General features: G+C 46.5%; 1 protein-coding gene across 8 annotated transcripts; it reads left to right on the top strand.

The window, feature by feature from the left end:
* Positions 1 to 15,080: 15,080 nt before the first annotated feature.
* Positions 15,081 to 46,692, top strand: XPNPEP1 (X-prolyl aminopeptidase 1). Of its 8 annotated transcripts, none has more exons than XM_030487627.1 (21): positions 15,081 to 15,139; positions 16,510 to 16,605; positions 19,432 to 19,562; positions 25,174 to 25,237; positions 26,892 to 26,996; positions 27,292 to 27,384; positions 28,300 to 28,443; positions 28,780 to 28,875; positions 31,073 to 31,154; positions 32,114 to 32,324; positions 35,315 to 35,404; positions 36,714 to 36,764; positions 37,866 to 37,924; positions 38,618 to 38,695; positions 39,221 to 39,292; positions 40,986 to 41,046; positions 41,876 to 41,945; positions 43,127 to 43,300; positions 44,214 to 44,290; positions 45,017 to 45,115; positions 46,149 to 46,692. In XM_030487627.1, exons 3-21 carry the CDS (start codon positions 19,446 to 19,448, stop codon positions 46,275 to 46,277), a joined length of 1,872 nt encoding a protein of 623 aa, XP_030343487.1. In that variant the 5' UTR covers positions 15,081 to 15,139; positions 16,510 to 16,605; positions 19,432 to 19,445; the 3' UTR covers positions 46,278 to 46,692. The 8 variants fall into 8 exon arrangements, with proteins under 8 accessions (XP_030343487.1, XP_030343492.1, XP_030343495.1 ...); XM_030487629.1 differs by lacking the exon at positions 15,081 to 15,139 and adding an exon at positions 15,166 to 15,263; XM_030487632.1 differs by lacking the exon at positions 38,618 to 38,695.
* The last annotated feature ends 18,251 nt before the right edge of the window (positions 46,693 to 64,943 follow it).

Here is a 64,943-nt window from a genome sequence, read left to right as displayed (position 1 = left end):
AAAAAGACATTAATGTCATTAGCAAAACCAACAAACGTGCCTGTACTTATTACTTGTTTGTAATAAGATTTGGCTAGTGTATAATTAGCAGACTGCAGAAGCCTTTTACGACCTCCGAGGACAGCCTCTCTGCCACACTGAGGTTCACCAGAAAATTCCTGTTCTTTCCATGTAGTTACAACTTCCTCATCAGTTTCTATCCCCTCAGACGGACTGACATTAGCATATGCAACATGTCATATAAATCTGTGTGAACTATATATATACACATATATATACACACACACACACATTAGTTTGGTTTGATTATTTATTCTACAAGGATAGACTTCGATGAGGAATGCTTGTTTCCCAAGAGGCAATAACACTTTTCTGCCAAGTGGGACAGTGAGTTATGTTGTGTATTTGTGGTGCATAGACATGGGATTACCCATTAGCTGGCTTGGACACATCTCATTGTGTATGGTTGACCAAGCCAGTTCTCTGTCCTGCTGGGATACTTTTTCTCAAGGCTTAAGCATGGCTGTAGTGATTTATTTAAACATGTGCCTAACTAAGGATATGCACAGCCCAAGGGAGGCTGGAATGGGACACATCCTTGAGTAGCTGCTGAACTGGGGTCCTGATTTGGAACCCTGTGTTAAAAACATGGATTGAGTGACAGCAAACGGCACTGAACAAGACTGCAGCTTGTGCCATCACTCTACAGAAAGTTGACGGGTACTTTGGTGCAGGTTTGGGTGGTGCCAGGTGGGAAAATGGCACACAAATGTTCAGCTGACATTAAAGCAGATGAGAACGGCGGTGTTGGAGTTGGCCTTCTGTCAAACCAAACGTCAGCTATGGATCCAGCATCCTGCCTGGCTTTCGGGTAGGAAACCAACTCCAGACCTTGCAGCTCTGCTCCATTTTTCTACAACTGGGGTCTTTTCAAAGCTGTTGAATGAGAACATGAGAACCAGCTGTTTCACTTCCTTTTCCAACACCAGAGGTGTAAAGAAGCCAGCACACAGCCAAGAAATGGGGCCATGAGTCAGCTGGGAGTTTCTGAGCATCTGATTGATACCCCTACTCAGATCGAGCACTCCGGCAGCTGGGGCCAGCTCTCAGGTTCCTTTACTGTGTGTCCTCTGTGCTATGCTCTGAAGCTCAGCTCAGTGATACGAGTGCTTTGGGAAGCTGACATGGAGGGATGTGTTTTGTGATCCACTCTCTGTCACTTGCACCAGTGCTGTGCCCTCCACATTCGAGAAAGCTGCTCCTGGCTTACAAAATGTGTAACTCAGACCCTGCTTCTCTGCCTTGTGAGTGGGTGCTCAGGATGGTGATGTGCTGGGACTGTGGGAATAGCTCCTCACCATCTCATGGATGAAAAATTCGGCCCCTTCACTTGTGGTGGTGTTATCAGTGATTCAAAATGAGATAGCAAAAATGCTTTCCAGGCTGTGTAACTAGCTTCCTAGCAGAAAGATCCAGCTGCAGATATAATACTCATGCTCTGCTGCTTTCAAGGATTATCAGTGCAGTTTTGGATGCTAATAGAAAGACAACGCTGAGTATTAAAAAAAAAAAACCAAAACAACAGCTCTAATTGACATGACTGTAGTTCTGTCACTGCTACAAACCTTGTGTATGAATGGTCTTCAGGGGAAAGAAATGCATCCCCACATATGAGAGTTGTCTTGAAGGACTGTCTTTCAAATCCCAGCGCATCAGGTGTTGCCATAATTCATAACCTATCTTCCACCTTGGTGTACATATTCCCAATGCTAGATTGAAGTGTCCCAAGCCACTGATTTCTCTAATGGGATCTAACACTTTGTGCTTCATTTTTGAAGCCTGCAAGCAGGCGACAGCAGCCAGCTTTACTTGCAGAGTCCTTCTGGTTTGTGGGAAGCTTTAATTTCTCTCAAAGTCAAACTGGTGATTCAAGACTAATGAACTGCTGTGAATGCTCTGCTTTATCAGAGGAAATAGTTGGAGGCTGAAGTCTTGGTCCCTAACAAGTCTTTTCGAGGATATTAACATGTCTTGCCAAGACCTAGTAATTCCCTTGCAGCCAATGCAACATTCCTCAGAGGCCATAAGGCAAGACTGGAAAAGGGGGTGATATGGCTCAGTCCAAGCTGAATTGCTGCTCCAGAGAAACACCCTGAGTACATGACTTCTTTGCAGACATGGATCTAAGGTCACAAAACCCACCAGATTTTGGTGAATCCATTCAAGACATCTATTGTCAAGATGTCTTCTGTAAGAAAGAGAGGAAAAGATTTTCAAAACAGAAATGAAAACCCATACAACACGATATTCTTAGGCAAACAAGTAGCCTTGATGGTTGGGGTTTAAAAAAGGAATTGGGGAAGAGGATATTGCACAGCTATGACTAGATTTTGTTTGCCTGCTCTCCTGTGAGAAAAGTGTCAGGAGAAGAAAACCAGAAAAATGCTAAACATGTTCCTGCAATGTATCTGATTATGCAAAATACTGTCCTTCTGGGAGCTGCCTACAGCAGGTTAAGCCTCACTTTCAGAAGATGAACAGCAGGTTTTCAATTATAGCATCTGAGACCCCTGGAGTGGGGATTATGAGAAGATAGTGTAAGTCAGACGGCTCTTTTAAGACATGCTTTTTATCCAGCAACAGGGCAAGCCCTCAGCCTGGTACTCTTGCAAACACTCCAGGTATGGACAGTAAAGGGCAGTACAAAGATTCCCAGAACAGGCTCCAGGAGCGGTGATGCATGGTTTGGGCTGGGAGGAGAGCAGTGCTTTGGATCCTGGGATGTTACCATTGCTGTGCTAAAATGCTAAAATGCCACGTGGCTAATTGTGGGAGTAGCGTTGGTGCCTGCTAGCTGGGTTACCTCTGTGCCACATGCTATTGCTGGGCTACTTCTCCAGCCTGAAGGGCGATGGGAATTTTACCAGCAGCTGCAGTGAAAGCAGGCCAGCAGGCAGTGCTTTGCATCTCCTTTGCTAAGGATCTTTACTTGGTTCATCACTCATTGTTCTGACAGTTGTCTCATTTATTCACTTTTTACATCAAAATCCATCCCTCTAAAGCTTATGTTCAGCCTTAAGCTTCAGCATGTGCTAATAGTATTAATCATTCTGGAAATAGCTCTGTCTACTCTGCTATCAGTAGCTATCTTCATGACACACTGTCCCAGCTCCACATTGCTTCTCTGAGGGTGGCCTTCAAACAACTAAATAGGTGCACAGCAGGGGAGAGGGGTAGGAGGCAGGAGAAAGCAGAGGGGGATGCCCTTGGGTTGTGCCTCCACGTTTTGGAGCGTGTGCCAAGGTGCACTTAGCTGCAGTGTGATTCAGCCATGGTTTCTTCTGGGAGGGTCTGAGCTTCCCCTATGCATCCCATCTGTCCTGGAGGAGACATCACACAACAAGCTCGGGGGGGTAAAGATGGTCTAGGAAGCCTTCCAAGAAGGATCCTACTGTCACAGGCATCAAGGGCAGATAAGACCTGCACATAGGCAAGCCAGGTCTTGGAAATGCTCTGGGATCCTGCAGATCAAGTAAGTATCAGTGTTGCTGTGCAACCTGCCCATATGGTTTTGCCTTTTGACTAGCCAGACTTCTGTGTATGCTTCTCTTTAGAAAAAGGAAGGATATGCTGGAAGGCTTTGAAACCTTCTCCTGGATATATTAAGAAGTAACACCATGTGCGGAATCACCAGCAGAGAAATTCAACTATGACTAAAAATAGAGTTTCCTTTTGCTTTCCTATTAAAAAAAATGCTAATGCCCATTAAAATTCTCATTTTCTTTACCTAATAGGCAGTCTTCAAATTAAAGCACCCTCTGGGGCAATGTCACGTTCCCTTCACAATTGAACCAGGTTTTCTCTTCTTTCTGACCACATAATACCTCACAGCTAGCTATGGCGACTGTGGAAAAATGCCAGTCACAGCAGTAAGGTTGCAAGTAACACATTGCTAGCTTCTTTGAATATAATTCAGCTGCTGAAAACCAAATGATGGTTACAAGCATATGACCGGTCACCTGCCTGCTTCCTGGCCCATGGCTTAAGATCTTTGAATTAGTACAAAAATATTTCACAGTTAATGAAAAGCCTTCCTTTTCTGAAGGTCAATAGAGACGGCTCTGCCCATGATTGCACATGAAAAATTTCCACTACAATTGGCAAATCACTTCCCGTGTCTTAGTTTTCCATTTTTAAACAGCACAAAGTACCTGCAAACCTGACTTTTCCACAATCCACAGCAGATGCCAGGAGAACAAACTCCCCCATAGGGCATTTGGTGGTCCCAGGTATGCTGCTGTACACGGCTGCTGTACCGCAAGATGCACATGATGGAATAGTCCTTGAATAGGAAAACGTGAGATCGTTTTTACCTATCGACAGTCCACGAAAATGTGAAATGCATGAGACATAAGTAAGAGTGGATCAGAGCACTGCTATGGTAATTGTTTAAGAAATATTATGCTTCTATTCACAAATCAATAGACAAGTCAACAAGTTCATCTGAGATTGCTGTGTATCTGAGGCACTTCAGTAGTACTTGTATTTCAGTATCCTAGTATCCCATAGCACATGTCAAAATATTATATTGGTAGTTGAAATTAACTTAATTACCTGACTTCTTTGGCAGTGATCATTTATTTTGACTCTGTGCTCCTTGAGGTAGTACTCTTCCTTCAAATCAGAGCACACTGTCAGCATTAATAGTGAATCGTAGTCAGGAGAGAATAATCAGCTTGCAGCCTCATCTCTTTTCCAGCTAATGTTTTGCCATGAAGCACGTTTAAAAAGGCTGGAAATGAACATAAATTGAAAGTTAACTGAGCTACTTCCTGGCTTTTACTACAGCAGCAATAATCCCTGCATCACTCAACAAATTGACTGAAAAAACCCTGATTTTTGCTGTCAACACTATTGGGAAAAAGCCAGATTTCCCCTTCAGGTTACAGCAGTACTGCCCAAGTGAAACAAATATAAAAAAGTCAAAATTTTGGGTTTTTTTTTTCCTCCCTCCATAAATGTGGTGCATTTCTTGCATTACCGGCTAAGACATCCTATTCAGCTGCATTGCTTTTTAATCAAATGCTTTCATTACCTGTTGCTTGACATTAAACCACTGCTCCTCCTCTGGACCCTCTCCTCCATCTCTGTGCTTCCCTTTCCTGGCTGCTGCTGCTGCACTGTTTAAGTTAACATCAGTTTCAAAAGTTCTCTTTTAATCAGCCTGAGCCTTCTGGCACGAGCTGTCAGCAGTATTCATTTCTCTAGGCTCCTGCCTTATGTTGCATTACCTTGGCAACAAGATTTAGCAGCAAGGCAACAGCCTTGAACTTGTCAGAGTCTGTTGCAACGCGCTGAGCATTTATTACTCTCAGGCACCTCGGGTTGCTATAACAACTACTAACAATAAAACTCATCTCCCGGCTTTAAAGACAGGAACTTTTACAGTCTGTTTCCTGGCAGAGCTGCGGCAATATTATGTGGATCCTGGCTGTGCTTGTTTTGTTTTCTTCTTCCTTTTTGCACATGATAGCAGCCTGCAGGAGCGAGGCACTGAGGCTCAGCAATGGGTATTGCAACCAGTGGCAGAAAGTGGGGGTGCTGCTGGTGCTGAGTGAACAAAAAGCCAAGTGACCACAGGGACAATGTGGGGCACAGCAGCAAACCCCCACAGTTCAGGCTGCAGTCTGCACCCAATGATAGGTGCACCTGCCTGCACCAGGCCTTTGGCTGCGGCAAATACACCCTGCATGGCTGGTAATGGTGTCCTTAGGAGGAGATTGCAGCCATCAGAGAGGCACTTTTGGTCTCTAGCAGCACAAGTGCTTTCTCCCACTCTTGCAAATACTCAGCAGGCATTACTGATGAGAATAAAGGAGCAGTGTGGAAAGACATGCAAGCGCCTGATGATTGCCATAGAATCATAGAATATCTTGAGTTGGAAGGGATCCATAAGGATCATGGAGTCCAACTCCCTGCTCCTTGCAGGACTACCTAACAGTAAATCATACGACTAAGAGCATCCTCCAGATGGTCCTTGAACTCTGGCAGGCTTGGTGCTGTGGGAAGCCTGTTCCAGTGATTGACCACCCTTTCAGTGAAGAACCTTTTCCTAATGCCCAATCCAAACTTCCCCTGACACAGCTCCATTCCATCTCCTCATGTCCTGTTGCTGGTCACCAGAGAGAGGAGATCAGCACCAGGATTACCCCATCCCAGACAGAGACATGTGTACTCATGTATGTGTGCCCTGCTCAGCACAGGTTGTCACGACACAAATGTCACAAATTAGGTTTGAATCACTCGTGTTAGGTATTAAAAAAAGCAGCACACACACACACACACACACCCTTAGCAGAGACAAGTCTTTCAGTGCCAAAGGAGCCCTTTATGAGGAACACTTTCAGTCAATGGAAATGCAGAGTGAGGATGTAAACAGAGCATCAGGAACCACATAAATTTCCCAGCAGCTCACCCGCTGCCCTGTCACACCTCCTTCCTGTGGCTTCATTCATGAGGACAGTGCAAAGCACTCATCCTTTTCCTGTATGTCACAGCCATGAGTATCTCGTGCAGACTTCACATCATTCTCACTTTTCCATTGCACGGGTTGTATTTCTTCAAAGGGATGGAATTCATAACCCGTGACTCAAACAGTGGGAAGTCTTGTTTAAGAACAACTCAGGATACGGGATGTTTCAAGCACAGAGGGATGCAAACAGGAACAGAAGAGAAGCAGCAGATCTTTCCTTCTTTTTGAGCAAAGCCCAGCTCCTGCAGCTGGGAAGCACTGGTGGTGATACGGCTCTTAGTGAAATGTGGGAGGAGGCAGAGCTCTGTCTGAGCGAAACTCTATTTTGACAGATTTTAAACTATAAACCTGGTGCTTTTCATTCCCCACAACTGCTGCCAGCTGAAGGACAGGGGTTGTGGGTGGCAGGAGGGCTGGAGGGCTGGTGTCACACTGCTTTCCAGTGACTGCCACCCTGTGGGGCCAGAGGCTGCGGCCCCTCAGGAACCCCGAGCACAGGTCTGCTAGAAATGACCCAAACAAGACCCACGTGGGCAATGATTTCCTGCTGACGATAACAGAACTAGTGCATGGAAGAAAGGAGCATCCCTGGATATGCACCGTCTTTCTACAGGGACCCTTTTCATTGCTTCCTTTGCTTTTTCAGGCTCTTGCTTGCTCTTGCAGAGTTTTGGGTAAGCATTCCCCACACTGAGTTGCTAAGAGCCAAGAAGCTGACCTGACAGGGACACCCCAGCGCCCAAACTTCTCTGGAGCTCCTTGCATTTCATGTTTCATTTGGCTAAAAACCATCTATTTTTCTGACTTCTAATCTAGAATTTTGGTTTCACAGATAAAAACAACTGATCAAACAAAACAAGCCTTTACTTCAAGGAAAACAACTCATTTGAAAAGCCTAGGGCTCAGTTCGGCAGTTAGATCTCAGGAGGGCAGTGTCCAAAGATCTGAAATATCATAGATGTGGTCTCAGATGATTCCAAACCTCTCATGGATATGGGCTATGGATCACTGTCCCTTGGCATGGAACCTAAAAAATGTGGCCAGGCACCAAACTAAGCACCCAAACAGCCTCAGAGTTTGGTGTAATGTGCAGGATATGTGCCAGCGCCCAGGGCTGTGCCAGGGTAAGGCCAGTTACAGGACCCAGGCTACATTTTTAAGCTTTGCAGTTTCTACATGGGACACATGTAGAATGTTTTATCCCAACTTTTCCGCTTTGTCCCGTTATCTGAGGCAGACAGTAACCCAATACTTTGTGTCTGGATTCCTGCACCCACTGGAATAAACATCTGTTTCTTGTACTGATTCGCTTAATATATTGTATGGAACAGGACACCAAATTATTTCCACACGTTCAGGCCCAAGGGATTTTTCATCAGGTGAGTGGGCTTCACTCACAAAGGTGCTGACTTTGGGTGCAAGTTGGGGCTTATTAAATGTAGCCCTTATATATGTATATATATATTTAAAATTGGATTTCTACTATACTGCAAATGTTAATTAGAAACAAAATCCAGTTCCAGTCCCTCACTCGCAATCCCAGGTGCCAAAGGCTTGGGTTAGCATTGCCCAAAGGAGATGCGCCACTACCCCAGGCGTTGGTGGGAGCTTGGCCCCTGAGCAGACAGGGAGAGGAGCAGGACCTAGCAGTGTTACAGAAGGCAAAGGCACCTGGCTCCATTAGTTTTATTGCTGGAGTAGATAAGGAAACCTTGTGTAATAAAACTGCTTCCCAGGTGTCAGGCCAAAACACAGACAGGTCACTGAACCCTGTTATCGTTCGTGATAGTGAAGACTTTGAGGAAGAATGGCATATGAACTGAACAAAAGCCTCTGTTGTGCAATAAGCATGATTTTCATATTTGAATATGGAATACATACATAAATATATCCAGTTCATCAGGATATAGTTCCTTAGCAGCATGGAGTTTTATGCAAGCTGAACAAATGAACTCCTGAATCACTTACCAGGGCACCAGTAACCACTGTGGCCTCTTGCATGCATTAGATCTAGCTTTTCCCATCTTTTGTCCTGCTAGCACAGATAAGGGAAAACTAAGAAGTGCTGGGAATGGCCATGAGGCTCACATTTCACTTGCAAACAGGCGAGTGCAGGTGAGCAGGGATGTGTGTGCAGTTTGGTGTTGAAACAGAGCCAGGCAGAGAACTCAGCAAACGCTTCATTTTCATTCTTGTCGTTGAAGGTTTACAAGCAAAGTCCTAACATCTGGTATTTAACTGAAGGGAGCAGACGTGGAAGTACTCGGATATCTACCTGGCCTGCTGCTGCCTCCCTTTCCTTTCCAAATGCAGCTGCTGGGAACCACCCAACCATGATCAGCTTCCAGGCCTGGCTGGATAAATTGTCCTCCCAAGAAAAACTAAGATAAGATCTCCAGATAGGCTTGTTTCTTCTCTCCCTGCTATCTTTTCCCCCAAACACACCATGTGTTGTCGCAGTTTCCAGTTTCACTGTTTCCAAACACACAGAATTTATTTTAAACGTGATCCAAAAGGACTTGTGCCACATGTTTGAAACTTCCATTTAACTCAGAGCTGAGAGCTTAAAATACAAGCAATTTTCTGCCGAACTGTTCTCAGGCCTTTCCTTGCCTTGGCACATTACAGCACTGCTGTTAGGCACTACCAAAACACTGGCATTACTTGTTGTTAGGCAATTTTCTAGAGTGGAAATAGGAAGAAAACCGGACTTAATGTACTTGCCGTCTCCCACATGGACATAGGTGTGCCTCTGGGTTGGGAGGATGTGAGCTTGTCGAGCCAGCGCAGAAGCATGAATGTGACCGAACTCACTATGGGGCTTTTGTGAGTAAAACAACTTGCACATGACGGTTTGCAGGACAGCCCCTGCGAAACACAAACACAAGTGGGTTGGTTATTGTTCAGGCAATCCTGGCGCTGTCACGAGGATGGGAGGGGATGTTTGGCCGTACGCATCAACATCGTATATTGAGCTGCATCAAAAGGAGCATGACCAGCAGGTCGAAGGAGGTGATCCTGCCCCTCTACTCTGCTCTCGTGAGACCCCACTTGGAGTACTGCGTGCAGTTCTGGTGTCCTCAACACAAGAAGGATGTGGAGCTGTTGGAGCAAGTCCATAGGAGGGCCATGAGGATGATCAGGGGCTGGAGCACCTCCCGTATGAAGACAGGCTGAGAGAGTTGGGGCTGTTCAGCCTGGAGAAGAGAAGCTGTGTGGAGACCTCAGAGCAGCCTTCCAGTATCTGAAGGGGGCCTACAAGGATGCTGGGGAGGGACTCTTCATCAGGGACTGTAGTGGTAGGACAAGGGGTAATGGCTTCAAATTTAAACAGGGGAAGTTTAGGTTAGATATAAGGAAGAAGTTCTTTACTGTGAGGGTGGTGAGGAGCTGGAATGGGTTGCCCAAAGAAGTGGTAAATGCTCCATCCCTGGCAGTGTTCAAGGCCAGGTTGGACAGAGCCTTGGGTGACATGGTCTAGTGTGAGGTGTCCCTGCCCATGGCAGGGGGTTGGAACTAGATGATCTTAAGGTCCTTTCCAGCCCAAACCATTCTGTGATTCTATGATCCTATGACTGTAAAATGCATGTTTTGGCCCTGTGTTGGCAGGGGGGGATCAATCCCCCTCCCCACCTCCAACCCACTGCAAGATGTTTTCTGGCTTGGAAGCGGTGCCAAGGCTGTGACTCTGGGACCATGGCAATGGGAGAGCCCAATGGTGCTGGTGGCCCCAGCCCCCATGGTGGGAAAGAGGAGCTGAAAGCATCCTTCCACCTATCCGGTGTTACAGGAGATGTCCTGCCACTGGCAGAACACCATGGTCCAAAAGCTGGGCTCAGAGTGAGTGGACTGTAGCATCCCCAGCCCTCAGTGAGAGCTGTGCAGATCCTCAGCCCCGTGCTACAAATCCCTGTTTCCTATTGCTGTCTCCCACAGCATCCTGCACCACAACCGGTGCTTTGGGGGAAAAGAAAGAGATGTATCCCAGCTGCAGACTGGTCAGTGGGTCAGCCTCTGACACCATGGACTCACCAAGCTGCCAAATGGCTCCCGTCATGAAAAGGCTGTGGCTTGCTCAGCGTGGGCCGGGGTCAAATCATCCTGGGAGATCAGATTGCAAAACAGGAGTCTGAATTTCACATGTGCCCAAGAGGAAAAGGTGAATGGAATTGTTACAACCACAATAAAGGTATCATGGGTATAGGAGGGTTGATAAGATAAAGGGAGTTCTTTCGTGGCTCATTTCCTGGCCTTGATCACTTGATACAGGTAAAGATTACAAAGGAGTTTATGGCTCTGTCACTTAGTGAGGTAGGTCTCAGGCAGTTTGGTTGCTACTTGTCAGATCTTTCTTCCTCTTTCGTAATCTGATGCAAATACAGCATTATAAGAACATAAAAGATAGCCCAATTAGGACAATCTAGTTAAAGCAAGGTAAATTGAAGTGCTTTCGTAAACCACCTTTGCAACAGAACTTGCACCATTTCAGTCGAGATCAAACAGACATTTAGAAAGGGCAGTTTCATCTCTTTAAACATTTCAGATTATATATCATAGACAGCACTGCCTGATGAATTAATTATTAAAGTATTTTACATTATCTACATTGGTAAGTTCATTAGGGCCACATCAAAGCTTCCCAGAGACCCCAAATGCCCAGGAAACAAGCATCAAACATTTTGACTTAGCCGGAAAGCTCATTCCGCTTTCTCTTATTTAACTTAATAGTCATATATTATTCAAACAAAATAAATAGTGCTGCCTTCTGTGCTCATCTGGGCAAAGCCTTTAGCAGCAATCCACTGGCTCATGGGCATCCACCAGGCTCCGCAGGGGCCACATCTCAGCACCAGTCCTCCATGCGCTCCAGACCCCCACCCAGGCTCATCCATGGGCTCAACGCTGGTCCTGCTGGGTCAGGCCACTGGTGGTACTGGGATGCTTGTGGTGTTTAGACTTAGGTCTCTGCAGACAGGCAGGACACCAGCCCATAGGGCATGGTCATGCCTCCACTTGTAAAATGGCTGTTTACTGCAGAGGACTTGTCACAAGCCTCATCAGATGTCTGAAAAATGCTTTCTGGCCTGAATACATCTTTTCTTACAAGATCCTTCCTCTTCTGAAATGAGGTTCCTATGCAGAATACCCATCAGTATGCCTTTATTAATTCTACAAGGAGGGAAAGAAAATTACTCTTAGTTTTAGTGCTCAATGAGTCAGAACCAGTTAGAAGTCACCTCTGAGTACAGAAGCCTTCACAACATGGCTCTGCAGTACCAAGTGCTCAATAGCAACTAAGAAGCTCTCGCAGACATCAATATTTTCCCATCTATTTTCTGCTTCCTTTAGCACATTTTTAGGAGATGGAAATGCAGACTTTTTTTTTAACCATTATTAATTCAAGATCTTGATCAGGAAGACAGAATGAGGACACATTTTGGTCACCAAACAATACAGTAAGGTGTTCTCAGCGGTAGCTTAATTTGTTTTAAATTACAGAGACATCAATATCACATTGATAGTCTGCCCATAGCAGCACTTGTTATTCCTGCCCTGAGCTGGGACCAAAGCACAGAAAGTTAATCAAATTCAATCCTCCTGGTGTGCTCCCCTCTCACTCTGGGGTTGCAGGGTAGCTACAGGGATCTGTCACACTCTCACACTGTAGCTGCTCTCCTTGGACTGGATGTGGCCAGGCAGGATGTCATCTCCAGACCTGGAGGAATTAATGAGGTGAGTTCAATGGAGATGCTGAGCTTCTCCCTGCCCTGTCCTTGCCCTGGTACACTGGGCTCTGTGAGCAGCCTGGTTATTTCATGCTCTGGGCAGTCCCCAAGTCGCACATAAACCTCCCACATAGGAGGTTTATTTTCTTTCCTCCTCTATTTGATTGCTGCTGCTCCCACAGCCCGTTAGCTAACCCAAACTGATTTAATAATGATTCACTGGCAAAAAAATAACCAAACAATTCCACTGGCACAGGTGTTAAGATCACCTGGCACTTAGTCACTGCCCTAAATTCAGCCAAACCGAAAGCTCTGCAGGGCAGGAAGAGGCTATGTACCCTTAGCTCTGCCCCTGGGAAGTGAGCACGGAGCATGTGGGCCATGCCAAGGAAAGGCTGGAGCCTCCTGTTCCCTTGGGTACAAGGTGCACAAGCCGGGAAGCACAGGTGAGGAAAAGGCATCCCCATGGTGCAACTAGAAAGGCATGTGATGAAGGTTAGAAACGCTTTGGACTGCCCCATTCCCCTTCCCTGGGCTGGCACAGAGCTCAGCAGGTGCAGAACTCTCCACAATCCTCTATTAAGAGCCGCAGCCAAATGCAAAACCTAACCCTGAATTATTACTATGAATCAGAAGGGGCTGAAGGGACCATTTCACAACCCTGACTGCATCCAGCTGCAAAGTTCGCCATCGGCAAATGATCTCCGTGATCGTTGTGCCAGCGCTGCAGTGCTTTTAAATGTCCTGACATGTGCTTTAGCATGAGCACTGCTGGGTTCTGGCCAGATTCCAGGTAATGAATCTTCTCAGCAAGCATTCTGCAGGGGGAGCATAACGTGGTCTGTAACACAAATGCAAAACGCGGATGTAGTTTACCCTGAGGGGGACACTGATGTGATGATCTAAATGGGCCTTTCCGGCCCAGGCTGCCGGGATTGTGTAAGTCCCTCATGGGCAAGGCTAGAACATGGGGGAGAATAATCGGGAAACAGCAATTAGCTTCACCCAAGCAGATTCACAAGGGCAGAAAATTCTTCCTGCTGTAACAGTCGTGGTCACCGGCTTTCCCCCTGCCTCTGCTGTACCTCCTCAGGGACAGCCTGCAGCTCTGGCCCCATCCAACAGCTTTTCCCAGTGCTGGGATGCTGGTTGCAGGACAGACCTTTTATTCTCTTCTGTCAGATTACAGGTTTTGCTGTGCTGTTTTATGCCCTAGATTTTACTCCAGAGATGTATGAGGCAAAGCTCCACAATGTGGAGAGCCGCAGAGGGCAGCAGCACGGCTGCAGGAGGGCTGGAATGGCTCAGCCTAGAAAACAGAGGGAAGAGGGAGCCAGACCCTTTCCAGATGTGCATAGGAAAAGGGCAAGGGGCAAGCTGCAATGCGGAAATTCTGCTTGGCTATCAGGAATAAACCTTTGTGCTCCAGGGTGGTCAGCACTAGCACAGGAGGCTGTGCTCTGTTCTTGGAGATACTCAAAACCCAGCAGGAGAGTTCCTAAACAACGTGCTCTAGCTTTGAAGCCGGCCTCGCTTTTGGCAGGGGGTTGGGTTACAGACCTCCAAAAACCTCTTCCCCCCCCGGATTAATTATTCTGTGTTTCTCTCATCTTGTTTTTGCTTTATGCTTCCCCTGGAAACACATTAGTAGTCAGGGAGACCCAGGCGGTTCAGTAAAAGCCTGGCTTGTGTTGGCTCACTAGACACAGCAGCAAATGTTTGGCAGTTTGTGGGTAAAGCTCTGCGGGCTACAGCATTGGTGTGGGCTGAGGGAGAGGAGGGAGGAAGGGCAGAGTAGCTGCACCTTTTCTCCTATGCAAAAATGCCGATAGAGGCCCAGGGACCAGTTTCATGAGCTGACCGTGTACCCAAACAGTTCTCTCCCACCAGCAGGATGCTGCACATAGTACCCAGCCTGTGCATCTCTGGGGAGCTAGTCCTGAGCATCTCCTAGTCCCAAGGGCCCAGCCGAGCATCTCCTCTCCTTTGAGTCCCCAGGACGCACGGGAGGCCCTGAACTAGGATGGGTTTCACTGAACACCACATTTTCTTCCCCTCTTCTTCCTCATGGTAAGGAGGGGTGGCTGCAGCACTGTCCTAGCATGGGGGGCAGAGGGTCTGCTGCAAGAAAACCCCCTCCAGCTCAGACGCAGTTACAAAGCAGCTTTTTTGCTTTCGTTGTAGGTGGTGATCTTCTCTTTCCTGCATTTCTGTAACAGCCTCCTGGTTTTCTCAATAGGGTTGACTTATAGCCCACCTGTAAAACACTGCCAGGGGCACAGGAGAGCGGTGGAAGGTATTTTTACTAGGGAGGGAGCATGGCAACGGCCGCGTTTTACAACAGTTCCACTCACTGTTGTTACAAACACGACCCTCCTCCCTTCCAAGCACAAAACTGATGGTAATTTATCCTCAAAAGTGGATGCAGCGCCTTGTGCTGAGGCTTTGAGCAGCGATGGGATGCGGGATGCCGCCGTTCGAGGGAGAGGAGCCTGGCGCTCCGCGTCCCCAAATCCCCCCTGTGGACGGTGTGAAGCGGACCCAAGAGCCGCGTTTTGCGGACACGGCCCCGCGGCGGTTCGCTCCGCTCCGGTTTTACACTGGGGGGGAAGAAGCACCGGCAGCCGCCAAACCCCGACTCTTCCCCGCGGTTGCAGCACCCTCGCATCCTCCGCCCGGCCCGGAACACGGATCCCCTCTGCCCGGGCTCCCCCAGCGGGGTCGGCGCCGAGCACCGGGCTGGGGCCGCCGGACGGGGCGGACGATCCCCCTCGGTCCCGGTCCCATCCGTGACGTCCGCCACCACGTCATCGGCGGGTGTCCGCAGCGGCCCACGTGTTCGCTGACGTCGCGGCGGCGGCGGCGGGCGGGCCGGCGGCAGGTGAGGAGCGGCGGGGCGGGGGCAGACGCAGGCCCGGGCCCGGAGGGCGCTGCGGGGCAATGGCGGAGCACGGGGAGCGGGCTCCTCGGCACGGCCTGGGCATGGCCTCCCTCACCGGCACCGGGTATCGGGGCGCCCAGGCCTTGCCGGGTTACCCGGGCCCGGTCAGGGTGTGCAGGCCCAAGGGGCCCTGTCAGCCTGCGCGGGGCTGGGGCAGGCGGGCGGCTCAGGGCTGCAGGCCGGGCTGGGTGGCTCAGTGAGGCTGGGGTGCAGGCGGGTGCTGGGAGGCGAGCGGTGGGGTTTGTGCCCCAGCGCAGGGCTGTGAGCGCTGGGGCTGCCCTGCATGCGGGCAGCCCGGGCTGGAGGGGCCTGGCTTTGGGGCAGTGCCGCTGGTTCCTGACGGTGCGAGCTGGCATGCTTGGGAACGCTGGCACAGGGTGCCCAGAGAAGCTGTGGCTGCCCCATCCCTGGCAGTGTTCAAGGCCAGGTTGGACACAGGGGCTTGGAGCAACCTGCTCTAGTGGAAGGTGTCCCTGCCCATGGCAGGGGGATTGGAACTGGATGAGCTTTAAGGTCCCTTCCAACCCAAACCATTCTGTGATTCTATGAACAAGTGTATTCATAAAAAAGAGAAAATAAAGAGGAAATTATCAGAAGAATGAGCATATCTGAAGCAAACGGGACATAAACACTCAGGGTGGTCTAATGCAGCAGCCACAGGCAGACCCAGATGTAGCCTGATCTCCTGTCCTCACCTCCCTTCCCCGCCATGGCACTGACACACACCCTGACACCATGGGCCTCGTGTCCCCAGCCATGGCCTGCACTGGGGTTGCAGCAGCCCATTGCTCTGTGTGCATGTGGGGGTCAGGAGGAGATGTCTGGTTCCTCCTGCAGCACTTTTGTGGTTGCTCTTTGCCCCATGTGTCTGACAGAGATGTTCTGCAGGCAGGATCTGGCCTGGGCTCTTGGAGAACTGGCTCCTGTGGTCTAGTGAGGTGTAGATAATATATGTCTGTTCAGTGACAGATTTTGGGATCTGTCTGTCATCATGCTGCAGAAATACTTCGCATGTTACTTCTGCTCTGCCTTAGTTTCCCCATCTGTAAAATGGGGACTCGCCTCTGACAGAATGGTCCTGAAAATAAATTGGCATAAACCGGCACATGCTTGCAAGATTTAATTGTAAGTCTTGACAAGCAAATGCCTGGCCCTTGACATTCCCTGCTCCCCTATGGTTCACCCTCCGTGCATCTCTGATCTTGCCAGTGGAACATAGTGTTAATGCAATTCCAGCTCTTTGAGAATTAGAATGTTTTATGGGGAGCAAAGTTTGTCAGCTGCTTCAGTTTTGCCCTTTGCTTTCTCAGGCACAGTGGAGCTTATGAAGGCCAAGCAAAGAACTGAATGGTATTTTGTGTGAGCAGAGGCAAGAGGCGTCCAGACGGGGGGAACTACAGAGGCAGGTAACACGGCAGTGTGACACCTTGGAGAAAAGGCAGGGAATGGGACTGTTCCTTGCACTGCTAAATCATAGAATGATTTGGGTTGGAAAGGACCTTAAGATCATCTAGTAGACAGGGACTCCTCACACTAGACCATGTCACCCAAGGCTCTGTCCAACCTGGCCTTGAACACTGCCAGGGATGGAGCATTCACAACTTCTTTGGGCAACCTGTGCCAGTGCCTCAGCACCCTCACAGTAAAGAACTTTCAGCTGTGTTTGGTGTTAATCACTGGAGTGATTAAATAATGATAGAGAAGCTGTTTTAACTTTGTAGAGGTTTGTAATTATGACCCAGAAAGGAAAGGTCACCTGTTAAAAATTATGGGGGGGACCAGAGTAAATAATGACCAAAAATATGGGAGAAAAGAGCTTCACTTTCTGTGGAAGTTGAAGACAATTTTATTGGAAAGTTTGTGGAGGATTTTTTTAAAGCCATTTCTTATACTGTAGGACATCTAAAATAGATGTCCTCCTCAATATGGGTTTTGTTGCTAATCTGGCTCAGGTGTGTTTTTAATATTGAAAGCAAATCTTTCAACAATGAGAGTACTTTGTTTTGTCCTTGAGAGAATCTCTTGCTTGCTAAGAAAACCATGGCTTGTCAGCAAGAGGCTTTATTAAAAGGCAAAGCCTTGTCGTTCCTTGCCTGTTTAAATGAGACTTTCAGGCTCCTGGAGACAAAGCACAGGTCAAGAAAGGAAGCTGTGTCCTTATGAGTCTGTAGAAAGAGATTCTTTCTTACTGGCTGGTCGCTGTGTTGTTGCTGTCTCTCCTTTGTGGTTTTCCTTTGTCTGAAAATAAATCAGCAGCAAAGTTATAGAATGCTACAGGAGCTTGTTACAGAGGACAGACAGAAACAATCATATTATAATAAAGTTCAGTGTAGCTTGCAAACACTGTATAAACTATGAAATTTGTCCTGGAAATAAATCTGAGGTATAATCTAACGCCACTGGAGTCAAGATACCACTTTGAGGATTTAGTGTATGGTGCCTTTTGAGCTTGATTTGCTTCATGTGGTACACACAGTGTACTTGTGGGCAGACAATCAGGCACACACAAGTCTGGTGTACTCTAAACTTCCAGTGATGAGACATGTAAATGATGGTTTTGGGTTGAGATTTTTGCACCTGAATGCATCAGATCTTGGTTCAGCTCCTGACTTGGTCACAGCGCTGCTGTGTGTGACTTTGGTCAAATGCATGTCTTCCTATGGTTTGTGAAATGGAAGCAGCTTTCTGCCTTCTTGTTTAGATGGCAAAAATCACAGGGCAGGGGCTGCGTCTTACTGGGTTTTGGTATAAGACCATAATGTCACTTGAGGCTCCTGGTAGTTACTGAGGTGTAAATAGAATAAGTGTCGGGATAAGCAAAAAATGTTTGAGACTTGCCTGCTATTTGCTTCTCCCATCTGTGATCTGTTTGTGGACGTGGCTGTGAAATGCGCCGGTCAGAGTAAAACACTGCATAGCATGGCATTCAGGCAGCACAGAGCCTGCCCACCTTGCCCTGGGCAGTGACAGCATTAAGCTTGCAAGATCCCAGCATGTACTGAAACACTTGAGAGGAATGGGTGGAGAACCAGGAAGGGGATTATCTCACTTTGGGCACCCTTTGGAGATATGAGTGAAGAAAAGCTGGAGAGAACCTCTGAAGTGGTTGAGGTTACTTGATTTTTGTCGTTTTTCAGGCCAGGCCTCCCCTCAGCTTGAACATCCTCTGCAGTCAGTTGGTGCCTTCCCCTGCAGCCTTCACTCGTGCCAGCGCGGCAGCGTGCTCTGCTGTGTCACAGTGTGTGGTGCTCACAGCGGGCCTCAGCTGCTGATGGTTTCTGGGTAGCAAATTGAGAGGCTGCTGTTCACTGCAGTGCCAAAGGTACATCCATTGCAAAACCACAGCAAGGGACAGGGATTGGCCTGTGCCCTTGTTTTCCCCTCTGATCTGCTGCCTTGCATCCAGCCTGCGCTCCACCCCTGCCTGCCTGACACCAGCTGAGATCTGCACAGCATTTGCCAAAGGTCTTTAGAGAAGGTTCCTTTAAGCCTCTGTAGTTGTTTTCTGGCAACTTGGGAGAGCTCAACGGGCAGTTCCTCCTGTTATCATTGTGTTCTTGCTACATGAACTAACATGCAGCCCTGAGGTAAATATGGCCAGTGAACACATCCCTGTGTATGTCCTTGGCAGATTTCTTGTGTCTGAAACCGTCGGCTGTAGTGAAACTTCTAAAAATTGCATTCTTAACTGGTTTGTTTCTGAGTTCCTGACATCCATGGCTTACTCTCCCAGCAGCCTGTGCTCCTGTGGCTTGTAAGCCACAGCATCTCTGCCCCCAGAGTGGAAAGACTGAAAGTTTTTCTCTGTGCACATGATGTGTGGGGCTCCTTATAATCTATGGGTACTTGGGACCATCAACATCACATGCCAAGACCTTTCCTGGCAGTTATAGGGCATGTCTGAGGTGCTCTGGTTCCTGCTGCTATCCACATGCTAGAAGGGTTGGTAAGCGTGCTAAGCTTGTGTGCATCACCACTGGGCATGCTGGTCCTTCTATGAGTGGGAAAGGTCCTTTACAGGATAAACCAGCTTTGACTCTCTGGCCTCAACCTGATCCCTTGTTCTCAATGAACATGAGTGAAGAGACAAGACAGCAGAAATTCTGGGCTGAGAGGGATGATGTTGGCACAGTTGTCCTCGAGAGAAGTTCCAGTGGTGACTGCCTCCAGCCTGTACATGTGAGTGGCCTGGGATGGCTGGAGAAGCTCTCAAGTTTTGTGTTTTGTTTTAGTTACAGGTAGGAAGATGAGTCCAAAAATTACAACAGAGCTGCTGAAGCAACTGCGGCAGGTGATGAAGAGTCCCAAGTATGTCCAGGAGCCTGTCCAAGCCTACATAGTGCCCTCTGGAGATGCGCACCAGGTATGGATGGATCGATTAAGGGGGTGATTGCACTTTCCTTCCCTGCAAAAAATAAAAGCCAGGGATAACTAAAGTCATCCTTTGTTCACTCATTTTAATGGTTCTAGCATAAAAGCCTGGGTAACCCGAGAAACATCATGTTGGAAAAGGTTTCTGGAGTCTATTCAAGAAACTGAGGTTTTATGTTCTTGTAACAAATCAGTGTGCATGTTCCACCAGCAACTTCTCATCAGATTGTCTTCAGGGAGCTCATGCTGCAAAAAAAGGGAGCTTGCCAGAGCACTTGCTGTCCCCATCCTGGCTGGGGAGAATGGATTTACTGGGAAAGGAAAAGGCATTATCTAGCCTTTAGTTTCTCCATTAACACCTCCTGATCAACACATGTTCTTAAGTGAGGTGGCAAAGGATTAGTTGCAAAGCTCTTCCTTTGCAAGATCCAGTTCTTGGTTGAATTTGCTGCCTCAATTTGCAAAGCCCTTCAGATCCCGTGCAGAGGGGCCTTTGGAGGGGCAGGGAAGGAGCAGGCAATGCCAACACTTCCCTTTCAGTGCTGCTCTACATCAGCTTGTTCTGGGCTCTAAAGCCAGCAGGGAAGTGTGGTCTCCGGGTGGTGACCTGTGGCAGTAGCTGTTGTGTGCTGCTTCTCCTGGTGAAGAGTTTTGTGGTCCATGACATGAATTTTAAATGGTTGAACTGCCTTTTACCTCCCCTGCCTGCTCACATGCTCTTCTGCTCACTCTGTTAGGAGACCCAAGAACTGCCAAGGGTTTTTCCCTCCTCAGCCATTTTCAGGAAACAAAAGACCTGAAGCTTTCCTGGCTCGCACCCAAAGCTCCCTTTTACCCCAGGGTGTGCGAGAGCAAAATGCAACTGAATCGGAACCTTTGCCCTTGACTTGGCACTGGGGTGAGCTGAGTCCAGACTTGCCTGTGCCTTGGGACCGTGTGTGCAGCATCGTGTTTCCTCTTAGGGAGATCCAAACTTAGGCAGGTAGAGGGAAGGCTTTTTCTGCAGCTGCTATTGTCTGCTGCATTCCTGCCTCAAGCTGCCTCTGTCCATATATAACTCTGGTTTCATTTCACTAGACGTTAAATGCTGTCATGTGAGTTGAAGAATGTGACCCTCAGGACTTCTGGGGTTTTCTGTTGCTTTCTTTTCCTTGACAGAGTGCAGTTAAGCAGAGAACCCCATGTTGCTATTTCCTGCCAGGCGAGTTGGTCAGGTTTCTCTGCAGAGTGAATCTATCTGAATGGAAACGATTACTAAAAGCTGCTGATTCTGGCGCCTCCTGAATAGCTAGTGCAGGATTTTGTCTGTGAGCTTTGGGAATTAGTGCAATTTTAGGCATTGGCGGGAACCCATTGATCCCAGAACAGACTTACTGCTTCCAGGTGAATCGTGATGAGCTGAGATTTGCAGCTTCCCCACGTTCCAAGCAAGGGTTTGTTTCCTGTACACAAATAGGAACTTTACAGCCCTGCAGTCAGCTTTTGCTCTTGAACAGCTTCCTCCATGAGTCAGAGGGCTGCAGTTTAATGATAGCCAAATTTTGGTGGCTTGAGCCATTTCTTCCCTACAGCGCAAGCTACTTATTGCTGTCCTTGCCTCACTCAGCTGTTCCTGAGGCTGTCGTGGGATCTGCATTGGAGACCTTGTCAACAAAGAGGTCTTTCCCTCCTCTGGTGTTGACATGGGGTTTAGATTAGGGGAAACCTTATTCCTTTCTAGGTTGCAAAGGAACCCCTGGATTGGACTGATGCTGATACACCCCAATGCTGCAACTTGCTGACTAATTTCTCTTTGTAACACTGGGAATGTTTGAGCTCTGAGCTTTGTGGTACTTTTAATATTGGGTTTTCTGCCAAGGCTAGAAGGCTTAGGTTATAATACTGCCAGGAGGCTTGGCACCAGCTGTGTCCTTTGCTTTCCATGTTTAGTTGTGTAAGGAGCTGAAGGACTTGCAGAACTTCTCAGGCAACACCTGGTGCTGACTCTGGTTTAACCAAGGCTGCTAATACCTTGGATTTGTGGCTCCTGCAGCTAGCCCTTAATGTTGGCTTGCTTTAATTTTTGATGCTGGTGATAAGAAGTCAGAAGCAGCAGGCTGATTCCTTGAGGACAAGGGTGGTCTGAAGGCTGGTGGGAAAGGAGGGCAGTGGACTGAAGTCCAAAGAAAGAAACTACTTCCTTTCATGAGTTCTGAGTGGATCTTTTGGCTGGTGGTCTCAAAGGATCACGAAGGGGTGAAATGCCTTGCTTTTGGGAATGAGGCATCTAAATCCTTTGTGGTTTGGTTAAAAATGCCTGTCTGAGCTTTTGGGCTGTTGCAGTGGTAAATGCAGGATCCAATTTACGTTGAGTCACTCAGTTTACATTGAATCTGGAGTTTGCCCATACGGGAATATTTCAGAGATTGGAGGAGTTTTCTTCTTAATGGGAGGGAATGATGTCTGGATTACAGCTTGGGTTTGGAGCCAGTCACAGTGTAACTGGGGCTGGCTTCCACCCCTAGGCCTTGTCTTGGTGAAAACAAATTTGGTCAGATCTGGCTGGTTTTCCACATCAAGGAAGCACCTGCCCAGCTCAGGGCCCTGTGTTTGGGTTGGCAGAGATGCTGTCTTCTGCTCAGAGCTGGCTCCTCTGACACACACTCGTTCAGAGCCAAGGAATCAGCAAAGTTATAAAGCAAGAGATGGCTTGTGCGCAGGTTGCACTGACCTGTTCTAGATCTTACCAATGCAGTTAGGTTTTTGGCAGTGAATACTGACCTCCTTCCAAGTACACAGCAGTGTTTGTTCTTTAATGGCATCAGTGTTGGAGCTGTAAGGGCAGTGAGCTGCACTTTTCGTTGCTGATCTTGGTTGACATTAGGCTAGAATAAGCTTTAACATGTTAATGGCCCAACCAGGCAGGCTCTGGTGATCAGCACCACTGATTTTCTTTGGGCTTCTTCCTGGCTTAGCTGAGGGTTTCTGTGATGCATCCTCAGTGTCTGCATGTCGGAGACTGACAGGTGTGGTGGAAAGCAGACATGAAAGGCCCAAGGAGGGCCAGGTTGAAGGCCATCAGATCTGCAAGACAAGCCCCAGGGAAATACCTTGTTCTGACTGTGCTGTGGCCTGTATTTTGTGTGGCGTACGCAGGTGTTCCCCTTGTAATTTTAGCTCACGCAAAACATGGGCTCATCTTTGCACAGTGGGGGTTGCTGCATGGAACAGAACAGGTGGGTGTGCAAGAATTCAGAGTGACAGATGAATGAACCATCTTCCCCTCCACATCCCTCATACTCCTTTTTAAAGCCCATCTGCCTCATTGTAAACTCAAAACATCCCCTGGATTTGTCTGTAACTGGGACAGCATGAGGTATTTCCCACACAGTCAAGGTCTTTGTTAGCTTAGGTCAGCTTTTACTGGATCTAAAACTGATGGGCTGCTTTTTTTTTTTCTTTAAGATTTTTCTTTTTAATTGTTTTAATCCATTTCACTGCTCTGTGCTGTTAATGCAGCCAGCTCAGTGTTAACCCTTCCTAGGAATGTGAGATCCCCTGTCTGCACAAGCAAACTAGCCTGTAGTCTCTGCTGCGTTGGTCAAGAGAAAGGGAAGAGAAATTACTGCTCTGATTTGAGATGTACATAGTGGTATGATCCACAATGAGAATTTTAAGCCTACCCTTTAGGCTTCTGACCTTGGGAGATTGTGTCCCAGCTTTGAGCTGAGACGTGCAGGAGAGGGGGAGTTGTAGCAGTTCACAGGCTGAATAGTCATTAGGACATGTTAAAAAGGGGAATCCTTCCCAGGTCTACATGGCTCTGCCTTTGTGTTGTGTCCTGCTGCTGTGAGACAGGCAGCTGGGGAAATGGGCACTTGGTTCCTTTCCTGGTTGACTTTGTCCGCTTGATCTGCTGATGTTGTTATATTAAAGGGAGTTAGTGGTGATGGTGGTGCTGTGGTGGGCTAAGGTGGATCCAGATAGAGGTGTGCAAAGAGCAGTCATCCCTTCCTGAAGTGAGTATCCTGACCCATCTCATCCCCACAGCTGCTGAGTGTATGCCACAGCCCTGTGGGGTGTGGGGCTGGACAGGACGAGGCACAGGGAGCTAGACTGGCTCAGAGAAGAGGGTGCCCATGGTCTCAATACCCGCCCCATTTCTGCCAACGTTCATTAGTGGTTGGTTAAAATAGACCATTTCTTGGGGACGTATCCCAAGAGTCTTCCCTGGCAACCAGGAGCAAAAGCTATTTGGCCAGATCCTCTTCTGGGCCATGGGTTTTGTTGTCCCAAGGCTCAGTTTCAAAACATTAGTGGTGAATGGTTAGTAGCTGCTGCTTATGGTGTCTCCTGGGAGGGGAGAGGCATAGCTGTTCTGGAGGGGTTTTGACTGTGGGGTGACTGAGAGCAGAAATAAAGAGTTGGTCCTAGGTGCTCTGGATTGTGCTTCTCACTCCCTCCTGCCTTCTTTAGAGCAGTGAAGAGTAACAGGTTTGAAGGGACTATTTTCTAACAATCAGCCCTCACCAGAGACAGGCAAATGCCGTATCTATCACATTAGGAAATAAAACCACCTGAGAATTGGGTTGTGATTTCTCAGCTCTGTCCCTAAAATGTTTCTTTAGCCATAGCACCGCTGAGTGGAGGGAAGCTTTATGGGCAGAGGAACAGGCTTTGGCTTCAGACCATTTGTAAGATACAAATGCAGGGGTTTTGCAGCTCAAACATCAGTGCTGTCAGCCTGGATTAAGCTGATGTGCTGAGTTGCACCAGCTAATTACCAGCACTGCTCAGCAGTTCTGACCTCCCAACCTGCCAGAATGGTATCCCATAAAAATGGTGTGGGGGCCACTTCAAGGTGGCCCTTTAATTTTAATCTCCTGTGGATGTTGGATATCTGTGCATTCTCAGGCTTGTCTGTAACACTGCCAACAGATGTGTCGACAAACACAGGTTGTGATGGGTTTGGGATGAGGATGGACTGGTAATCTTTGATTGCCTCTCACCCACCAAACCATGGTCTGGTGGTTTCTGGTGGAGTTGGGTTTTGAGTAGGTAAGGAAGAAGTGAGAGGCTCAGCATCTCTCAGGTCCTAAAGGTTAAAGTTTTCCCAGTTTTACTACCTTGGTAATTTTCTTTCAATGTCATTGTAGTGGAAAAAAAGTCTTCAAGGAATTCCTGTAAATGCCAGTGAGGGGACTTCATTGGAGATGGTGAATCTTATGGATTTTATGTGCTGACTACCCTGGTCTCCAGGATCAAGGGGTGCTTCTGCTTTCTCTTCCTTTCACATTGCAGCTTCAAAGGCAGCATTTGTTTGTTGCCCAAAGGGGAGGCTGAGTGTGAAATAAACATCTGCAAACTCTGAAGCGCTTCAGTGTTTACAGATGTTTGTGGGAGAAAAGTGCTGCAGCTTAAAAAAACCCCAAAAGCAGTTGGATGTAAATACAATGTAATCACAGATGATTAAATGTTCCAGTAGAGTAGAGCCCAGGGTTTTTTAACTCATTTTGTTCTCTCTGTGGTGTCCTTTAGGAGAAAAGGCTTATCAAAGTTTCTGTCATCAGCTGATTTCCCCCCCCCCGCTGCTATAAATAATTGCTGCCTCTTTTGTTTTCTAGAGCGAGTACATTGCACCCTGTGATTGCAGACGGGCGTTCATCTCTGGATTTGATGGCTCTGCAGGTACCTTTCCAGAACTTAGGTTCTTGCTGAAGTACATAATTCCCCTGTAAAGAAATATTCTCATTCATAACACAAAGGCAGGATGGAAAAGGAAGCCTATCCAGCTTGTTTGAACTGTTTTCTTCCCATTTCAGCATCTGCAGAGTTATGTCTTGGCTGCCCACTGGAATTATGTAATATCAGCTCAATAACAAGTTTTCAGAAAATGTTTGACCCCTGAATGAACCCCTCAGAAAGTAAAATCCTGTTAACTCTTTCATGTGGTGCTTGTAACCTGCAGTCATTCCTTTTGATGTGCAGGTTTTTACACTGACCGTTTGGGTGAAGAGTAGATGGACTTCAGCTAGCCTCTCTGTTTAAACAGAGCCAGAAACTGCATTTGGAAACTGAACGCTGTGGAAAAGTTTGCTTATCTTGCTGAGACAGGATGTTTTCTTGGCTCTAGGATAGGTCTGTTTCAAAAGACCTAGTTTTCACCCTAGCTGTGCCCTGAGCTCTGCAGCTTACTCTGCTGTGTGATTGTTGGAAAGTCGCTTTAGGCTTTTGAGGTCTTTTCCTCCCTAATTGCAAATTGGTTCAATAAATACAGCTACCTATGTATTTGGAGAGTCCATTCACCACTTCCTATGAACTACTCTGGGACCTCATGTGGAAGGTGATAAATCCAGGGCTCTGAGCTGCTGTTAGTGGATAACATGAATCCTGTATTAATTTCATGCCTTCTGCATGGCCTCTTCATAACCTTCTTCTCTATTTTGGGCCCTTGTTATGTTCTTGAAAGGTCTGTGTTTCCAGCCTACCAGTGAGGTTTCACCAGGGGCTCACCTTGTGTTTCTTGCTTCATCTTTGCAGAATGAAGCAGCTTAAAATGGAGTTTGTCTTTGGGGGAGTTTGGTAGAAGACAATGAATTCCTATTTGGAAACTCTGCTCTGCTGATCTGGGCTTCAGTTTCTGGTGACAGAGAGTTTGGCCAAGATGCAGAGACTCAAAAGACATTTGTTTTGGAATTGCCAAGGGCAAGGCAGCTAGAGTGCCTTGCTGAGATGTCACTACCCCTCAGCCGTCTGCTTGCATCCCTCCATCTGGAGTCAGGGGAATGGGACAGCCATTGAAACCAGCAGAAGTTTATGTTTGTATTTCCTGTTCAGCCATCTATGTTAGAGCTGTAACATTTGGGAAAGGGGTGCAGCTGACAGCTGGAGTGATACCCACGTCTGCTGGCCTATAACAGCTGTTTCTTGTGGATGGCCAGAGCCCAGGCTTCCTCCTCACAAGAAGATGGGATGGAATCCGGGGACGTACAATATGTGTTACTGTGACAACAACCAAATGGAGACCACAGTCTCTGTTACAGAAGGTTTGGAAAGTCCCATTTACCCACTTCCACCGACTGGCTGAGATTGCTTAAGTTGAATTCCTCTGAAGCAATTCACTAAGCTGCATCTTTGTGCATACTGTCCCTGAGAGGATTTGGAAAGTTGTAGTGCAGGGTAAACAGTGAGTATCTCCGCTGAAACTGGACTGACTTTTGAACAGTGAGAAGAGCTGCCTTTTTGGGACCTGGGCTGCATTTCAAACACTCCCCTTGCTCTCTCTGTCTGCATGGTGGCTGCCCAGCTCTAAATCACTGCATCTTTCTGCCTTCCTGCCTAGGTACTGCCATAGTAACTGACCAGCATGCAGCCATGTGGACAGATGGACGCTACTTCCTGCAAGCTGCACAGCAAATGGATAACAACTGGACACTCATGAAAATGGGTATGCAGGAAGCTGGGATACTGCTCCACTGATAAACAGAGAACAATCACAGACCATTTGGTCACTTCACACATGTTACAGCTTGAGCTGTAGGGATTTCCCATCATGCAGGGGCTTAGGAACACCTTGGATACACTGCTCCTGCTTTAGTGTCCTGTGACTCTTCTTGCCCATGGGTCTAGACGTTTGTTAGTAGATGTATGAGATGCATTAGCATAGACTTTGTGGGTAGTGTGGGAGTGCTTCAGTATGACTGATGCTTTGAACATCTGTTTTTTTCTTTAAATCTTTGGAGGTCTGAAAGATACACCGACTCAGGAGGACTGGCTGGTGAGTGTCCTCCCAGAAGGCTCGAAGGTGGGAGTGGACCCTTTCATTATTCCAGCTGGTTGGTTTTACTTAATTTTATAACTCTGGGTTGGGCAACTAGATCTTGCTTCTCTGGCTAAGCTGTTGTGTGATGGTATGTAGATAACCATGTTTCAGCCCAGATTGGATGGTAGGTTAGACTGTTATGCCAAACAGGTTGGATTTTGGTTTTAGGCATGTATCATGAGAGCGCCACAGCAGTGCATCGAAAACACAAGGCACAAGAGCTGCTCTCTGGGCTTGCAGTGACTGTGCCTGAAAAGCAGAGTCCAGGTTCACCTCCTATTGTCTGTGCTGTGGCTTGGTATGGGCATTTCAGTATGAAGTTGCTGAATGCCTTGGCCAGCAGGGGAGCCAGAACACCCAGGAAAAACTCATGCTGCTGCTACTGCTTGGTGGTCTTGGTACAGCTGCAGCTTTCCCTGTAGGAAGCACATTCCTGGAGAGGTACCATTTTTATCAGATGAACGAGTATCTACTCATGCTTCAGAGCCCACTTCAAAGGTCACTGGAGGGAAGGGGGGACATGTGCTTGATTCAGATGGACTAAGGATCAGTCTTGTGGCTTTGTGGAAGCTCATCTGGTCTCTTGTCTAGCTTAGATCTAGCATGGTTCTGCACTGGGGTAGAGGAGACCCTTACAGCACCCTCTGGGGTGTATCAGCTGTCTTCCAGCTGGAGCAGTTCTTCTTCAGCTCAAGCATGAGGCTCCAGGACTGTGAGGTTCTGTACCTGCTGCTGGCTGTAGCGGTTGTGTTTTTGGAACTCTAATTGCCACAGCTTTTGTTTTGTTTTTAAGGGAGTGGGAGGAAGGAGGAGCTGGAAGGAAAGGAGGAGACTCGGATTCTTGAGTCTGCCCTCTGTGAATGGGGCCATGGTTGAACCAGTGTGTGTTCTTCAAAGCCATCACTCTTGACTCCTTTCCCTTTGGCAGACCAGTGGAAGAGGATGTCCAAAGCCTTGAGAAGTGCTGGCCATGATCTTGTGCCCATCAAAGAAAACCTGATAGATACAATCTGGACAGACTGTCCTCAGCGCCCCTGCAAGCCTCTCATCACGCTTGACCTGAGTTACACAGGTGAGAAGCTTAACTCCCAGTAGACAGGGACTGTTTCTACTGCCCTATCCCCACTTTGCTTTCCTCTTATAATGTAGGGAGAAGAACACTACTGCAGGACCTCTGTCCTCAAAACTTAAAATAGCCATTTGTTAGAGGCTAGATAACTTCAAAACAAATCCATGTATGTCTGAAGGGCAGCTCGTTTGAGATGGTTCATATCAGTTATTAGAAAGGAGGAAGGAGCACAAGCACAATGTGTTTTGGCTGCCTCCAAAATCCAATGTGTCGGTCTGTGTTTGCATCATCATGCCCAGTAAAGCTGGTGACTGTAGCTATTCATACTGTGTTTTGCAGGGGTCAGCTGGAAAGACAAAATTGCATCCCTCCGTTCAAAAATGGCTGAGAGGAAAGTCCTGTGGTTTGTGGTAACGGCCTTGGATGAAGTAGCATGTAAGTCATTGCATCTCCTTTCTCAGGTCTTCCTACAAAATAAATGTCCTTCCTGCCTTGGGAAGGAAGAACTCTGCCAGGGTGAGAGGCACTTATGACAGCCCATGTGTTTGTTAGAGGTCAGTTAACTTGTATGACGTGCAGTGGTGATAACAGGTCATAAACAGCAAGCCAGTATTTCTGCACAGTGCCTTATTACACCAGGGCAGCTCCTGAGTACGTTTTTGGCCCAGGAAACTGCAAATCACCACCTTTGAAAAACAGCCCAGGCAAAGGGAAAGGAGTTATATATAAAGCCTGAGGCAGTTTGAAGGGGAAAAAAAAAGACCTGTGAGATCTTCTGGCTGTAAAATATCCTGATGCTGCCTTACCCTGTGGGAAGATGGAGACTGTTTTCTGCTGTAGAGTCTGGGCTATAAACAAAGCAATGCAACATGCAGCTTTGTATACATAAGGCAAGGGTGGAGTACACAGCATTCACAGTAATCTTCCTAATTGTCACTACTTTTTAAGTCAGTCTCTACCTCTCCAATGTTTGGCAAATGCTTTGGTTAAACAAGTAAGTCAGGGCTCAACTTGTATTTCCAGATCACTTTAGTTGAGGGTCCCAGGGTCCTACTGGAGAGTCCCCTCTCTTTGGGGCCCCAAGGATGACTAGGTCTTCACACCCTGGCTCCCAGCCCAGTGTGTAGGAAGGGAGGATGGCCAGAAACAGCAGGGGTTTCCCCAGGGCTGTTGTTACTAGTGCTGTGTATCCTTTGTGCAGAAATCACCAGCGCACAGCCTGGTGCAGTGGGAACATAGCACTGGTAGGTTGTGAGTGCTGCTATTGCTTGTGCCCCGTGTCTGATCTGCAAAGGTAGAAATGAAGGTTGTGTGTTCCTAGCAACAGCACTGCCAGCTCAACGGCTGTGGTGCTGAGTGAAGCCAGCTTGCCGTGGTCTGTGGGCTCTCCTGGATCTGGGACACTGAGCAAAGAGCTTGTTTCATGAAAGAAGTGCTTCTGAGCGTGGTGAATATGACTCCTCCCCAGGGAGGCCTGCGTGAGCAGAGATTGTGTGTCTCACCTTTTCAGGCGCATCTCCAATTAAATTAATGATAAATTGGTGCCCTGAGGTGGTTTCAGATTAAATGTCTCCAACAAAGCCAAGCTTGGTTATGAATCAAAGGTTTTTAAGATGGACCAGAGGTTATGAGAGAAGCTTGTTGCCGGGTGCCTGGTTGATTTCCTATCCTAAAGGGGGGAGAGGGAGAAGTTGTCTTTAATTTCATCTAGTTCAATTCACTGTATTAAACACCAGACAAGTTTCTGGGGACAGAAAGAGAGCCACAGAGGAGCCTGTTGCCTCCTTACTGCGTTGGGAGTCGGCTGAGCGAGGAAGTTTGTACCCTTGCAGTAAAGAGTTCTTTGTGGTTCTTTCCTGCTTCCAAGTGACCTCCTCCTTCCCTGGGGAGAATCAAACTCTATTTTTACTTTAAAGGCAGAATTTGCACGGTTGGGTGAATACAGTGCTGGGTTGTGATTTAGGACATGTTGGTTCTTTTCCCAGCTGTCCTGCTGGCTGGCCTTATTGCCTTGAGTAACTCATTTCAGCTAATTGGATACCCTGGGGTTTTTATTTGACCCTAAAATCAGGAGTTTGGAGATGCTGAACATCTACGTCCCCTCTTGACTTTGCCTGGAGTTGTGTGAGACTGTGCAGTCAGAATGTTGGAGGCACCCAAATGAGAGGCCTTTTGGGAGTATTTCAAGTCTTGCCTATTGTGTCTCCTTCCCTCAGTGATCAAGAAAAGGATCGGGATGAGATGATACCTTGTACCTTTGAAGTCTTCTGGCTGTCGAGAGGTGAACTCTAATTGCATTGCACAGACCAGAAAGGGCAAATACTACTTTTTTATTCCCCCTTGTCTTCTTTGCCTGTACCTTTCTTCCAAGGCAGCCCTCCTTTAGAAGTTAACCCCCAATTTCCTCGCCCGATGGGAGTGTTTAAACTGCAGTTCTGGTGCCATCTCCTGGCAAAAACTTAGGATTGCTGGCAAAGCAGCAGGACGTGGGACAGCTGGGTGGGAGCTGGACCCACGGCGTGCACCCGTGACGACTCATTGCTTGATTGTGTTTTGCTGCGATTATTTTGGCTTTCTCTAATGTTGCAACAGATGAACCAGGGCTGTGATTCTTGGCGTTCTTATTTTCCAGGGCTTTTCAACCTCCGAGGCTCTGATGTTGAGTACAATCCTGTGTTTTTTGCATACGCCGTCATAGGAATGAACACAATCAGGTGCTTGTATTCCCTTCTTCTGTCCCCCAAGATGCATTTTTTACTGTGGGAGAGCTGCTCTAGCAAAGCATTTGTCTTTTCAAAATGCCCACGCTTGGGCACTTTGATGTCCTTTCTGAGCACTTTTATCTTCAACTTTAATTGCTCTCCTCCCCTGATCAGAGCTAGAGAGGCAGCCAAGGGCTCTGCTGTGCTCCTCAGCACATCAATTGGCTTGCTGGGTGACCTTGGGCATGATGACCGACCCCTCTGTCTGTCGCCCTGAGATAATACAGAGGGACCCTTGAAGCCCTGGGTGAAATGTGGGTTAGAGCCAGTGCTGGGCTGGCTGTTGGAAAACTTTACTGTTATTGATGAGTCACTTCAAAACTGCAGGGACTGTGTAGAAAAGTTTCAGGACTGGCTTGTGACAGAAGGCTTCTTTCCTGTGACTGCCCTGTATAATGAACCTCAGCAAGCACAAGTCTTTTGGAGGCATCTCCAAGCTGCTAGCTAGATGCATCTGAGGTATAAAACCCGGCTGGGTGAGTACAGGCTGTATGTGAAGGCTGAGCTGAACTTTCCAATTTAGTGAAAGTGAGAACAGTGTGATATTTAGAACAACATTAACTTTCTCTTTCTAGATGTTGCCCTTAAAAATAAGAGAATGGCCATTATTTGCCTCTGTTACTCTCTCCTGCTTGAAGTGCAGTGATGGGATACAGCCAGTTTGAATGTGCCATACAAACAGAAATGCTGTCAGCTCCTTTCCTCTCAGCAGGGTGGTGTATCTTAACTTCAAAGCAAGATTTAAGCAGTGTGAAGGCCAGTGGTTAAAACAATATAGTGCAAAGTATAGCACATAATTAACTAACTCCTTTCTCCCTGAAATGTCACCAGGGTGGTTTCTCCTTCCCTTCCTCACTCCAACCATGTCAGATATGGTCCCACCTATCTTTTCTGTCTGGTTTGTTTCTTAGGCTCTTCATTGATGGTGACCGAATGACGGACGCAGCTGTGAGGGAACACTTACAGCTTGATTCCACCTTGGAGCCTGAGTTTAAAATCCAGGTGATGCCCTACGGATCTATCCTGTCAGAGCTGCAGGCTGTTGGTGCAGGCCTCTCACCCAAGGAGAAAGTGTGGCTCAGTGACAAAGCCAGCTATGCTCTGACTGAGGCCATTCCCAAGGTTAGTGGCCCTTGAAAAGGAAAATGTTTTCCTCTTTTCTGCTCAACACGGTCAGGAATGGTGTTAATGAGGGCAGCTGCATTCAGCTTCCCATCTGCAAAGCATGATCCAGGCTGGAGCTTGTGCGGAAAGGATCCAGCCATGCTGAGGTATTGAGGGGTTGTTAATCCTGGGGTTGCTCTTGCTGGAGCTGCCCTTCCAACTCACTAAGCTGATTTACCCAAAGAATTGTCAGCTTAAGATAAGACCAGTACAGGGAGAGAGGGAGCAGGGTGAACTCGGGTCATGGTGCCTGTGCATGGAGCATCAGCCTTATGTGGACCAGCAGTAAGAGCTGGAAACTTGCAGAAACTGAAGCAGTAAAGCTGAGCAGGACATTCGGGAGCAGGCATTTGGCTTGATCTAAGTGTCTGAAGATGGTTCCCTTTATCTATTTTAGTGGCTTGACATCCTGTACCAAAGACAGGAGGTTCAGGGTGGTAGAGTTGCTGCAGCAGGGAACCTTGTGAGGACACGGATAACTTGCAGGCACCGGTTGTCCATGCAGTGAGTGCATCTGCTGAGGGACAGTTGTAGCATCAGAATCATTTCAGTACAGCTGCACTTGCTGTACTTGTACTTAAACTTGGCTGTCTGGGAGTCCTGCAGTCCACCTAATATTCAGTAGTCATGAAAGAAGATAGTTGGGGAAAGGTATGTCCTGCCTGTTTCAGGTACTGCAGAGGTGTGCTGCAGGTGTGTGTATGATACAGCCATACCTGTGACAACAGAGCTAACTCATGGGGCCTGAGCGCTTTTTCTGTATACAGCGATTTTAAGAGTGGTATCAGCTTTGTGTCTTCCAGAAAACAAAAACCCAAGAGCAGGGTCTGTTAGGGTATCCCTAGGCTGCCACAGTTTGATAGCAGCACACATCTCTGCTTACGCTCTCTGGCTCTAATGGCCAAACTATCAGGTGTTATTTTTCTCCAGTGATGACATTCACTTATACACCTTAATAGGTTCATTGCATGTGGTGCATAAGCACAGATGGTAAAACCAAACAGGTCTGGAAAGTTTTGTTACTTTCAATATATCCCTTTAATATGGAATGTGGCTCTCTGTGCCTTTACACTGACCTGAGGGAAATGTGCAGTTTGACTTGTCTAGGGTTTTTTTGTTCTAAAAACCAACAAGTCATGTATGTGAGCAAGAGAGACCCTTTCTTGCCCCTGGTCAAAAAAGGGGCACCTTAATCCATTTCTAGGTGCAAATGGCCTTTTTTTTCATGGTAGCAGGAAGCAAAGGGTCTGGAGAGCATTCAGGATAAATTGTTGTTGCTCTTTTGCCTTCAGAGTAGAATTGCTGTAGTTGGAGTCAATGGACTAACCCCAGTTTGGCTAAATTGCTGTAGATGATTTACTCAGAGCATCCATATGGAGAAGTACAGCAGGTCTGGCCTAGATTAGGGGATGTAATGAGTTATAGTGACCTTATTTACCTTGTTAGCAGTTTTGGCTGATACTGAGTCATCAGAGTGCTACATGGCCTCTCTATACAGTGAGAGAGTCCCTGCCTCAAGGAGCTCTGTGCAATAGAAAGGAGGAAAGGAAGGACTGAAATGTCTGGAATAAAAACCACAGAGAGAGTCATGGGAAGAGCCAAAGGTTTCCTGGTTCCTCATGCTGGGCTTTTTTCTTCAGCTTTACACCACTTTACACCAGCTGAGCAACTGTTCTGGGGTGCTTTGAAGAGCCCTACTGTTGGAAGTCCATCTACTGTCTGTCTCCATCAAAGCCAAATATTGGCACTGGCAAAAATCCAGTCCATTGTTAAACACAGATCTGCAAACCCTTTATGGATTTGCTTACAGCTGCATGTAAGTATGCTTTTCACAGAAGATTGGTAGAACCTACCAGTATCTGTAAAAGGCAAACCAGTCTAAGAATCTTACTGTTGAGAAGTTTTGTCCTGAATCTGATAAAAGGACTTTGCTGACTTGTGGCTTCTTCAGTACTTTAGTTCCTGCATAATGTAGTGTAATTGTCTTGCTATTTTTAGATCTCTAGGATTTGTGTGAAATTGGTCTTTGCTGAGGGTTTACCAGGCCTGTGGTTGTGTAGGTGCTCATCCCATCTCCTCATACATAATGAGTAGAGCAGAAAGCTCTGGGGCAAAAGATTTCGTTCTTGATCCTTCTGATGCCAAGTGTGACAAGGCTTGGGCAAGTCACCTCAGTTGGTGAATTTCTGAAGACGTGCTCAGAACCAGCCAAGCATTCCTGCAAATCTAAGGACAGCTGATGTCTGGGGAAGTGGTAAGGGATCAGCTACTAGTTCTTAACGCAGGGCCATCCCATCCAGGCACAGGAAACTTTTGTCTCAACACTGCTGATGTAAGCTCCTTTCAGAAGTGGACAGCATATAATGCTCAGCTTTGCAAAGGCCTTTCGTGTTTCTTGAGGTATTTGTCAGAGCTGATCATTAGAAGTGATGATGCTCAGTGCTGGAGGAGCCAGACCCTTGAGGGGCCCACCAGGTTCAGCTCCAGTGCTTCTAACCTGGGCTGAATACCCTTTGCTTCCTGCTACTTGAGGGTGACAGTCAGGTAACAAGTCAAGGTGACTTTTGGTCTGTTCGCACAGCCCAAATTCCACCTTAGTCCCTGGGATTGGTGTTTCTCATTGGCCGTCTCTGGGACTTTAATGTACATCAGCAGTAGGAAAGCCATGGCTCAGACATTGATATATATTCTAATTAGGATGTCCAAATCTTCACCCAGCTTCATGACAAGCTCCTTGTATTTCCTTGTGGCTGTTCTTCTTTCAGTCAGGGACTGTTTCTCCTCTTTATTCACCAGTGCCCTTAGCTGACTACTGGCAACCAGTATTTCCCGGCGCCAAAGGCTGAGAGAGACTGCCAAAGTACAAATTGTGGCCAGGCTGAGTTATTAAACCTGTAGGATTATATAGTCTGGTTAATCCACAAGTAATCCCTGTCCTTCTACTGCAGCCTTACCGATACCTCACCCCATACACCCCCATCTGCATTGCAAAAGCTGTGAAGAATGCATCGGAAACAGAAGGCATGAGAAGAGCACATGTAAGTGAAGCCTTGAGAGTCTCCTTGCACATGGCAAGAGGTTTGTTTTATGTTTAGGGAGAGAAATTTTCTTTCAGTTTTAGTGTTTCAGATTAAAAAGCAAATAAGAATTTGGATGGCAGGGTAAAAGTGGTTTTCTGTCAGATACGTACTGCTGCTGAAGCAGTGTTTTTTGCTTGTTTAGCATTCCCTTGGAGTGAAGAACAACATTTGTGATAGTGTGAGGAACCAACCTTACTCTGTTAGAAGACCCTGCAGACTTGAGAAGTGTTGTTTAGAGTATGAGCTCTCAAAGGGATGTTCTTTCCCCTTTTCTAGTTCTGTTGTCTTTCTCAGTGGAGTCTTCAAATTGTTATCACTTGGATAAACACAGCCTAAAGAACATAGAGAAATTCTTCGACACATGGTGCAAAACACAGTTCAAGATGTTCAGAAGCAGTCAAGTGTCCTCAAAGCACTCTTGATTTTGTGTCATCATCATGACACAATGGAAATGAGATTGATTTCCCAGGAAGCTTCATATTTTCAAGCAAAAAAAGCTGCCTGTGAAACAGGTTCATGGTAGGGCTGAAATTTTCTCTTGTTTATTTCCTGTTAAGTTTCAAGCAGCAATTTTCACAAGAGGAGAAATGTGCCAGTTAAAGCAGGGCTGGCAATTCTGGACTTGTTCCATATTTTCTGTTAGCTTCTTGGGAACTGCTACTTTCTATTTCAATGCTTTTCTTTGCCTGTTAGGTAATGGGAAGTAAAAATACTTGTACTGAGCAGAGACACTTTGTCACCGGCCACCTGAGGACAAAACTGTGCCTTGCTCTTGTGTACTTGTCTCCTTGCCTCTGCATGCTGTAAGCATGTAGAAAAAAGGAAGAAAAACGGGGGTTATCAGGCAAGAGAGAAGGCAGAAGCTGTGTGACAGACTGTGCTGCCATGTGCCCGAAGGGTACGTTCCCCTGTCGCATCACCAGATGTGTCGTGTGGTTACCTGCCACAAGCTGAAATGCAAGAGATTGTGTGTTGAAGCACAAGAGACTTGAAAGTCACGTGTAGGGTTTGCTGTGTACTTGGTAATTCTTCACATTATGATACTTTCCAGCAGTAAACCTTTATTAATGTTTATTTAATTGTCCGGATACATTTCCAGTGCTTGTATTAATTACAGGATGCAGAACCCAGAAAGACGTCTTAGATCATCTCTTAGTGTTTATGAAACTTGCAGGTTAAATTATTTTGCCTTAAAACGTGTTTATACTGAGGCTTGATAAATCTTTTTCCTTCTCAATTCCCTTTTCTTCTGCCTGTTTTAACACAGATTAAAGATGCTGTTGCCCTGTGTGAGCTCTTTAACTGGCTGGAGAAAGAGGTAGTGTATTAATATTTTTGACTTGGAGATTTTATTGCTGTGTAAAATTCTTCATGAGCATAAAATTTTCTAGTCTTCATAGTGCCTTTGCTAAAAGTGGAAAAAGTTGGGGTTTTATCTGTTGGTGGGGATTTCAGTCATGCTTTCATCCAAGGCCCCCATTCATTTTACACAGACCAAAGCCAGAGCAAGTGAGAAATGACATGAATAGGCTTAATATAGTGTTAATACTGTCTTGTGCTGACTTGGTGGTGTAAATCATGAAGTACTCAGTTTGGTGCAATACTTCAGAACTATTCTCATGGTAATCAGTATTGTCTGGCAGTATGGACAGATGTGGCATTTATGAATGGAGAGGTGCAGTCATGCCCATGTGCAGTGAAAATGGGATAAAGACAAATTACTCATGGTTTCTCTGGGTTGGAAGTACACAGTGAAGGTGCAGAGTGCCCAGTGTTACACAGCAACTTACTAAGCTGTGCTCCTTCTGTGCTACTGCTTGTCTGAGTCCATTGACTTTACCTATGGAAATGGCTTGATGGCTTCCCAAAGGTACCTTTTTACATGTCTGAGTACCTCAAGAAGTCTGCCTCAGGGGTTATGCAACATAGCTCTTGCTTCCCTTTGCTTGTTGTCCAGTCCTGGGGAAGTTGTCACAGATTTTAATTTACCAAATGCCTGAAGTAAAATTTAATGTCCTTTGTTTTTCCTGCAACTGCTTCCATTTCTTATTTAAAAGCATAGAAATTCTGCTAACACCATAGTTTGTTGGAGAGAACTGTTGAAACTTAGTGTAACCTGTCTGTGAAGAGTTGTTGCCTTGTGAGATGCTGCCTCTGCATGTATCTCTGAAGTTAATACTGCACTAACTGCTTCCTAGTCAGGGTTCAGCAGTCCTGCTTTGGCTGTCTCTGCTTCCTCTTCTCACATGCCCTGCACAATATTGCTAGGTTGGTGTTTGTCAGTACTGAGGAATGAGGACAAAAAACCTGGGAAGAGGTCACTTCAAGACTGGGTTTCATAATGCACAGACAAGGGTCAGTGCTTAAGCATTTAGCATTTTCTTGGTGTGCTAATTCAACCTACATCTTTGTCCAATAGGTTCCAAAGGGAACAGTAACAGAAATAATTGCTGCAGACAAAGCAGAGGAGTTTCGCAGGTAAAAAGTAAATCCCCTGTGAGGGTGGTTTCTGGGTGGCATTTTTATCCTTTGTTTTTATTTCATTCTTTAGAAATCCAGCTCACTCACAGATATATTTTACCTGAGGACAAGCCATTACTACAGGATGTCTTTGAACACTTGAAAGAGTGGGGGAAAGAAGTGGGTCTCTGGGGAGATACAAGTCCCAGCCCACTGGATCTTACCTGCTTTTCTTTTGAGATAGCAATGAGGAATGCCACAGGTTAGGACACTTAAATATGAGACAGTTGCCTTCTTACCACAGAGGAGTTGATATAAGAGTTAGATTTCCTTCTCTTCTGATGGAGAGAGAGCACCATTTGTGTTGAGAGATACTCCCATGTATACATCAACAGGGCCTCTAAAAATGCCTTTGAGTAAATAAGTAACAAAGAAGAAATTGTTCAGGTCATGTCTTCCCCAGGTGGTTTGGGTGGTGAATTTTCTGCTGGTAAGGAAAGAGTAGAGATGGAAAGCAGGTTTCCACATGGTTGGGAGGATGGGGCTTCAATTTGTAGAACTCTCCTACCCAAGTATGCTTGCCCAGATGGCTTCCAAAGCTAAGGCGAAGGCTGAGGTGATGTGAAATTGAGGATGGGGTCACTCCAGGTACCTCAGGTGCCTGTGTGTTCCTCTCACTTGTGCTGTAGTGATCACAGTCTTTTCTTTCAGCCAACAGAAAGACTTTGTTGAATTGAGTTTTGCTACCATATCAAGCACGGGTCCAAATGGAGCCATCATTCACTACAAGTAAGAGAAACACAGCTTCTCGTTTCATCCTTCAGCAAACATAGTTAGGAGGAGCTGTCAGGCTTCTTTGTGGTGTCACAACAGAGTACTCTAGGGAGATGTTGATTGCCATCTTGCTTTATTCCACCAGAGCTTCCACACTTACTAAATTAAAATTTCTCCCTGCTGGCAGCATGCATGTATTATCATGCTGATCTGCTCAGGGGCCATAGAAAAGGGCTATTTTGGGGGTAGAAGTCTGGGAAGGAGGAATATGAACTGCAAACTATTCTGAAAAATGTCCAGGAACAGATGTTGAGGGTTTTGCTGGAAGCAACAAAGCTATACTGTACTGTAGTGCTATTTTACTGTAGACAAATACACTCCTCAGTATGATCCCTGGCTCAGCATGTGTGTTTTCCATCACTGCCACAAGAAATCAGAGCCGACACATCCAAGCTTGCACTTAATATGGTTTCTGGACTGCAGACATGGGCTGGAGACCTTAAAACTGTGGAACAAAAAGCTTTGTGTTTAACTGAACAGGCCAGTTCCTGAGACCAACAGAACGCTGTCTGTGAACGAGATCTACCTCCTTGACTCAGGAGCACAGTACAAGTGAGTGGGATGAATGGTGCTATATTTTCTGCTCCCAGTGCCCACCTGCAGGGTCAGCTGCCCGTTGCTGTGGCAGGCATGGTAACATGTAGTTTTGAGCACAGTGCCATTTCACTGAGAGCCTGCTCATTGTATCACCTTTCTATAGCCAAGTGCATCAGTCAGTGGGTGGCTGATGTGTGACAGAAGGCTCTGAGCTGGGCTCAGGACAGCAGACTGGGGCTGCTGGCAAGCCTTGTCCAGGATAGGGGATGAGGTCTAAAAGTACAGTTCTCACCTAAGTCCCATTACCAGGGTAATGATAGCTTTGCTCTAAGCTGGTAGTGCATGTTTGTTTGTGTTGCAGCTCTGCAGGCCTGACTGCCCTGGTTTAAGCTTGGGCTGCCTACACAGCAGCCTGCACAGCTGAGTGAGGCACCTCCCCTGCCAGGTCTGCCCTGTGGGCAGGTTTGGCTAATGTTGAGGTCAGAGCAAGGCAGGACAGCACTGCCCTGTGGTGGTCTGTGCCTTTCCAGATTGAGATTCAGAGACGGGGTTTCTCATTGACAGTGGCCACTTGGGTCTCAGGTATGTTTTTGGGAGGGCGTCATATGTCTGTTGACTCACTCAGTACTGTTTTGACAGTGACATTCAGTGGCCTCAGTCTCTGCAGCTGTTTACTGTGGAACTCTGACTCCATGGAAAATAAAAGAAGGGATGTTTTTAACCAGTGTAAATAGATGAGAAGTGGCTTGTTCAGTAAGATGCAGGACAGGCCTGGCTGCTTCTTTGAGATGAGCTTTGTCTTTAGAGCTGTGCCTTTTTGTTATGTCAGTCAGGAAGAACTTTGCAGAAGAACCATACAGACATCCTTTGATAAGATTTTTACAAGGAGATCTTTTTTTCCTTCCTCTGGTGGCCTAATTAATGATTTCCTTAGTGCCACTATGAAAAGCAGCCCTTTGAATACAATATAAGCTGGACATCAATGGCACTTACCACAGCATTGTGACAGGGATGCTCTGCTCGGCCCTGCTAAGCAGTTAAACCGTGAGCTCTTTGTGACCATGGCCTGTGTGTGCTGGGGAAAAGCGTAGGCACAGGAGTGTTTCAAAGGGAACTCATCATTTAAGAGCCTCTGTGTTTTTGACAGCAGGCTCAAAATGATATTTGTTACAAGGAACTTAGAGCCAGTTTTAGACATCTCAGACTAACCCCTATCCAAATGCTGGATAACTTGTAGAAATCTTAGTACAAGACATCCTGAGGATGAAAGGGACGCTGTACCCCCTTTCACTTCTCTTTCCTGAGCTGGTAGCTGTCATTTGTGCATAAGTATATCTTTTTAAGCTGCAAATGAATCATCTTCCATACAAATTTGGCCTTTTCTGTTCTGTTCTCTACGGACAGGTACCAATTGCTAAACCTCAAATTAGCATCATTTTTTTGAGCAGTTTAGATTCTAATTTGCGAAGAGCTTTGCGATGCTTATGGATGAAAGATAACATTTTGAATTGTAAATCCTTATTGCTACATCTGGGACGTGTGTGTTCGGGAATTTTGGAGATTAAGAGCTGTTACATCATGAGCAGATGACTTTACCCAATTATGAGCTTGGTTGCTTTGCTGCAGTGCGACTGGATTTTCTGTGCATTCTCACTTTGATCTTTCTCCCCCATCCCTTTGCTTCCCGCGTCTTTGTTTGTCTCTGAAGAGATGGTACAACAGATGTGACCAGGACAATGCATTTTGGCACACCATCAGCCTATGAAAAGGTAATTTGACATCTCAGTGTGGTTTGTGATCTGATGCTTGTTATTAGAGATACTTAAACAAATGAGTAATGTGCCCTATTGCTATATAGTCGAAGTACTCTATCAAGTATCATTTATTTAATAGTGTGTGACAGCGTCTTGATAAAGACTGAAAAGGAGGCTGTCAGACTTCATATTTCCAAAACATAAACTAAGTGATTTAGAGAATGACACCTTTCTATCTTAAAATGCACACTTCTCATCTGCAAAGTGACATGTCTTCCCTAAATAATAAAATCAGCAGGCTGAGGATAGACATTACTGGCTTGTCCAACATGGGGTTTAGTTTAGTGCAAAGCTCAGTGTCTAATGCAAGGCTGCAGTAGTGGTTTGTGTCTAGTGTACCATATAAAAAACCAGTCTCAGACTTATCTGAGGAGGTCTGTGTTGGATATTCAGCAATGTAATTTTGTTTATTTTAAATTGCTTCTTTAATTAAAACTAATTTCATCATTATAGTTCACCAGGTGATGAAAATGTGCTGTAGGGTATGCTCAGGAAGTAAAACTACAGCCACAGAGAAAATCAGTCATGTAGGTCAGGTGAATCCTGCTGCTAAACCTGCACTCTGAGTTAGTGACACTCTCCTTAATTAGCAGAGAAATATCTTCAGAGTAATTTAAACTTATTCTGCTCATAGTTTGCTTTGACATTGCCAGCCACAGGGAAGCATGGGCAAGCCTTCCCAGATCCTCTGCAATTTGCACAAGATGCAGTCTTTCTTTCCATTCCTGGGGAAGACAAAGTTTTGCTTCTCCCTCTTTACTCATGGCACACATTTCTTTGACAGGAATGCTTCACCTATGTCCTGAAGGGACATATAGCTGTGAGTGCAGCCATCTTCCCAAATGGAACCAAAGGTGGGTTGGTGAGTTGGGGTGTTTTGACCACAGCAGTGACCTTTGGAGAACTGGTGGTCTGAGAGCAACGTTATGATTGACAGGTCCAGATGTGTTAGGCAGATGTTGATGTAACTCTCTGTGTCTGTTTCCATCACAACATTTTGGATTCTGGATTACCGATGCCATCTCTCTTGGCATCAACCGGTGCTGAAAGTTCTGAGGGAGAAAATCTGAAGGGTGTTTGAAATGCCTGGGTTTAGGCTGATGGCGACTTTCATCACTCAATGGCACTCTAACATATCTGTGGCCCTTCTGTCCTTGGAGTTGTCTTTATGCTTTACTCATGGCCCTATCAGAGTGAGAGGTCACTTTACAGCTTCAAAAGGACAGGCTAATTCTGTTCCAGTTAATGTGGAATCTCTTTTATTAGTGAGCAGCATGGAAAAATGACACAGGAAGAAGCTGTTTGGATTTTGTGCAGGAGAAGCTGTGACATACGTTCACCCCTAGTGAATTTGTTGCAGAGCTATTTTCTCCCTGATCAGACACCTTGCACAAAGACTCTTCTTTTTAGAGTTTTCTCTGGTTTGTATTCTTGGGTAGGTGAGGAAAAAGCAGCTGCATAGTGGTACAAGAAACCCCAACTGAAACTGAAGGGTGTCTGAGCTTGGACGTATGGGCTTGGTGTTCACAGGCAGGCCATAGAAATTCTCTGCATTCTGATCGAAACAATCTGAAATGACTGGCCATCCGGGCAAGAGGCCTGACTGATTAGTTCACCAAATACAATTGGCAAGTCTTCTATTTTGAGTTTGTTTAGTGCAGCTACCTTTAAGAAGGGTACTGAATTCTCACTGGGACATTTAACCACTAGATTCTTTTCTGAAAAGCCCAGTGGAGCAAGCAGCAGTGCAATGTTTCTCTTACAGACCATCTTCTGAAGAGCTGTGCAATGAGAGGGAGAGGGGCTCTTTGGTTTAGAAAGGGCTTGAACATGAGATTTGCCCAATCTGCCCTGTAACTTCTAACAATCCAATGGCTTGTTTGCTTTGGTTGATGGTGGGGGTTTTTGGTTGGTTTTTTGGGTTTTTTTGCATGTTTTTCAGGTTTGAACCTTCAGTGTGATTATCAGTGTCTCTGTGGGAGCCTGACTTGATCACATTCTCTCTCCATGTCTGTCTCTTCCCCTTGGCCTGCAGGTCACCTTCTAGATTCCTTTGCCCGCTCTGCCTTGTGGGACTGTGGTTTGGATTACCTGCACGGGACAGGACATGGAGTTGGCTCTTTCCTAAATGTACATGAGGGTCCTTGCGGCATTAGCTACAAAACCTTTGCAGACGAGCCCTTGGAGGCTGGCATGATCGTCTCTGATGGTATTTAACATTGATGATTCTCTCTGGTTACTGGGGGGGGGGGACCAAGCTCTTTTAAGATGCAGAAGGAATAAATCTGACAGTGGTGTTAAGGAAACGTGGGATCATAAGCTCTGGTCCTGCCTCCTCAGTGCGTTATTTTAATTGTCATTTAAGCTTTCTGTGTGAAGAGCCTCATTTTAGCTCTTTCACCTTCCGTAAAGCATCTTTGCAGTCGGGTGCTGCAAGCCTGCTGCCTTCTCTTTACAGTGCAAGCCTCAGCAGAGCTGTGCTGCTGGCCAGCCAGGCTCTGGCATGCTGCATCCCATTCTGCACTGGAAGAACTGGCTGCAGTACAGGCTGGACACCAAGCTTTCAGGAGCTAATCCTATCTTTACTATGAGCTATTTGAGGCAGCTGTTAAATCTTTACGTGCCTTATTCTTCTGATAGTAAATGAACAGCCTGCTTGGGTTTGCTGAGAGATGTTACATTCCTTCAGGGCTGCAAAGTCCTGTCAGGGAGTTGGGAGTGCTCTCTAAAATAAGTGTTTTGGGGAAGGTGTTACCCACCTGCCTTTTGTAAAGACATTAGCATTGTCTTTGGCTGAACACAACGTGTAAGGGCACCATTAGTATCTAGTATTTGGAAAACATGTACTCTGTGCTCTCTCTTGACTTGCAAGGAGACTTTCTGAGCTCGAGGGCTGTCTGTCTTGTTTCTCCTCTCTTTGAGAACTTTTGCTTTAACCTTGCTCAGGGCTTATGTGCAGATTAAGTAGAGTCAGAAATTTGTTTGCCTCTGTGGATGCTTGATGTCAAGATTGCTTAGTGACTTCAGTGGACTAAAGCCATGGAGTGGAAGTTTGGCCACAGGGAATAAGTATTTGCACAGTGCAGCTATGTGGCTTAGTTAATTACTGTCTGTTTCTGCAGAGCCTGGGTATTATGAAGATGGGTCCTTTGGGATCCGAATAGAAAATGTCGTCCTTGTGATCCCTGTGGAAACCAAGGTGAATGATGTGCAGAAGATGCGCCTTTTTCCATGACTCACTGCTTGTAAACCTTTAAAGTACCGGAACTTGAGGTGGGATCATGCTGCAGACAATTGAATCTTACTCAAGGTCTGCAAAACCTCAGTATGGTGAAGACTGATTCTAAGTCTCTCTTGCTAATGGGGACACAGAAGACAGTTCTGCTTCTGCAGAGTTTCCATAGCTTGAAACGTATATTTCAAACATATATGTGTATATAAAACAACTATATGATAGTTGTCATATACTTGTCAATGTCAAAGCATCTTTATTCAGACCCTTGAAGACCCATTGCTGTAGAGTTAGTTGATCTTCTCAAGTCAGGATTTTCTTCTCTGATAGAGAGTCCTCAGTGGCAATAGAAACAAAACTACAGACAGATTGTGATGTTATAACTGCCAGTCCGGCTGGGTTATGCTTTTAGAAATGCCAAACTGAAAATGACCATACAGTCATCAAGCTGAGTCCTGTACAATTGTAACATGGGACATGACCTTTAAGAAGTGACCATTGAAAGGAAATAACTAAGGCTTATATTGAGATTCTTTGCTTGAGCTGTAAGAAAAATGTTGTTGTTAAGTTGCTACCCTCTCATCTGAATGTTACATGGGTTGTTCTGTGGTGACGACATGAACCACAGAGTAAGCGTGATCTGGCTAGAGCTGTTCCTAAAGATTTACAACCCCATTTGTCTTTCTGCTGCAGTACAATTTCAAAAACAGAGGGAGCCTGACTTTTGAACCCTTAACCCTGGTTCCAATCCAGACAAAAATGATCGATGTTAATTTGCTGACACAAAAAGAGGTAAGTGAAACAGCAGGTTTGTATTGCCTTCTTTACATTAGCACCACCTTCTTGTGTTCTGCTTAAAGAACCACTGGCCTCTCTTCAATTTCATAGATCCAGAGAGCAATCCTGAGCAATCTGACTTGATTTTAAACTTGATCCAGCTCTGGGTGGGAGGGTGGACTAGACAAACTCTCCAGAGCTCCTTCCCATCTAAGTTATTTTATGTTGTCATAGGCAGCGAGGGCCCCTCCAATGAGTTTTTTGGTAGTTCCCTTGATTTATTTGCTGCTATCATCTCTCTTTTCCTACTCCTGCCTTAATTTACTTCTGTCAGACTACCGTGCTGTCTCCCCAGAGACTTATATTATGTTGTTGTTTGCATCTGCTCATGATCAGTCCCATTCAGCCACACCGCATTCTGCAGTAGCTATGGACTCTGAGCAGACATCAATGATATGTGCTCATTAGCATTTATCTCCTGAATAGCTTCATACTCTAAACTTACCGTTTAGGTCTCCCACTACCTTCATTAGTATTGCACCTTGTTTTTCTACCATACTCTTTATTTTGCCTCAACCCATCCTCCTTTTCTGAATGATAATCCTGTTTGCCTTTCTTTTTTCTGAAGAGGACTGAGGAGAGTACCAAGATCTGCTTGGTTACGTGTTCCGGTCAATAGGGCAACTTTTGTCTCAGGGCTGCATTGTTCAGTTAGAAGTTTGCAAAGCTATTTACTAGACTGTGCCAAGGTAGCTATTCTGGCTTGCTGGAGGCAGTGATTTGCAGACACTTTAAATACTTCTCAGCTGAACTGAACCTTGGCTCCTCGGAAGACGTGGGACCAATCACTTCAGTTGCTACCCACATCAAATTTACAAGTCACTTCTGTAATTAGAGGTCTGTCTCTTTGGGACAGGATCCCATCCCAGCTTAAAAGCTCAGTCCCAGAGAGCATAAGGGCGTACAAATGTCTTTGACTGTACACAACTTGTAAGGGCACCAACTCTTCCGTGCTTATGCTGAATGTCATACCCCTCCCTTTCTCTAGCGTAACTGGGTGGACGACTACCATCAGAAGTGCAGAGAAGTAATTGGAGCAGAACTGGAGAGGCAAGGCCGGCACGAAGCTCTCCAGTGGCTCATCCGGGAGACGGAGCCTCTCCTCAGAGCTCAGTAGCACCACGGTTGTCTGCGGGGTGTAGAACATCAGGGCCGCTCGGTGTCACAATGATCCGCATCTTCTTGACCCTCGACACCACTGGGAGAACGTTCTTCAGTAAACCTTTGGGAATCAGGAGGGGGTTCGTGTAGTGTTTGGCTCCCCGTGATGTGTGCGGGTGGTGTGGGGGTCAGGAGGTTACAGTCTGAACAGTTTTGGGGGGAGGGTTTGAGAATAGAAAGCAAACAAACTAAGCATGTTGCTTTGAAACAGGGCTCTCACTGAAATAATGGTTCTAAGAGGCAATACTGGAATATTTTATACTGCCTGGTTTTTCACTGTTGAAAACTCAGTATTTTTGCATACTTGGGTTCCAGTTGCTAAAATGCTACCACACAGCAGGACTGATTACTGAATAAAAGATTCCAACCCACTCTTTGCTCCATCTGCCTTCTCTTGCCGTCAGTGATGTGTTGGGTTTGACAGCTTGAAGAGGGGCAAGAACCAGATAATTCCACCTTTATGTGTGCATCCAGCTCAGCCAGTGACGAAACATGTGCAGGGCTGCCCGGTGCCAGGCACTGGGCAGATGTTATGGAGAGGCCTGACCAGAGCAGTCAGTTGTGCCTGTGCGTTGTGACAGATCGCGAAGGGACGTGGTGACACTCAGCAGAGGTTTATGTGTGCAGGGCACCCAGGCCAGTACTTCTCTCTATTGTTATACTTGTATAACCCTTGGCAGCGCAGGATGTGTGGGCAGTATCACGGAATTGCAGCTCTTCCTGGACACAAAGCAATTATTAAGTTAAAAAACCCTCAGTGCATACAATGGACGAAAGAAGGACTCTGCAACTCTGGTTTGGTTCCTGGCCTTGGGCACCAGCAACTGTGCTCTGGATCCCAAGCAGTGCTCAAAGACATCTAGTGGTGAAGGGAGCTGCTGCAGGTTAAACGCAGGTAGGAGAGCTTCCCCCTCCCCAGAGGAGTTCTCTGCTTTGTTGTCTTCTGAAAATCACTGTGTGCGAGTGCATCAAAGCGTCGTCCATAATGTTACATGATGGGGTAATAGTATGTTTACTAAAAGAAGTAATTCTTAACATGCTGAAGGTGTTTTGAGCAAACCTAAGTTTGATTTCATATCTAAAAAGAACAATCAGGGAACAGCAACTCAAATTCCTGATATTTTTTTAAAGAGATGTTCGGTGCAAATGAAAATGTTTGTATACAGAATTTTCTTCCCCTTTCCCTCCCAAGAGATTCTAAAAGGGAAATATTAATCTCTATAGAGATTAATGGAAATCTCTATAGAGATTTATTGAAATTAGTATTTCCCTCTGGAGTTCTGGAAATTGGAAGCAGTATCATGCAGCCAAACAGAAAAGGACTGGGAAGATAAACAAAGTTGCCGGGGCTCCTAGCTATGTTATCCAAGAAGGTGATAAACCGAAAGTGCAGTATGCTTGGAAAGGTCATTTTTGCACCGCAGCCCCTGCAGGTAGGAGCATGTATTTAAATATCCAAGTGGTTTCCCGTCACCACCTGGATGTATTTGCTTTCATCTCAGCTGCACCTACGGAAACCCAGCTCACACATCAGCCAGGCCACAGTGTCTCATGAGCTTGTGCTGTGGGCTAAAACAGATTGAGGAAAACATATCTGCCAGCTTCTGTTGCTTCTAGGTACTGACTGTGCCACAGAGGCGAGGGGTGAGTGAGGGATCTGACCAGGTTGTGCTGTGACAAATGGGGACTTCAGCAGCACAATCAATGTGTGTGCAGTGAGGCTGAAGGAGGGAGAGGGCAGCTGAGTGCTGCAGCATCCCCTGGCTGGTGGGAGACCTCTGAGGCTGGAAGCTGCTCTCCGGGCTGGTGGTGGAAGCTGAAGCAGATGCTGCTGACTGCTGATGTTCCCAAGAGTGGCATCCCAGAAGCCCTGGCAAAGACCCAGCCCTGGTAGGTCTCTCCTCAAACTCAAGGGCAAGTGTTTCCCACAGGAAGGTAGGAGGATTTCTACCAAATGGTGAGACAGAGCAGCCAGGGAAGCTTTTGCCCTCTTGGCCCAAAGCCACTGTGTTTGGCTCAGGCACCTCAATGGGGAGGGAGAACACAGCACCAAAAGCAATTTGGTAAGTTTGACTGGCCTGATTAGACCTTTTCCCTGCATAGATTTTCTCTTTACAGCCAGATTCCCACCCAGATCCCAGAAATTCACTGCTCTTTCCACTCCCAAACTCCACTCCAGTGTACAAGGGCCAGGAGCGGGGCAATCCAGACTTGTCTTCTCTAGGCACCAGCCCAGGCAGCCTCAGCAGATACCTCCTGCCCTTCACCCCCCAGGTCATCTCTCCATGCCACGTCGCCCCTGAGGGCCTTTGTTGCAGGGAATCTGCCATGTCACAGCTTGGAGATCTTCATCCCTTTCTTGGATTTGGCACCTCAGCAGAGGGGCATGGTGTGTTTCATGGGTGGGGCTGGTTGATACACTTTCCTCACTCTAAGGCATTTGCCTCTCTCCCTATTCACACCCTGAAAACACAACTGTGTTTTATATCCTTTCTGAGCCTCAGGTTTCCAATGGGAGTTAAACTTGCCTTGACTTCTTTTCTTCCAGGTTTTGATTTATTCCATCAGTGTGTGCTTTCCTCAGGTGGTCTCTCCTTTCTCTCTCTTGGTGGAAGGAAAAAGTTAAGGAAGAGAGGAGCAAGGAAAAGAATGAATGGAAACCAAGTTCTGGTCAGGTTTGGGTTTTATTTTTGTATGAGTGCCACCCACAGTAGAATACCATAAAATTACACCGTTCAAGTGAAAAGTGTCATTTTATTTATGTATTTTTTCCATATAGGCTTTTTTCTGTTGTTGTGGGAAGGAAGGCGCATTTTCAATAGCAAGATTCTTAATGGTCTATTTCAAGCCATTCAGTTTTGCAGTATTTTTAACCCAGTGGATGTCTCATAGTCTTAGATCATGCTGCAAAGCGCATTTCTGCTTCCTACACAGCCTCTCTTACAGAGGCACTTGCTGGCTTCATCCAGCCCAGGAGCTGGGTGGGTAGTTGTACCTCACCACCACCTGATCCTGTTTCTATCCGTGGGACAGGCCTTCAGCAATTGCAAACCATACTCGAGGTCCATGTGGCCACCCTGACTTATCTCACCAGAGCGCTTCCCTCATTATCCCCTGCCCAGTTGTTTGTCAGTGTTTGTGCCACAAGTCTTCAGCTCTGCTACTACTGTGTTTGGAGGCTCTGAAGTTCTTCGTTCCCTCTGGAATGAAAATGTTGCAGCCGGAAACAGACCCTATTTTTCAGTGAGGAAAACCCCCAGGGGCTTTACCGCTCAATCACGAATCATGATGTGTGCATTGGCAATGGTCCTGTTGGTGTGCAAGGCTTTTGAGGCAAATAGACCATTTCTCCTTGAGCAGAGGCACTCGTATGCATTCATCACCAGCAACAAATGCTCCTTCCCTCTATAGGCCAGGTGGCTACTTGGCTTCTCCACAGTCACCCCTCCTTCCTCAATGTGTGGGTATTACCTTAAGTGTGCCTGGCAGCAGTAAAATCCAGTTGTTTTTTAACTTAAATGGCTCATAACTCACCTTTAATGGAAACCCCACTGTTGTTCGCATGACTATTAAACCCATCATTTTCCACAACAGCTACTGGAGCAAGTTTTGATTTATCCCAGCCCAGCCTTAGAAAGAAAAAGAAAACTTCTGAGAGCATCATTGCTGAGGACCTCCTCAGCAAACCCACCAACTCAACCTGACGTTCAGGCTGCACACAGTGAGTTAGTCACCCAGTAATGATGAGGGGCTGTGGCACAGTTGCTTATTCCTGTGGCTCCTTCAGTAGGTAGCAACAGTGAGAACCAGGTGGTTAGAGCAGCCATATCTCCTGAGGATCAGAAGATGGATCTTCTTTCCTTTGGTACTTCCTCTCTGTCATGTGGTGCTCTGAGGGGTCTCCTCTGGGTGGTGTGTGACTGGGGACAGCATGGAGCACACCTGCAGTTGGGAAGATGCTCAGGAGAGTCTGAATGAGGCTCTTCAGTCATTTGGTCTAAAACCCACCTTCCTGTTGGCACCTGATGCCTGGAGAGTACCTGACTTTGCCCAACACTGTCTCCTTTTTGCATTCAGTGAGGTGAGTTGGCTGTTGGTACTAAGGATTACTGACATTTATTCTTGTTCCAATTCACACCTCATTCCCACATCCCTTCGTCTTCTTTAGGGGGAAGAAACTGCAGGCTTGGGCATCTGGCAGAGGTGTCAGGAGTTTTAAATAAGTTGCCTGGTGTCACTGCCCTCAGCTTGTTTTACATGATTAGGACAAAACTCCCCATGGCTTTGGATGTAATAAGTAAAAACAAAATAAAAACTGAAACAAGAGCCTCTGGAGGGTAGAAATATGAACTGGGTTAGTGCTTAATTAAGTTGCCTATTAACAGTTGTGTAGCGGCTTGGAAGAATTTTAATGTTCCAATTAAAGCAAGGAGCTATCTCCTCAGCTTTCCACCACCTCTGGGGATGCTGTCAAGAATGGGGAGCTTGCAGATCAAGTGCTGTTTATTTTGCTCCCTGCAGCTTGTTAAAAATCATTCTAAATCTGGGATGTGGCGGATGCCCACGGACATGTTTGCCTCGGCAAGGCAGTGGAGTGATGTCTGCCTGATGAAAATCAGCACTGGAAAGAAGGAGAACTGTAATGCCATCTGACCCCATAGAACCCCTCCTGTTTCTTATGTTTTCTCTGTGTTGTGGCAGGAGGAGCAGGGGGTTGGTGGCTGCAGGACGGATCCGCGCTGGCAGTGGGGTGGGTTGGTTTGGCACATACAGCCCGGACAGCTGGGTGTGGGCTCACAGCACATGTTTGGAAGGGATGCAATGAGTTAACCTGACTGTTTTCTGGCTGTCCCATCACTGTGTCACACCACCCTTCAGGAAGTCTCCTGGCTCTGTCATGAGCTTCAGGGGTGGGGGAATGTCTTCCTAATGTGCCTTATGTGGGGTGGTCAGAGGGCATGGCTACTCTGATGTCCAGGAAGAGCTTTAGCCATCACATTCCTTGAGAGCTGGACTTTTGAAAGAAGAGGAATAAATTTAACCCCAGGGTTGGTATGCCAGTCTGGGGCCAGCATGTTGCAAACATCTCTCAAAACAGAGCATTAACCAAGTGGAGAGGGTCTACCATGAGCCCTTAATATCCCCCCCATCACCCCAGCATCGTGTCAAGTAGCCCTGGCTGGGTGTCTCTGGAGCTGAAGCAAGCCCCTGCTCACTGTGGTGCATCCCCCTGTGCATTCTGCTCCCCCCTCTGCAGTGACAGGGGACTCAGCGAGCATCCTTTGTTTCCATTTGCATTTGGAGCACATCTTCCGATAAACACCACCATGTTTCTCTTGAGGTTTGAATACAAAATGCGCTGGGGAATTTCAGATGAAGATAGCATTAGTTTGGAGCTCCACAGTCTTCTCAGGGGAGGGAGAGGGGGGGATAAGGAGCTTGGGGTGGTTGTGAGAATATCTCTGCTCAAATGCAAAGAGGCAGCTCGGTAAGTGCAAAGTTGAGGGAAGTGTCCTCTTCCCCTTGTATCTTATTAATATTTAGGGCTGGGCTTCAATTATTCATTCCTTCAGGGTGTGCTTTTATCATCCCAGTGCTACAGGATTAGCTTGTGCACCTTCTCTGGGCACTCAGAAAAGACCTGTTTATAATATTTGAGAAATTTCATATCTGAGACTGTTTGCAAGAAAATATATGCCATGCCATTAGCCAGATAAAGCAAATCATCCCCATCCCCACCCAGAGCTTCTTTAAGACCACACAGAGCTGAGCCTTAGGTATAGAGGATCTGGCCCTGCAGGGACATGAGCTAATCCAGCACGGCTTGCTTAGAGTTTGGGGCCATTATTTCTTTTTACGTACAAGAATGAGGAGATATCTAATGATATTAGATAGTCCCAGACCAGCTCTGTATGCATCCCTGACCCTTGGCACAACCAGCTTGCCAAGGACAAATCAAAGTATGCTGTGATTAAATACTTCAAATTACTGACATCTGCACTATAAATACCTGAGTTGTTAACAGCCTGTCTTCCTGCTGGGTCACAAACCCTGACAGTCAGTTTGCTCAAATGAGGATAATCAGATTGCATGTTTCTGAGCACAGCTTGATCAGGGCACGGTCTGGGAAGAGTCCTCTTATATTTGACCAAACATTCTTTTAATTTATTAAGTAAAGCCAACCATGGAATTAGGATTTCTTCCTTCAGGAGCCTGAGTGCCCATGGGAGCCTGACACGGCAGCAATCACTGCAACTTCAGTTGGTCAGAACAGGAAATCTTCTTTTCTCTGCCTTTTGAGAACGTTTTGTAGGGCTGTTCTGTTCTGGGGCAAGGTGATAAGGTCATGATAAGACCATGAAAAGTTTTGCTAACTGAAAACCTGGAAAAATTATTGAGCTGAAAGATGGTATCTGTCAAACCATTTAGTTTTTGTTGGTTTAGAAGGTGATTTGTAAATACTGGCTATTAAACTTAAGAGGTTGGATTATTTTTTAAAGAAAAAAGAAGTTGGGAGTTTTCCAGCTAGAACCTGTGGAATGAGGCAGCCTGACCATTTCTGAAACTGTATTGAAATATATTTTTGACATAAACCTGCTGAAACCTGCCCCTGACACCCTGTGCAGATTGAATTTTGAAGAACTTGAATTTTTCAGATAAGGAACACAAAAGTCATAAAAAACCTCCTTGAAGTCAAACATTTTGCTGAAAAAATCCCTGCTGCAGGGATAGTACTATTCCTGAGAAACAGGAGTAGCAGCTAAGATGCATCGAAGCATGTGTTCATTCTGTCAAACAGAGCAAATACCTTGTGTTTGTTCTCTGTAGTCAGTGGAGAGAGATAGGTAACCCCAGAAATGATGCAGCATACTTATGAGTTGAGGAGTCCTTTTGGGGTTACAGACTTCTCCATTGACTTGACAAGCAGACAAGGCTTCTCTCTCAGCCATCTCAGGCACATGGTTACAGCTAGGTGGAATAAATAAACCTGTGTTCCAGTCAGCAGACTCAGGAGTGACTCTTCTTTGCTTCAAGCAGCTGTTCCCTCTTAGGACCTTCCCCAGCCCCACTCTGGACACAATGCTGCCTTGTCACTTCTGAAGCACTCACATCCTTTACAAAGTTCTCAACTATTCAGACTTACCAGACGTTTCAATTCCAGACCAACAGCACTGGGCAGCACTGAATCAGTCACATTTTGAACACAGCTGGGTGAGGAATGCTGAGCCAGGTGAGCAGCTTGATGGACCACTCTTGTGGCCACTGGCTGGCTGGGCATCGTTGCTGATGCTGGGACCTGCAGTGGCACTCTAGGGCAGGCAGCACTGTATGCCAGTGCAGACTAGTGAGCAAACTGCATCCCACGTCTGCTACCCAGAGCTGAGCTGTGATAACATGTGTTTCTTCTAACCTCTTGTCTAGATTATGGCAGGGCAGTTTAAGAGGGCTCACCCCCCCCGGGGCAGATGTCAGGTACTGTTATGGTCTTTGGGTTTCCCTCATGGGAATAAGAACAAGTGCTTCCACTTGGCAAAGCAAATAACTCTGGGCATTGATGCTTTTGCATTTCTTTTGCTGAAGGCCATGGGTACCTGCACGCCTTGTAGTGCAGGGGACGTGACAGAGATGCCTTGTGAGGTTAAGTCAGATAGCATTGCCCTGCATCTGCTGCAGAGTGGAGGTGACAGAAGGCAGGTCCCTGAGCTATTGCTTAAAAAATTGCCCCTCTTCACAAGCGCACTGTTTAAAGATGCTTTGCAGAAGCAAAGTTGGCTGTTTCCATAACACCGTGAGGCAAACATCATGTGTTTGCCCCACAGCAACACAATCATGGAATCATAGAACCAACTAGGATGGAAAAGGCCTTTAAGATCATCAAGTCCAACCTTAACAAGCCCCTCATGGGCAGGAAGCCACAGGTAAGAACGTCACTATTTTTGGATAACCAGCCCCTTATGAAGCCAGGCTGAAATGTAACATCTGCAAATCCGAAAGCATTGTTAGTTGTCATAGTGTGAGCAGCCTGATGGAGAGGTACCCAGCTCCCTCACAGGATCTTTCCACCCAAAGCTGCAAGCCTGTTTTATATCCGCAAACCCATTTTATATCCGCAAACCCATTTTATATTAAAGGCTCAGCATAGCTACAAGGAGGCTCAGTAGGACTTGGGTTTTAATTGTGAAATATCAATAGAGACAGCGCTTTTGGTGCTGCCTCTTGCTCCTGCAGCACTGGCTATAATTTTTCATCAGCTCTGGATCCTGCAAGCGACCCCAGCTGAGCACCAGGGAGGTGCCAGCATTAAAAAGGGGCACCGTAGACCCCGAGACAGTGGTGGAGAGCAATGATGCTAACTGCCAGTAAAAGCTGACAACCAGAAATTAATGTTGCTTTTAACTATCAACTCACAGTAAAAATAAACCTTGAATCCTACCTGAAATCACACGGATCTTGCTTTAATCATCTGCTGCGCACACTGCACTCTCTGCTGCTGTCTCGGGCAGGACGGCGTAGTGCCGGTCCGGCTCATTAAATGTGATATGGGCTGAAAGATGGAGATTATGTGAACCCATCACTCTAGCAAGGGGTGTTGGCACTATCAAAATGTGGGCTGTCCCCAGGGAACAGCCTTGTCCAGGAGCAACCCCAGTCACATCATTGCGGCCACTGTCCTGGGATAGAGGACGGGCTGCAGGGCAGGACTCACCCACCTTCCCTTGCCTCTAGTCTTCCTCCTGAGCCATGTGAGCTGTCTTAGGGAGAGTTGGGACACCCATCTTTTCCTGAGCTTGAAGTTATCTTGCAACATGTGTGATCACAGGTTGTTGTGAATGATCTGGATAAATGGGAAAGCTCTTGAAAACGTGGAGGCTTTTCTGCAAGGGCAGGAAAGAAAGCACCAATCACAGTATGGAAAAGGCTCTCTAGAAGGCAGCATTCTGGCTCCATTTATTCAGTTCTCTGTGTACAAATGGACATCGCTCGCTTGATCACAGGTCAGATAGTCTTTGTAGGTTAAAATATCTGGGACACAGTTAGACCTACGGCAGGAAAAGAGGGTGAGTTCCCAATTTAGGGTGGAAGGACTGTAAAAATCCAGAAAAGATCCAGCTGCTGAATCAAAAGAAGACATGTCAGGGGGTTGGAACGAGATGATCTTAAAGTCCTTTCCAACCCAAACCATTCAATGATTCTATGATTCTATGCAATGGCACCAGAAAAGCAGCAGAGTCACAACTAAGCTGGTAATGACCCTGCAGTAGAGTAGGTTCCCATTACCCATAAAGAACAAATAAGGGAGCTTTATGTTGCTGTGGTCAAGCGTTTGAAAGTGCATTTGATAAACTCAGAATTTTTAATTCAAGCCATCCCACCATTAATAACAGCCTGCCTAGCACGAAAACTGTGCCACAGATGCACGATTTTACCAGTTTTGAAACATCAGCAGATTTAGTTTTAATCTGCTGTAGAGCTAGAAATAGTCACTGAAGGGATGGTATTGTTTTGCATGCAGTGCATTTATTGACATGAGAAAACCAGCAAGCAGAACACCATCTGAAGCAAACTGCTGATACCGGTGAAGGATCCAGGATGGGTTTTGGGTTGGGACTCAGTTACTTGGTTGGCAGAAACCCAGCAAGGAGGGAGACCTTCAGGAGGTGCTGGGCAGTGATTTGGACATGAGATCCTGGCCTGGTGGGTCAGTGTGGTCCAGAGGCTTTACGTACAAGAGGCATGAAACAAATGTTATCCAAAGAGAGTGCAGGGATGCTCCTTGCATGAGGAATGCAGGATGACCTATTCCTGCTGCACATTGCATACTGAATAAGGCTCCCAGATATCCATGGCATTTTTCACAGCACTTGACAGTGTGAAACTGCTTTTAAAAGAGAGGAAATAGCTGAGCGAGAAGAGCCTTTGTGCACCCCTCCTTATTTGCTGCAGAACGGTCAAGTGACCTATGTGAGCTCTGCCCTAGAGAACAGGGCAGGAGCAGATTCAAGCGCAGCACAAATTGCTCTCAATTAACACTTCTTCCCTAGGCTCAGGATGACTTTTGGGAAGATGACAGCCGTAAGGCTCCTCCATCTCACTGAGGAGCCCCCTCAACGCTGCAATAAAGAAGCCACTGTAATAATTTACTCTCTCCTTTTGAGAACCAGGCACTGGCTTGGTCTGTAACACACACATCCCAGCTGGCAAAGGCAAACTAGATCATTAAGACAATAGAAACAGTGAGTGTACAGCGAAACATGAAAAAATGACCCTGAGATGAGTTCACAATTTCTACATTTAATGGGATAAAGCCTCGAGTCTCTAATATTAGATCAGAATGTCAAAGAGAGAGCTTATGCTAATTTAATTAAAGGCAACATCCTGGTGCACATGGGTTAGGAACTGAATTAATATTGTTCATCACCCACTAATTTTGGGACATCCAGATGTGTTCATGGCTCTATTAGTTTTTTCTGGACAAGGATGAGTATCCCCCCACCTCTCTCCCAAAATCGAGCAGGGAAAAAACCTATGCTTTTCAGTCCCAAATCTGGCAAACTGTGTGTAGATGCCATCTCTGGGTATATGGGCACCAACTTATCTGTGTGTCCTAAAGAGGTGGGGGTCCATGCTTTTGCTTCCCATGGGGGGAAAAAGAGAGAGGTTTTACGAAGAAGCCTGAAATTAAATGCAGTGAACACTTCCGACTCTTTCCCTAAGTATGAAACAGAATTGAATTCTTTTGGAAAACAAAACAACTTGTTAATGGAGTTTGAGGCATCACAAAGGTGCCATAAGCCTTCAGCTTCACACTTCGTATGTTTATGTCCTAGTTTTGTTTTGGGCACATTTTCTTCCTTCAGGTGTGTGGGAAAATCATCCTCTGAGAGCTATAGGAGGGCAAGATTTTGAACAGCTTGACCTTTACGTGAGTGCCATGAAGACGCTTCACTCTCTGCCTGTCAGGGCCAGGGGATGGTGAAATTTGCCCACCGTCTGGATGGAGACACACATCCAGCCACTGCTCTTCTCCCTTCCAGCCATGTCCTCCCACTCCCAGCAGGTAGAAATGACAAGGGTAGATGTCCCTGTTATTTATATCACAGGAACATTTTAAATCCTCAAAGCAGAAACAAATACCTCCTTATGTGCTGGACCTTGGCAAAAACTAGGTGACTCTTTAGGAAGTTGTCTCTGGGCCCAACCCAAACGTTTTTCTTGTCCCAGATTTGGATGCAGAAAAGAGCTTATGGATTCTTTGTGCAGCACATTGTGATGTGCTGAACTTGGAGAATGTGTTGGAATCCCTCATAGTTTCTGGTAGCAGCAAAGCTGCCAGAGAGCTTCTGAAATGTAAGGTCCTTGATGCTTTGTCTTTAGCATGGCAGTGCTTGTGAGACAAATTTCAGTTCTTCTTTCCCAGCTTGGGTTGGGAAAAGGGAGAATGGGCAATTAAAACATTGTTGGGTAAAACCTAATATCCCCAGTATTGATTTCACACTTAGATTTTCAAATCTTCTTGCAAGAGGCTGTTTGCATGCTTTTGCCCTCCTCAAATCAGGTGAAGAGCCTGGGTCCATCGCAGATGGAGATGCACAGTTTGAGACTGAACTTGTAGCTTAATTTGAGCCCATCAGAATCAAGGGCAATCTGTCTGCCTGCTTGCTTCAGTGGGGCACCAGCTCTCTGCTCCGAAGTGCTTGGTTGTTAATGGTGCCAAGAAAGCGGAGAATTTCATTAATAACAGTGAGGGCTGTGAAGGGAATTGCATCTCTGAGGGTATGAGGATTGCCTCGCTGGGAAATAAGAGTGGCATTTTAAGCAGAACTTGATGCAGTTCTAATTCTAATGTGAAGAAAGTAAAATAAGAATAAAATGCAGCATAAAGTTTCTCCCTAGCGCTCTTTTTCCAGAGGAAGCACTAAACACGAGTGCACCGAATGGGCAACAGAGCTCTAAGACTGCAGTAATATCCGATACTGCTGATAAGTAATAAGAAGAGCAAAGCATTTGCTGGATGGCACCTGCAGCTCCTCACTATCAGGCTATAAATGGCATATGGAGAGTGTGAGCACCTTTGCTAAGAAAACTGCTTGTGTGCAAAGATGTGTGTGTTCTGCAGCAGACTGAGATGCTTGGTTACAATATGAGCTCTGCGCATTAGCTATGAACATGATGGAAATGTCATCGTGGAGCAAAAGTACCCACGAGGTGTCAAGACTGAGCTCCTAAAGTTGAGGTGTCAGAGGGAGCATTGCCACCATCTGGGATCTATTCCAATGGGACCTTTCTAGAGTGTGTCAGTGCTGGAGCACAAGCAGCTCCATCCATGTGGTCTGTTTAAGAGATGATTCAGCAGTGTTTGCTGGGCCACCATCCTCACTGGTTTATAAAACACCTTGCTGCTGCCTTGAGAGCTAGCACCTTGCCCTCTGAAGGGGTGCAACTGCAAACGTCTCTATTCTGCAAACAGGAGGCCTAAGAGGCAGACTTTTCTTCTTCTATTCAAGCTGAGCTTCTCAGATGGTAAACGCTGACTTAGGAAAGCTGGAAAAAACTAAGATGCCAAATTAGGCATGAAATCTGCAATAGTTAGGACTCGGATTTGCGCTTAGTTCTCCTTCCTGCTGAAGGGCATAAATGAAACAAGTTAATAACTCCCTTGCCTGAGGAGTGTGTAATGTCAGACTCCCAGGGGAGTTGGAAGGACTGCTCTCACCCCTTGCAATTTTCCATGGGTATTCTTTTATCATCACACTCTGCATTTTTCTCTATGACTGTATTGCAGAACATGATTTGGGAATGACTCGAATAGGAAGGTCTGACAGATTGCATTTTTAAAGGCTCTTTAGGGAAAAAAGCAGACATGACCCTCTGCTAAATTATACCTGTGCTAAAATAATGCATTGCTACCACTATTGAGAGCATCACACCTGGCTAAATGAATGTGAAAAGAGGACTGGGACCAGCAACAGATTATTTTCCACTTAGCAGAGCTGCTGCAGTCTCCCCTAAGTCCAGGGAGGGCCTAGAAAAGCCTCATTGGATCTGACCTCCTTCCCACAGTTTTGACAGGTGATTAGAGATGGTGAATCAGCCTTATCTTCAATCTAGTGGTCTGGAAATGTAAATAGTGGCTGTATTTCAATTTCTAAAGAAGATATCGCTATTTTGGGCTACATCAGTGGGAGTGTGCTGTAGGTGATTTGTGGGAAATGTACTTGAAGCCACTTCATTGGGTGCAAGCTGCTGAACTGCAGTGATCAGAGTATCACTTCTGGTCCATCCTCTGCCCACTGCACTGAGATCATCCATTCTTTCCCTATTTTACCTTTTCTTCCCAAAATCCTGCATGTGTGGGAGTTTGGGATATATGACCGTGTCTCTGTTTTCCATGTTGTGTGGAGGGACTGTTGATTTATTTCCTTAAGCCCAAGGAGAAATAGTATTTCTTGTTCTTGGAAGTTCTAACTGTTAAAAGACATTATCTGGCAGCCTGAAATACCTGAGTGTGGGCAGTGCCTTGTTTTGTCTTTGGGCAAAATGCTGCCCCCTCCCTGCTGCCCCCTCCCTGCTCTGAGGGGGAGGAGAGGGAAGGATGCTGTAAGGCCACACCATGACCTGCACTGCTATAGGGGCAAATAATCCTACTTCCCCTGGCATGGGGTTTACTAGCACCAGCCTGGTAAATGCTGCCTGACCCAGTGGGCCCTGCACCACCATGAGATCAGATCCCACAGGTCTCTGTTGATGTAGTTGTTACGCTGGAGGAAAGGGACGCCATCCAGAGGGACCTTGACACATTTGAGAGGTGGGCCAGTGCCAGCATCATGAAGTTCAACAAGGCCAAGTGCAAGGTCCTACGCTTGGGCTGGGGCAATCCCAGGCACAGCTACAGGTTGGGCAGAGAAGAGATTTGGAGCAGCCCTGTGGAGAAGGACTTGGGGGTGTTGGTTGATGAGAAACTGAATATGAGCCGGCTTCAGTGTGTGCTTGCAACCCAGAAACTAACCGTGTCCTGAGCTGCATCAAAAGGAGTGTGACCAGGTCAAGGGAAATGATTCTGCCCCTCTACTCTGCTCTCATGAGACCTCCCTGCAGTCCTGCGCTCAGCTCTGGGACCCCCAACACAAGAGGGATGTGGAACTGTTGGAGTGAGTCCAGAGGAGGCCATGAGGGCTGGAGCACCTCTGCAATAGAGTCAGGCTGAGAGAGTTGGGCTTGTTCAGCCTGGCGAAGAGAAGGCTCCAGGGAGACCTTAGAGCAGCTTCAGTGCCTAAAGGCATAAGAAAGCTGGAGAGAGACCTTTTCTGAGGATGTGTAGGGATAGGACAAGGAGGAATGACCTTAAACTGGAAGAAGGGAGATTTAGATGAGAAGAAACTCTTTACTGTGAAGGTGCTGAGGCTCTGGCACAGGGTGCCCAGAGAAGCTGTGGCTGCCCCATTCCGGGCAGTGTTCAAGGCCAGGTTGGACGGGGCTTGGTGCAACCTGCTCTAGTGGAAGGTGCCGCTGCCCGTGGCAGGGGGTTGGAACTGGATGAGCTTTAAGGTCCCTTCCAACCCAAGCCATCCTGTGATTCTATGATTTTGCCGCCTCGTTGGGATGCTCTGGGGGCATCCTGAGGAGGATGCTTGCTCGGGTGGGCATCCATCTGGGCAGGGTGCTGGGGCTGGGCCGGGCTCCCCGGGCCACAAACCCGCCCGGCATTCTCAAGGAAAGAGCCGGAGCAGCTCCTGCTCTCCTCCCGGCCGCCGCCGCTTCCCATCACCAGAGGGACCCCTCGGACCGGCCACGGCATCCCTCAGCTCGGTTCGGCTCGGCTGGGGACAGCCCTGCCCGGGGCCGGGCTGCCAGGCGGAGCTGTGCCTCCCGGAACCCCCCAGGGTCGGGCTCAGTAGCGATAAAACACGGGATGACAGAGCAAGCAGAAACCAGCAGGCTTGGCATGGAGATGGCAAACACGCTGTATCCACCTCCATTCCTCCGGGTGCGTGTCCATTAGGAAAACCCGCTGATAACTGCACAGCGGTGCAACGTGTCCGAGAGCTCCGCAGGGACGCTGTGTAAATCATCTGCTCTCTACCATGGCGAGTTAGTGTGGAAAAGAGCTATGGCTATGGGAGAAAAGTAAGAAGAGAATAATGATATTATAAGACAGAATAACCCGTCTTTCTGCTCACCTCTGGATTGCTTGACACTTGATTTGCTGCTGACAAGTGTTTTAAATTATGAAGGTAGAGGAGCCTTGACAAAATTAAGGCCCGTTGCTGCCAAACCTGTTCTGTAATAGTCTTGTTTGTGCTTTTGTGGGCATTAAGACAAAATTAGAGGGTGATTATGTATGGGTTTAGGTAAGAGCAGGAGTTTGGTCTCTTCTTGGGGAACATCATATGCCTCTACATCTGCTGGTGGCTTATCCTCATCACCCTTTTCATCCTCCTCCTCCAAAAGAAAGAAATGCCCATGGGTTTTTCTTGACAGAGTCATGAGGTTAGTAAATTAGCAATAGGAAAAAGCAGAGCAACCAAACGGCATGTGCTACATCCACTGTGCTACACGCTGCAATTACTAGTATAACAGACAAGGGGTTGATTCAAAACCTTAATGAAGTTGCCTGTAGCATTTTTTCCACCCTTATTAGGGCTGAAATTTGGATTAGGGCCTTGCAGAGAACGGTTTTCCTCAAACCAAATGCAGCTTCTGGGTTTGAAGCAGGACACGAACACCCTGGCCTCAGCTTGCTGGAAGGAAAAGCCCTTTGGAGCAAAGTCTGCAATGAGAGCTGTGTGCTCAGGCTGTGAAAACAAATCCCTGGGTACCCCTGTGAATTCTGCCACTGAAAGTTCTTGTCTTTCTGCTGTCCTTCAGTAACTACCAGCTGGAAGGGGAAGATTTTTAGTGCATTGATCAAGGAATTTTTTTGGAAATCACTGTTTTGCGTGTGTCACTCCTTTCTTTTTGCAAAGGATTCCCTTCCTTTCATAATTATCAAGTGCAGTGCTGTGGAAGCATCTAGGAGATGCCGAACATGGGTAAAGAGACCTCAAGGCAGGAGCTTTATACCTATCTGAAGTAGAAGGATGGGTCCCTGCCCCGGCTGCTTCAGTCATCTATATTCATCTTTGCTGCAATAATCCTTCCTGCAAAGCCAGCCATATGCCTTTGGTACAGCTGCGTGACTAATCCTTAAGTAATCGTTTATTTGGGGAATGTCACCTCTGGGTGTGCTATTTGTTGGTCTATGATGACACATTTTGAAGGGAGCAGGTTGAAATAATCCAATCAGCATTTCCTGAAGGGGGATATGACCCCTTTCCCCTTTTCTCCTTGTCCCCAGCAGAGTACAGGAAGCGCATGGTGTGCGTGTGAAGAGATGAGGATGTGAGTCTGAAGGCTGATTGCAGTGTGATATAGGCTTGGGAGGAAACACAGGTAAAACAATGTAGAAAAAGTTGTCTTTCCTGACTGTTGGAGCTGCCTGCTGTAAGGCAGTGGAGTCCCACGGTTCTTTTTTGAAGACATGGTTGGAGCCATAACACTGTGCCTTGCAGTGGGATGCTCTGGGGCTGGAGAACGTCTGGGCTTCCACGTCTGAGGCCACATCATGACCACACTGTTATTCTGGCATTTCTATTACACTTGAAATGTCCAGGTCATGATCCTCCAGGGTGCAGAATTCCCTAGTGCTGGTCCCTCATGAGCTTTGGTGGGCTGGAGCAGTGGAGTGTAGCTGAGGATAGATGTGTCTCCCCTGTTACAAGCTGGTATGTTGTCAAGGTCATGGCACAGCCAGCTAGTCTTTCAGGGTGCTGTCGAGACTGAAAGCTAGGAAGTCTAGACAAGACTGAAAGTCACGTCTAGAGCCAGATCCCATCCCATCAACCAGCAGAGTACCTGCCTTCTCAGTTTCTCCTCCTGAATATAATGCTTCAACTTTTGTGTACTGCTTATCTCCAGGGGAAAGAACATTTTCAGCCCAAACTCCTCGTGTTTTTTCACTTCATGTCTTTTTTTTCTCATATAAGTTAACTTAGGAACTTAGCAGCTTGAAGAGGAGGGTGCTGACAGTCCCTGGGGCTGGTTCCTCTCTCTGGCCTGCATCCCAAGATGTGGTTTGAGTTATTGGCGTAACTCAGGGAAAATTCAGCCCATTGCAAGACTGGTTGCTATGACACTTTGTAGATCACCATATCAGGAGCTATTGGTGCAAGAGTAGCCTATGTTCTGCCTTCTGTCTGATTATAGCCTTTTGACAGGAACTCTGTGTGTTTGCCATGAATATGGATGATTTGGGCTTTGTGAACCAGAAAAATTTACATTCATCCAGTGGTGATAAAGGATAACTCCTGTGGGACAGCTCTGAGGTCATTATGCTTTTTAAGGGATAAGTTAAAAATAAAGCTATTTTTTATTCATCTATTGCTTCCTTCGGCAAAAATACTTATCACTTACATTTTGCTATAGTGATGGAGAATTTCTAGGTGACAATTTGATTTAGAAAGTCAGAGTAAACACTTCTAAGAAAACTGATCCCCACAAAATGAAGAGTGGGATGGCATTTTCCTTTAGTATCAGATAAAGAGGTCAAAACTCATCATTTCCACACAAGACTGAAGGTAATGTTCCTTCCCTGCTCACTAAAAACAGGAGATGGTCAGTGGGCCATTGGTCAGGTGTCCCAGAGGCATTATATGTAAGACAATTTTGGTAACATCCAGTCAACATCTTTAACACTGTTGCAGTGAAGGAAAAAGAAATGCTAGTTCAAATGAGGACCAGAATCTGGATGTCTGGTTCCAGCAGCATTTTTAAGGCAATACAAATGTTTCTTATGGCTATGTTTTTGCATTCTGGTTCAAACTGCTGTCTAATTCTGTCTAGCATCTGGTGCTTTGGAGAAAAGAAAGGAAGAACAAAATGAAACCTCCCTTTAGACCCAGAACATTTGAGTAGACTAAAAAGACAACTCACAGAATAACAGTGCTGGGTAATGGTCATTTCCATGAAGTTAACAATATGTCCTTAGGCATGAAGTCTTCATTTTCAATGCCTTCTATTAAACACCAGCTCACCGGGATCATCATGGGGTCACTGACGTTAAGTCAATCGGTTACTTTTCCCCGCTGATGATACTACCTATTTTTGGCTTTGCCCTTTGGCTTGCCTTTGGCACTTGAAGTGTGTTAACCACTAGCAATATGAGTCAGTGCACAGGACTGACAGTCTAACATCACACAGGCAAGTTGGAGATGAGCCGAATAAATAATCAAAGCTACTAATGAGGCTGCATATTGCTGAGGGCTTGCAGGGAACTTTCTTCAAATGTGGTCGTGAGTTTCACAGTGGTTTGAGAAGAAGAGGGGAAATGTAATGTTTGTTACAGCAGAGAGGAAATCTGAGTAGAATATTTTAAGTGAGTAGCAGCCTCCTTGTTGTTTAGACTTTCTTGCCACACAGTTGAATATATCCATTATTTATGACAACATTGGTGGAAGTGTAGTGGTATATGGGCAAAATGATTTTTGTGAGGAGAAGTAATAGCTTTTAGTTGTAACAGAAGTTATTGCTGCTATCTAAATCCACTTTTTTCATTGTTGCCACATAGGTGTCCACATCTGAGGAG

This window comes from Strigops habroptila, chromosome 5, assembly GCF_004027225.2.
Source record: "Strigops habroptila isolate Jane chromosome 5, bStrHab1.2.pri, whole genome shotgun sequence".
Taxonomy (NCBI): Eukaryota; Metazoa; Chordata; class Aves; order Psittaciformes; family Psittacidae; genus Strigops; species Strigops habroptila.
The sequence above is the reverse complement of the archived record's forward strand: the minus strand, read 5'-3'. Positions and strand labels throughout refer to the sequence as shown.

Coding starts and splice junctions, on each gene's coding strand:
- XPNPEP1 (XM_030487627.1), top strand. CDS start 19,446: ATGAGTCCAAAAATTACAACAGAGCTGCTGAAGCAACTGCGGCAGGTG. Junction 31,155..32,113: donor ATAGGAATGAACACAATCAG/GTGCTTGTATTC, acceptor TTTGTTTCTTAG/GCTCTTCATTGATGGTGACC. Junction 45,116..46,148: donor ATTTGCTGACACAAAAAGAG/GTAAGTGAAACA, acceptor CCCTTTCTCTAG/CGTAACTGGGTGGACGACTA.